Consider the following 72089-nt stretch of genomic DNA (forward strand, 5'->3'; position numbering starts at 1 on the left):
TACATGACACCGGCATTCCTGGAGCAAATGTTCCAGGGTATCCGGTACGCTACAGAGCGGGCACATGAAGCTATGTTTCGTTGGGTAGAGGCGGTGCATTAATATTCTATGTATGTGTGTGTTGCTTTGCAGGCGTGTGATGAGCACGCTTTCTTCTTTAGTCAGTTTTGGATGTGGTGGAGGGTACACCCGGCGCTCCAATCTGTAGTGTTGAAGTAGCGACGAATAGGTGTTCTGTACAGCCTCCACCTCTTCAGCCATGGGTCGTGTGTCCTGTGGGTCAAGGACAGCCCGGCTTACGTGCTCGCGGGCAGCGGCATGGGCCACTTCATTTCCCTGTAGACCCTTGTGTCCTTGCACCCATATTATACAGGTGTATGGGAGTGGAGTGCTTCGCCGTTTTATGATGTCAAGTGCATCGGTTGAGATGCGGCCCTTCGCATAATTCCTGCAAGCTGCTTGCGAGTCAGTGAAGATCACCGCGGCGTCTGTACATGTGGTTGTGGCGAGAGCGATTGCCGCATCTTCCGCTGCTTTTGTGTTTTGTGCCTTGACCGTGGCTGACGCTAACTCTCGGCCTCGAGAGTCTACGACGCTGACAGCGTACGCATTTCTGCGCACATACTTGGCAGCGTCGCTGTAGCGGGCGTCCGGGTCTTGCTTGAACTTTCATTTATTAGCGTGAGTTCTAGCCTTTCGTCTACTTGTGTGCAATGTCGGATACATCTTGCACGGAATAGGCGAGATGGAAAGGGTCTTTCTAACGTCCAGCAGGATGCGCTTTTTTCCGCTCCACATCGGCAATGTACGTCTCGCTGTAGTTGAGGTACTGAAGCACAGAGATGTAGTCGTTCCAGCTTACTGTTCTTGTGAGCTTCGGGAGCTCTTGCCACATGTCGTGGACGCCCATTTTAAGGAGACGTGTAGTAGAAACCATAAGGGGGTAGTCCAAGGCCGACTTTGGTTGCCTTTGTTATCGTAATCTTAAGTTTTTCTACTTCTACAGTCTTCAATGTGAGATACGGCGTGCCGTACGTGATACGGCTGGTGAGCAGAGCTTGCAGTTTTCGTAGGGTGTCATGTTCTTTGAGCCTGTTTAGTTGGTTTGCGATCCTCTCGATGAGGTGCGTGAGTTGCGAGAGTGTCCTTTGGAGTCTCGGTAACGTGGCCGCTCCCGATACATCCTTGTGGATGTTAAGTCCAAGCACTCATAGCGTCTCGACTTTTGGAATTACTGTCCCATTTAGGGTGACGTTAGGGTCGGGATCTTCCTATTTGGGAGGCCTGCCTCTCATTCTTGCTTTGAGGAAAAGGTGGTAGGACTTCTCAGGCGCACAGTGGAGGCCGCAGTTTCGGAGATACCTTTCGATGGTATCTACGGCATCTTGTAAGCAGCTCTCTTGTCTTCCGATGTTCGAAGCCCTGGTACATCGTTTGCCGCACATCTGGTATTTTATCGAGAAGTTTTGGCAGATTGATCATGGCCACGTTGAACAGTAGCGGTGAGATGACCAATCCCAGTGGCGTACCTCTTTTTGGTAGCTGCAAGCTTTTGCTGCGGATAATCCAAATGACCACAGTTGCCATACGGTCCGTCAGAAAGCTTCTGACGTACGTGTAGGTCCTAGTGCCACAGCCGGCGCCTTCGAGGTTGGCTGAGGTGATAAAGGAGGTCTTCTTTGAGTAGTAAAAGCACATCGTGCGTCAAGAGGTGCTGCCTGAAGCCGAACATGGTATCTGGTAGGTGTCCACCATCTTCCAAGTACTGCGTCAAGCGGTCATGCACCATGTGTTCAAACAGCTTTCCCACGCACGAGGTGAGGGTAATAGGGCGCAAGTTCTCAATACCGATAGGCTTGCTAGGGTTGGGGATCATGCTGATCTCCGAGTGCTTCCAAACCGCAGGCAGCTCTTCTTACTTCTAGCAATCGTTGTAGTGTCGGAGAAGAGCTATGGTGGCCTGGTGCGGTAAGTTGCGTAATTGTTTGTTGACTATCCGGTTTTTGCCGGGGCTCGTATTTCTTGTCATCTTCGATAGGGCTGCGTATATTGCCGCCTGCGTGAAGAGCTCATCGAGATCAGGGTTCGGTGTGCCAGCGTATTCTTTGATGTGAGCTTATGCGACAGCAGGGGCATCACCGGAAAGCTTTTTCTGTATTTCCTGTAGGAGATTTTCTTCCGACCCGGAGTAGTTTTGGATAATCTTTTGAAGATGCTGCTTCTGCACCACTTTGGATGGTTGCGTGGCTAGAAGAGCGCGTAGCAGGTGCCAGGTCTTCTTGGTGCTCAGTGTCCCATGTAGCTTGTCACAGAAGGCGTGCCAGTTCTGTCTGGCAAGTTGGTTCGCATATTCTTGAGTTTGCTCGGTGAGGAGAGCGATGCGTTTTTGCAGCTTCCTGTTAAGTTCTTGCCGCTTTCACCTCTTTAGAATTCGTATTCTAACCTCCCAGATGTCGAGGATATGCGCGTCGACTGCGGGCGTATCGGCGTCGAGCTGTATGTCTTTAGTGTAACGTTCGGCTGTATCTAGCACATTCCTGAACCACTCGTCAATGTCAGTTATAGTACGAGAACAAAAGATTTGAAAGAGGCTAGGCCTTTCTCATATATGGGTCATTTTTTTAATTACTGAAGGGGATTTGGCGTCAGAGGATTCGAACAAAAAATTACACCATTTCCCGCTAAAGGGGACCATGAGGCGATGCGAAGCCGGAGCACTTGCACGATACCGTTCCGTTGGCGTTCTTTGGGCATGCTACCGACCTCGCGTCGTGGAACGCGAAGAGGAACGCTACGCGCGTCATGTCTTCCCTCTAGCCTGGCCGTTAATTCTCACAGGGCGAGCGGGGAACGAAGTCGGAAGGCGTGCGAGAGGGGGGCAGCGTAGGAGAGGAGAGAGAGGGGGAGGGGGCTCGCATGAGCTGGTGCTCATCGCGGCGTTGCGCAGGAGAGAATTTCGACATGCCTAGCGTTGGTCTAGCCCGCGTTTCAGAGGAAGAGCGGAAAGGGGAAGTGGAGAGGGGGTGGGGAGAGGGGGAAAGGGGAGATGGGAAATGGAGAGGGTGAGTGGAGAGGGTATGCGCATGCGCAGTAAGGGTGGTCACGCCGCACACCACCACCACCACCGGATTGAACTCCGCCATAAGATACTTCGCATCTAATATCGATACCGGTCTGCAGAATGACTAAAATCTGAATGCTGATATGTATATAGATTTTTGTTGCGCTGCACGGGATGCCTTACGAAAAAAAAAACTTTTGAGGCCAGTCACGTCTGCATAGCCATACCCGAACAAAGCTTTACTAATCGCAATAGATGGGAAAACAATGCGATTGCAATTTAGCAAAGTCCCAAAAATTCAGTCACAATTCATCAAAAATATGGGACAAAGGCAGTCACGTTGGGGCCGCTACAAGAAGGCCTGCGGGCAGCAGGCCATGTGTTTGAGACCCATGGTTTAGAGGAACGCCTTTTCCACATTGTTTCCGTCAGCTGCCGCTATGAATCGCCGAACTGCTTGTTCAAGACTATTTGCCACACGTTCATGTGGCAAATAGCGTGTTTGCTGTCATAGTGCTCACGATAGTGCTTTTATTTATTTAGGTAATGTTAAAGAGCCCCAAAGAATTAATCCAGACTACCCCTAACAGTATGCGGCATAATCATTATTGCTGCTTTTGCCCGTTAACTCTCTGAAGATATCTTGCTTTGCTAGGCACACATTTACCCAATAAAGACTTCATTTATATTTTACCGTAGTAAAATGCTTTGCTTGGTGCATTGGTTCATATAGTCTAGAATAGATTTGAGCGCGAAACGATGAGACACAAGAAGACAAGATGACTAAACGAGCGCCCACTACCAACTCATTTAGTCGTCTTGTCTTCTTGTGTCTCTTCCCTATGTGCTGAAATCTATTCTAGACTATAGTTTACCGGTTTGGCTGCTGCGTTGTTCATAGTTGCAACCTCATGACGATGTAAAATTTTCGTGAAACAACAATCTAGCTGGCACTCCCCTATGACTGTGATTATCTGAACACACCCTACTCTGTTCTCAAAACAAATAAGTGTGCACCAGGATGCCCGGTAATTTGAATGACTGATTTTGATGCTTACACACATGTAGCTTTCTACGAGAACACGAAGACATGTAAAACATTAAAATTAACTACACAGTGCTCACAAAATATGTGCTTATCTGTCACCTGCTCTCACAAATGCCTGCACTAACCACCTGCACATTTAAGCACCTGCAAGAACAGAGGAGTTCTGATTCTTTAGTGTGCGAAGCGTTCGGGTCTGAATAAAAAAACATACACTTTGTTCAGTCATGAATATATTGCGGTTCAAACTAACATCCCCGCTACAAGAATGAAGGCCACCCAAAATTACCATTAAGAACACCTCCTACGGGTCGTGTCCAGACCTATCAGCACATGTCCAAACCTATCGCCTCACTAAAAAAAAGGTACCTGAAGAAGTGCACAAGTAATTTTTTAGGCAAACAGTAAGTGTGAGAAGCAGATAAAGCCAGCTTTTATAGTTTGAAACACAGGAACACGCGACTGATTGCTTGCATGGTTCACTTCGTAATATAAACACATTGCACCATGCATAACACATAAAACAATTAGCACCTAGAACCGCTGCAACACTGCATATGCACATCAAAGGACGCCATTGTTCACTCGAACGCTACGCGGTCACCACAGAGCACAACAAACGGCAAAACAGCTCAGACGCAATAGAACATGTACGAAGGTGATGAAAAGGCAATGAAAATTGTAGCTACTGATTGTATTATCACCCTCGCCCTTGTAGTTCGCTGAAAGTATCAACATACAGGTACGCATTTGGCTGTGAACACCGGACGCACACAAATGGCATGTGCTGGATCCAGCGAGCGAACACTTTTCATGTTTGTGTACGATGAGCATGTGCCATATGCAATTCAATTTACACCTGCATGGAATTACTTGGAAAGCGACCGACGGAATGAAACACACGCTATCGACAGCACCCCACCTTCACGTACACAGCACACTTGGCATTTTTTTTTCATTGGCAATCACACGCGTTGATTAGATCTGGAAGCTAGCCCCACCTTGCTGCCTTTCGATGAATATTTCGGCGGATGCTGATTAACTCTGGTAATAATCACAATAACATCCAAATAAACTCATTTTATGCAGCTGGCGGCTAGGCAACGGCTGCCACTTCGTCACTTCATGCAGGTGTCATGTTTACATCGAACAGACGTGAAGACGTCAAATTGTCACTGCCTTTTTTTTCAGCCAATCAGTGACAGATACGTGTAACATCATTTGCGAAATAGCTCACGAGAATGTTTTGCCGGTACGAGTCGTTTTAAGACACATTATCCAGAATCAGCTGCAGATAGAATTGGTGATCAAGGAGTACCTAAATGAGCGTCTACGCAGACTAATTGCGTAATACGTGTCAATTTTGTTTGCATTAAAATGAAAAATCATGGAAACTAGGTATGCCACAAACGATAGAATTAACGAAGGCAGATCTGCAAAGTAGTGGAAAGCTTTGATTTGGGTGACTCTGCCAGCTTTTGTACCATGACCGCAGCTAGCCCGTGTCGGCACACCGTCAGCAGAATTTCAAGCAAGTTAAGGTGCCAGTTGTACGTCATCAGATTCTATATCGAACTCACGATTTTGCTTAGAGTATTGCTTTACCATTCTCTTTCATGCATAGGGCTCTCGATTAAAAAATGAAAATTCGTAGAGAATTAAAGCATTTTTCCTCCACATGACCGTCAGTAAGCAGTCTCTGTGGTTCGCCACCATCAAGAAGTCCTGGCATCACGACTTGCCTTATCTGAAATTTTCTGTTTGCATTATTTCCACATGATAGAAATGAATGCTACCTGAAGTTGTCATTCACAACTCCACCATTCTCGGGCATATCTAATACAGCGCTGTATAAAAGCAGAATGTTCATAGTGCAGAAAGAACTCGAAACAAACTATACGCGAGCCTAATAGCAAATTCAAGTGGCTGATAGATGGCTGATACACAAGAAAACTGCACTGGTAGCGCACATGTACGGCACACTTCAGGGCACACACAAGCCGCAAAGAACACTTTCAAGTCAAGCACTGCTGCAATAAATCGCAGGCTCATAACCCGACTTGTATCTCGTGAGCAAACTTCGTCAACTGAGGACACGATCGAGCACTTCAGCCGCGACGCGGTGATCACAGCGCACCGCAATTCGCCAAGCAGCACACTCGTAGCAGAACATGTCCAATGACGGCAATAAAACTTATCGCAATTGAGTGTATCAGCACTCCGCACTTCGCATAGGACTGGCCGTTTACACAAAGCACCAGCATACGCGCAATACACGTACGCATTACGCGGGAATGAACCCAGAACACGGAGCACATACAAATCGCATGCGCTGTTTGCGGCGATCGAACACTTTTGACGTTTTTGTACGATGAGCATGTGATGCACAGATTGCGCCTCCATGTGATGAAATTCTAGTTCCCAAAGTAAAGCGAACGACGGCACGAAAGACACGCGGTCGGTGGCCTCCGATCCTCACGTAAACACAAGCACACTCCGTCGGTTTCCCTCGGCGATGGCAGGCACCTAGGAGGTCAGGCAGGTAGCGCCGGCTTGCTACCTTTCGATGAATATCTCCGTGGATGATATTAACTCTAGCACTAATCACAATAACACCCAAATGAACTTTTTTTCACGCGGCTGCTAGTCCTCAGTTCTCGCTTCGTCGCTTCACGCGGGCGCTATGTTTCTCGACAAGCAGGCATGAAGACGTCATAGGTCACCGTTTTTTTTTCTGCCAATCAGCGACCGAGAAAGCGAGCGGTACCACTCTGTCCGGCCGGTACGGCCAAAGCCGGCAGCCTCCGCTCCGCTCTAGAGGCGGAACGGAACACGAAAAACAGAGCGGAAACGAACGGGCGGTGGCAGCGCGGTGAGGCCTTTACTCCGAAAACGACGACGCCACATTCTGGGATGTCCCTCCGTACCGCCATCTCCCAAAGCATTCATCCTACAGCAGTAGGCACTCCTGGCGTCGTCATTGAGGACATTCTGAACGACGTCGAGTTAATCATAATTGCTGCATGATATCATGGCGTCATTTTGGGATAGGATTTTCTCTCGCGCCACAACGCCGTAATTCATTGCGCACCAGCCGAAATCGAACTGTCACCGTTCTCACATTTGACGCCGGCAGACAGTCCATCGGCATTGAGCAAGATCCTCGTCTGAGAGGATAATAAATTGCCTCCATACTCGTCGACGGCTGTGTCGGCCTACCGCGCCGGCCTCTCCAACACCAATGCAATAATTTAGTCATCTGACAGCGTTTGTACTAGGACAGGGTTGCTGGCGCCTTTCGCGATGGTACAAGTCACTCAGGGCAGCACCGCTATTTTTGTTACCAACCAATGCGCGTACATTGTTATGCCGGTTCGAGGGGAGTGTTTCGGCATAGTGCAACCCGTAGAAGACAAGCATGTTCTGAACGCACCCGATGACTCGCACTGTGCCAGTTCCCCTACCATCAGCGCTGCTTCCTCATCTGCTTCGTCGCCCGCTGATGTATTTTTTCTCTTCATTGCTGATGTCACTAATCCCGTTAATCGGGTTGGCAATCGCCGAGCGGATTCTAGGGGCTGCCGTCACGGCCCTCCGAGAACGCACCACGAAATCGCGGACAATTTAGAGTTGGTCCTTTGGTGCGCCCGCGAGCCCCAGTTGTGGTCCAAAGACCGAGTCAGAGGCGAGAGTCGATAACACAAACGAAAACGAAATATATTCTCAGTTAAGGCAATACGAATAATACAAACACATGCACACTCGGCTGGTACCAGTCATAACTTTACAATATAACTCAGATGGTGTTTACACAACGGGAGCTAAACAAACAGATCACACGCTACAAATGCAATCACATGCTTTATAACTATTCAAGGACAGTCAATGTCTTAAATATACAATGACATATCCAGTCCACAGTACTTGGACGGTAATCGAATGCTACTCTTGAAGGAAACACTCACGCCAGCTCCAGCGTTGATCGTCGTAGCTCAACCGTCGTCGTGACTTGTCACGGCTTACACGGCGTCGTCATCCAATTCTTCCAGATCGACGATCGACTGACCGCACACCATCATAAACACGTCTTCTTTGGCTGCCACACACAGCTTACTTCACCATATCCGGGCCGACCGACTCACTCCTGTCTCGACTGACTCGACTGTCTGAATCGTCGTCGTTTGCACGCTTTTATCCCTTATCCCCCGGTTTCTAGAAGCGTCGGGAGGGTTCTTCGGCGTGCAGTACAGCCAAGGCTAAGGATAGTTCGAGAATTCTTACGCCGGTTCTACTCGTGGTGGCGTCGCTCCGTAATGCGTCCCCCCTTCCTTCTAGAAACATCCAGGTTTTGCCCGGCGTTTGATCGCCTTGTCTGCGTCTGGCTCCAGTGGGTGAGGAGGAAGCGGAGCGCCGGCGTCTTTTGATGCTTGTTTTTTCGTCTTTCGCGCTTCTTGGGCGCGCGGCTCGCGCGGTTCTGTCTCGCAGCTGCTTGAAAGCGGCCGCGCGCGTGCTTTATAACACGCTCGTTTGTGACAGCTGACAACCTTACGCCTGTCCAGTATTCCCAGCTCCGGTGCCTGTTCGAAGAATTTCGTTCTTTTTTCTGTGTCGGGCAAACTTCTCTCGGCCACACGTCCGCTGGTAGACATCGCATCGGTACTGGCGCCCAATCACCACTGCTGCAACGTCCATATCGCGTGCCTCCCGCAGAATTTCGGGTAAATAATGAGTGATGCGACGATATGCTTCGAGGCGATGTACTTCGGCCCTCGAACAGCCCATGGGCCCTCGGGCTGTCCTTGATGGAAGACGGTCCGGTGCGGTTCTGTGTGGACTACCGACGGCGCCCACAAGATCACCCGCAAAGATGTTCGTCCACTGTCGTGAATCGCCGACGCGATTGACAGCCTCCAAGAAGCAGAATTCCTTTCATCTCTCGATTTGTGCTCGGGGTATCGACGAGTTCAACATCATGCCGTTTGGTCTGTGTAATGCACCGGTGACCTATGAGCACATGATGGACACCGTTACGCGCAACTGCAGAAAGCACACGTGCTTCTGTTAGCTGGACGACACCGTCGTTTTCGCTGCGGACTTCTCCACGCACCTCCAACGTCTGCGGGATGAGTTGACGCGTTCGAGCAATGCCGGCCTCCAAATGAATGTGAAGAAGTGCCGATTTCCAGCACGGCAGCTGGCAATCCTAGGCTACGTCATGTCCAAGGACGGAATCCTTCCCCGTCCGGCCAAGCTTCGGGCCATGGCCGAATTTCCGAAACCTACGCCCGTCAAAGAGCTGCGCTGTTTCATACCACTATGTTCACACTTTCGACGCTGCATACGAATCTTTGCCACCATCATATCGCCGCTGACGAAGCTTCTTGTAAGTAAAGGGCACCTGAATTCTTGGTCATCCGAGTGCGACGACGCATTCGCAAAGCTCCATCATTTGCTGACGTCTCCCCCAACACTACGCCAATACGACCCTACAGCCCCAACGGAGGTACACACGGACGCCAGCGGTGTAGGCCTCGGCACTGCTCTCGCGCAGCGCAAACCAGGGTTCCCCGAATATGTCGTGGCATACGCAAGTTCTACGCTTACTAGAGCCGAGGCCCAATACACAATTACAGAAAGAGAGTGTCTGGTGATCATCTGGGCCCTTAAAAAGTTCTGGACTTATTTGTATGGTCGCCCATTTCATGTCGTAGTGCTGGCTGCCATTGAAGGATTCCTCACACCATCTCACCCGATGGGCCCTTCACCTGGAAGACTTCGACATCCGCGTACTGTACCGCAACAGACGCCAGCATGACGCTGGCGTCCTCTCGCTCTCCCCCTTGCCTGACGACAATGCCCCCTGCTCAGTATCTGAAATTGCTGCTTCTTCCATCGACGTTCACACAATCGCTACCGAACAGTGCAATGATGAATGGATTCACTCGCTGGCCACTTATCCGTCGGCAATACCATCCACTGTCCCGTTGCGTCCTCATCGCACCATTTCTCCATTCGTGATGACCTGCGGCACCGACGCAATTACAACGCCGACGATCGCCAGTAGCTACTAGTGATACCCCGCAGTCTCCGTTCTGAAGTATGCGACTCCTTTCACCCTGGTGATCGCCAGCCGATCTACAACCATTACCTTGCCTTAACTGTCAGTTTTGGCGCGTGAGCATTGATTTTTATCGACCACTTCCTCTGACGTCGGCTGGCGAACTCTACGCCATCGTCGATATTGACCATCTGCCGCGATACGCGGAAACTGCCGCCCTCTCTGCGGCTACAGCGCGCGATGTTGCCTCCTTCCTGCTACACTGTTTCATACTGCATCACGGTCCGCCCCAGCAGCTTCTCAGCTATTGAGGGCGTGTCTGCTTGTCGGAAGTCGTCCAACCCATGCTCAGAGAGTGCCATGCTGTTTACCGCAATATTACTGCTTACCGCCAGCAGACAAATGGCCTAACCGAACGCTTTAACCGCACGCTCGGCGACATGCTCTCAAATATACGTCGCAGCCGATCACAAAAAATGAGATGTCATTCTTCGCCCTTCGTCACCTACGCCTATAATACCGCCCCTCAGATCACTATTGGTTTCTCACGGAAGCCACCTGTCTCACACCATCGACACGATGCTTCCATACAAGGCGGATCCGTGTGGGTGTGCGCCTATTTCTAACTGTGGTGAATTGCGCGGAGCTTAAAGTGCGCGCTGTGGAACAAGGTCGAAGACAATGAAAAAAAAGAAACCTGCATGGAATTGAAAGAGCAAAATGAATAAATAAATGAAACGTCAATGCGACAGAGTCACAGCGATCGTTCCGAAGCACGCGGAGGGGGAAGCGAAGCGAAGAGGAAGTGCGTGGTGGCAGCGGAAGGAGTGAGAGTACACGGGCCACGCGTTTCGGCCGTCGGGTTTCGGACCCAAGCCAAGAGCTCTACTTCTCTCGACGGGTGACCTGAGGGTACTCATACCTACCTGCTGTTCTTGGCCATGGGTCGCTCGTGTGCGGCTCCTGATCTAACGTTTCTGTGCCTGTGTAGAGGTGTGAGCAGTCGGGCTTCTGGCTCGAGCTCGGACGAGACTGTCCGGCCGGAACCCATCCTCGGAGCCAGCGGTTCGATTTCAACGTCAACCGGCGGCCTAGGACGGCTGCCAATACTGAGGACCATCGAGCTGCTCCACTCCGACGGCAACGGCGTCCCTAATCGAATTACGTGCTTCGTCCCAAGGCATCCTCATCCTTGAGGTTGGAGAGAACATCGCCGAATCCTCGCTTTCTCTGCGCGACCAACGGTTCGTTAGTATAAAGGAGCGAAGCATGTCACTTGTGCTCTCTCAGTGACCTTGCTGTAGCTGTAGGGTTGGGTATTTGAGTACTGTATTCTTAAATGATTAGTGTTAAGTATACTGGTTTTAGTGTTGTTATTAAAAGTGGGTTGCAAGCAGTCTCGTCCTTTTGGGGAGTTTTTTGAGGTGACGCCTCGGAATTTCTAAAGAAACCAAAAGAACTTGCACGTTGTGCGAAACAAAAACCCAACGTAACACTGACACAGCCAGGCTTGCTGAAGAGTGTCGCGAGCTTGCCGAGACCTTTACGACGCATGAAGAATAGTGGCAGAAGAGCATTCGTGGTGGGACCACCACATCTCAGCCCACGTGTCTCCCAGAAGCGCTCGTATGGCTCTCGGTCCTTACCACTGCAACTGGCATCTCTTCAGAGCTAGTGCCGAAATACGAAGGCCCTTACCGTGTCCTCGAGTGCGCATGCCCGGTCAACTACCTGATCAAACCGATCGAAACTTCTTCGGACATGCGTCGTCAAGGGTGCAAATTTGTCAACGTGAAGCGCCTCAAGCCCTACTATTCGCCTGGTGCCACCGATGGCGGCGCTGCGAACGGCGCTCCGGTGATGCCATCGGTAGCACCGGAGCGCCGTGCGAACGGCGCTCATGTTCTAGCCACATAGACTGTAGCTAGAACAGCAGCATTTTCTTTACAGTTGGCTCACGTCGCACGGCGTTCCCCGACTACTAGCTCTTTTGTCTTGTAATGATAAATCTTAAGGTGGCTGCTAGCATTACAGGAGGTTAGGAAATGTTAAGATTTAACGCATCTTTTATATACACAGAGCTATCGCGTCAGGATCATGCCACCGAGTTCGTAGTGTCACTCAGAGGGCTGGATGGCGTTGAAATAGCTTACGTGAAAGGGCGAACATCCCGCGAGGCGAGTTCGAGAGAGTCTGCGCTGATTTGGAAGCGAAGTGCGATCACTTCGCTATCGATCGCAAAATATACCGTTATGTAAACAGACGTGAACGAACGTTCACAATCCACTCCCAATTGTAGTCACGTACAAAAAACGTTTGCCGACATAATAAAATTGATAACTTCATCGAACAGCAGCTTATTGCGGACAACCAGCGTAGATTGGGCGAGTTGGATGCACATTAAAACTATCGGCTCCTAATGAAATGGCAGCAGTGGTGCGCGTGGTACAGTTCGCACCCTTACCATTATAGATAGATACGCTCTTAAGTTTGGCCGCTCGTGAGCCACATTCATGCTTTCGCTTGCGCAGTGCTGCGTAATCGGGTGTACGTGCATTTCAATGGTGATGACAGGACGGCGCAAATTATACAGTTCCTAATGCTTGGGGAACGCGCTCCGCTGTTCGTGTTTCATTTGTCACCGATAATACAGCTTGGTAAACAGTAGGAACAATCGGTGAATATGTCTAAGAAGAGGAGAAAGACGTCTTTTTGAATATTCGTTTGGCCCCTTTGGCTGGTTATTGCTATTCTTTACCCGGCTATGAAAGCTATAGATCCCTGATCAAACGCGCAAATTCACCGTCGGCGTCCCTAGTCGGCAGCGACACAACCACGCTACGTCCAAAAAGCATTCGGAAGGAGGCGGGGAACATCGACTGAACATCGATGAACAAAACGGGGATGGATTTCGCCTTCGAGTCATCATAGGCAAACACATAAGGGAACCTACGAGTCATTTTGTACAGTAACCACATCACGCCCTATCAGAAGGGAACGGTTGAGAGTGAGTAACAGTATGTTATTGCAAATACATCTTATTACGACTTTTGTGACACTACCGTTTATACTGCCCAACTGCCAGCTGCTCAGAAATCCAGATCTTATCATCCCCTTCCCTTTGCATCACCACCTGGCTCGAGTGTGTGGGCTCCGAAGGGGAAGAAGAACAGCGTCGACTGGCCGGCCAGGCGGTCGAAGTGTGCGGCCTACGAATTTGGCTGAACAAAAGTGTATACTAGTACTACTTCATGCGAAAACTTTGTATTTATCTACGCTAGTAGGATTACACTAATTCTGTTCCGCATAATTTCAAATGACCGGAGGCGAATCAGCAAACGTTGATTCATTAAGTTATGGGTTAAATTTGGTGCAAAAAACTACTCCGCACAACCTACGAAATATTTCATATCACCATCGTGCATCCGCTTTTGACATCTGCTCTCAGCCATTTTATTTTGTCTCTGAAGTTAAAGTACCCACGACGCGCTTACACGGCAGCTGCTGAAAACATGCATTTAAACAAAGGTTTTTGCCTGTTTCGACCATTTAGGTTATTTGAATGACATCACACGTCGCTTATCATGCGCTTTAAACTCTGAACAAAGAAATTGAATTGAAGGAGCAGGCTTGGCAACCGAAGAAGCGCAGCACGCGGTGTACGTATAATGCGCTTTAACGTAGAAACGTTAGCCGAAGACTGAACGCTGAAATCAGTTATCGAAAATGGGCCGGAAGTCATTTTAAGTGCGCCACAGCCATAGGACAGTCGCGAAAACAAATCGTCACCGTACATGCAGATGTACACATGGATGGCTAGCAGACGACACCGGGAGCAATCGACACTGAACGTGCTCCTGACGGCAACGCCGATCGATTTCGCTGGGCATTTTTCCCGAAGATTCAGTATAAATTGCTTTATAAACTTGCCAACTAATGTTTCAATAGCTCGAGCAGGAGAGACTGGGCGGTAGCGTCGAGCAGCCTTCGTGTAGCGAACGCGCGCTCGAAGAGCGGCACCCGAGTCCCCACTCTGACGTCACACGCGAGAGGGCGCCACTCGAAGATCTCCAGGACATTAAGCCGCTCATACAGGCAAGCTCTTAATTCGCCGGGCGGCTACCTTTTCGTACCCGGGATAATTGCAGCGAAGCCTTGGAGCTTGGTAATAGATTGCGCTCTCCAGCGCCTTCTAGTGGGTCGTCCTCTTTGGCTTCTCCTCAAAGGACGCCGCTCGCACTGAGAGTCCGTACTTGGCGATGACTGTCGCCATTACGTATGGCTGCTGAGTGCTGTAAAATAAACAGCTTAACATCACTATGAGTAGAAGTGTCCGAATAGTGAAATTTCTTCTCGAATCGAATTCGAATCGAATAGTGCCGAATAGGGGCTAGAAAAATCGAATATCGGATCGAAGAATGAACAAACAAACGAAATATGCTCATGTCCTCGAGCATAACGCGGTGAGTGCTTGCTACCAAAAGAATAGAAATGGTCATGCAGAAACACCATCTGTTCCACGTGACCTGGCTTCAGGTCACGTGGAAGGCTCTCTCTCCGTGATGTTAGTGTTTCCTGCAGTTGAAAACATGCTTTTGCCGTCGCCGTTGCTACTGGGCATTTAGTAGCAAGCATGGATGGAATCGCAAAGAAATTTTGACGATACCGGGTTAAAGTGCAGCTGTATGCTCTTTCCAGTATTTCAAAGGATTATCCTTTTTTGGGATCACGGGCTCATAGAGATATTTCTAGATGCGTAGAAGCTTTTGCGCTGGGCTTTGTCCGTAGTTCCATTGGCAACCGTCCGCTTTCTAAAATCTACCATAGCCATCTGTCACATAATGAGTGCGCGCTCGAGCCAAGGAGAAGTCTTCTTCGTCTTGTTCTTCACTGCCTTGATGATGAGACGTCCAGCGCACTTTAGAGGCCCGGGCTGCCGTACACTTTCCTAGCTTGGCGTAACGCAGACAAAACCACGTGTGCTGGCACACGTTAGTGCGTTCGGGCTTGCGTAAGGGGCTGGGTAAGACGCTGTGGCCTCTCTCCCTTAGACTCTCTCAGAAATCATGTGATGGCGTCGGGGAACGAGATTCCGCAGACGCGCGATGAACCCGCTTGGCGTGCCTCAACAAGAGGTCGGGACCAGTAACAACAACATCAACTACTGTGAATTAATGGTGTGCTCCACATGCAAAGACACGATAACATCGGGCAAGGTACCCGTGATGAACGGAACTTTAAGTCGACCCACGCGCTCATTCACATCCCCACACGGTTCCCTTTAGTGGGAGATGGTGAAATGTTTTTAACCTCATGACTCTAAATCATGAGCTCAGTGTGCTGGTTATTTTTTGACGCTAGTAGTTCGACAGTCCCCCAGTCTGCTCCCTGGGCGTCTTTGCTGGAGCCATGACGTGTGGAAAGGAGATAATCTCATTTAAAATAAACACGTGTTCGCTGTTCAATCAGGATACCGGTTAAAGTTTTAACGAAAAGCCTGCTGTAGCGACGTTAGCGTTAGTTTTAGCCACGCCAACCTAACCGAGTTGTACCATTGGCCTTTAACGCGTTTTAGATATTCGTCCTGTCGAATTATTTAAAACTTCGAATACCAGCTATTCGAAAGTCGAATCGAATTATTCGATTAGGTATATATCCATTCGAATTCGAAACTCGAATATTCGCACACGCCTACTAATGAGCATGCCAAGCTGATTGTGCGCGCTAAAAAAGTTTCAACATTCCAAGCATTCAAGTCTACTTACACTCACGGGCGGCACCTGATGTTCACATTGAAATACACTTCGTTTCAGATATACTCGCGTTTAAACGTCTACTAGCTCCCATCTTCGATCATTACCACTCACACCCACTCAACATCGCCGGGTCTCATTCACATCTGTCTGTCGCACTGTACGTTTTGTATGATTCGAATGGAATGACATTCGCATCTAATATGACCTCTCAGATATTCGCGTTGTAATCGAACGTGCAGATTTACAATGAATATTCTTAGGCATAGACCGAGGATATTACAATTCGTTCAAGAGAAATGTCCTAAGTATACGTTTTATATGAGATGTCTGACGATCTTTCGCCGTAGCATATGCCGGAAAAGACACCAGCCTCGGCTAGAACGGAATCATGTGCAGCATTACATGGACTATACAGTAAAAGCTCCTCAAATCAGATTTCACAGGACCGGAAGAAATGTTCGAATTCAGCGAATGCCGAATTATTGAAAGCACAAAAAAAGACAATAAGCTGGTGTCCATTACATCGACGCATTTGCATTTTCTTCATGGCTTTGCAATTTCACGGTACATATTTCGCAGACGACAGATGAAAATACCACAAATTTCTTCATTATCGACTTCGTTCACAATGCGACCCCGGATCAAGGGAGCCTTGTCTTAACAATAAACATGCCTTGCCCCTCCCGTATTATTGCGATAGCAATGATATCGACAGTCTCGACGGGCTTTTGCCGTCGCCGTTGCCGTCAGCATCACCGTCATGTCTCGTATAAAGTCCAAATTGATAAAATCCCCCCGCGGATTCTATGTTCTACTGAGGGTAAAAGCGCGCGAGCAGGGGGACATACGCGCCGGAGCAGCGATCAGACGAGCCGGCCCATTTCCGTCGCTCGGAGGCGCATGCGATAACAGTACCCCGCTCGGGAGGCCCGCCGCAGAAGCAACAGAAAACGCCCCGCCCGTCTTGCACGAGCATGAAAAGACGTGAAGGGGGGGGGGGGTTCTCTCGAGCAGCAGCATGGTACTTTGATTCTAAGAGGGCCTTCACGATCGCTGGCGCGTGCGCTATCTCGGTAGCCATGAGCTGAAGGTTCGTATACCCCTTCTACGTGCTGCGCTCTCAACGACAGGTGACTACGCGGAAAGAGCATCTTTCCCTGAAGCGGCCGTATTCTCCTACACTAGCGTTTTCTAGTTCCGCGAGATCGGATACAAAAGAGTGAGCTGCCTGCCTCAATTCTTTTGTTCTTGACCCCGTCCGGGCCTGGAGCAGAGCGACCGTTTAGCTTAAAGAGGACAGCATGTGTTTCGGATATGGTGAATTCGGCGTCTCCTGTGGTGTTCGAGTTGTCGACGTACAGTTAAAGCATGCAATAACGAAATCGGCGGGGAAAGTGCAAATTTCGTTCTTGCGGGAATTTCGTTGGGGCGAGAATGCGGCAGAAGAGACATGGAATTTACAAAAAAAAAAACATTTCATTTCCAAAAGTCAGTAAGTTTGCTTTGACGTAGCTTACCATGCAGCAATTTCATGCCTCTCGATCGGGAATCTCGTTTGCCACGGCGCAAAGTCCGCCCCATGCACTGGTCAGTGACTGCGGCACGGCGCAGTTACCAGTACCGTCATCAAGTGCGCCTACAGGCGAACCTTCTTCCAGCTCCGCTGGATCAGCGCAGAATCGTGGACAGCGAGCTGCACGCAACGCCGAATTTTTTGGCGATGTCCATTTCCTGTGTGGACTGACTCGTCCCCTGGAGATTTACGTGGCACAGAGATTGTAAAGCACCTGTTGCGGGCCCTGCTTAAGGGTCTCCGTATAAAGGAGTTTCTGCAGCCAATCCCGCAGGAAAGTGCGCGCGTTGGTATTGTCGTGCAGGTGTTCCAGGAGTTTCCAAGAGGATGGGCGGTGAAGTTTTCCGTCCATCGTGTTGGACAGCTCCGTCCATTGTTGCTGGCTCAGCGTTTGACACTGCTCCTCTATGGCTGTGTTTAAAAATCTTGCATCTGAGGCGGCGGTTTAGGCGCTGCCCCTTCCACCGAGCTACATAGAGGCTTTAGCCTCCAGAAGGTGGGCTAGGCGGCTATCCATGCGCTCAACCGGGGCATCTGTGGTTACCACACAAGTGGCCGTCTGAACGTCAGTGCGTAGCGCTTGAGTCCAGGTGTCGATGTCGGTGATGCTCTCCGCTGAGGTAGCGCCGATGCGTATCTAGCGAAATGCATCCCTGTCGGTAATGGTAAGCTCTTTTGTGGGGGGCAGGGGCAGGTCCGAGTTGAGGTATAGAGATAATGATGGTGTAATGGTCACTGCCCAGGTCGTCCTGTTGGGTATTAGTCTTCTGTGCATTGTTGATATGCTTGATAAAACTGAGGTCTGGGGTAGAGTCCCGGGTATTGGAGGTACCAAGGCGTGTGGGAAAATATGGACCTGTGATAAGCGTGAGGTCTAAGTCGTGGTGATCTTGCCAAAGGTACCGAGCTGCAGTTTCCGTGCGAACATAGCTCCAACCGATATGCGCAAGGTTGAAGTCGGCGCGGACAAGGAGAAGGTGGGTTCCAGTAACTTGGAGGGCCTTCTTAAACAGGGTGAGGAATCGACCTCTTGCTTTGTTCATGGGGCTATAATAAATGTTCAGAAGGAAGATGCATTCTTTCCGTTTACGGTGGGGAATCATTTCGTGGAACAGATGTTGGACATGAGAGCTACGCCGTACTAGGGTAGAAATCCGACAAAGAGGGTGAGTTGTATGGAATTATTCAAAACCGTGGAGTGTGATAAGGGCGTTGTTGGTTTCTTGGAGTACAATACCATCAGGGCGGCGGGTCTGTTGACGTAGGTATTGATTGAGGACCGGTGGTTTCTAGTGAAAGCCTCGGCAGTTCCATTGCCAAAGGAGAGTGCCTTGAATAGTGTGGGCCACGATGAGAAACAGGGGACGCTGCCGTAGGCGACCCAGAAGGGTCGCAGACGGGGCAGCATGGGTAGAAGGCGTGAGAATATGCCTTTCCAGGTTGGTCACCCTTTGAACAATGGCCGTGAGGGCGTGCTGGATGGAGTCGAGCGCCTTTTGGAAAGAAGTTGTCGCTGTTTGGAGCGATATGAGCACGTCCTTAACCTCAGAACAGACTTGGCCCGTGCTCCATCTTGCAGGATTCTCTTTTTGGGGGCAGGAGGCAAAGGGGCCTCCTGACTAGGGGCAGGGGCGTTCTGAGCGGTAGGCTCAGGGGTTAGTGTTTGGGTTTGTTTGAGGGCTATAACCTCCTGCGTGAGCTTAGTTAAGAGAACATGTAGGGTCGCGTTCTCGCGCTTGAGCTGAGCTGTTTCCGGGTTGTCTGACGAAGGAGGAGGGGGGCGGCTTGAGTGTTGTTCATGTTACGACCTTTTCGCAAGGTGCCTTGGAGGATCTCTGTGAAGCTCAACTTGGTAGTGTTAGTAGATTTCCTGCCTGATGCTGTTGCAGACCGCGATCTTGAGCATTGTTGCCTGGACACAGATGAGGTTCTCTACCGGAATCGCCTCCTATTGTCCTTGTTGCGGGAGCGGGTCCTGGCGTTGGTGTCGAGGATAGAGGGACCGGCTGCTTGATCGATAGCTTGGCTGGTTGCCCGTCATTCCCCAATACGCTTGCGAATGACGTACATGGTTTTATAATGAGCAGTATAGGCTTTGTCCGCGGTAAGATGAGAGCCGCCGTTTTGTCCGAGGTAAGATGAGAGACGGCACCTAGGGTCACAGCTTTGATCGGCGGAGAGGGGGGGGGGGGTTCCGAGTGCCGCAGCCAAGGCAAATCTTGTTATTTGGGTAGCAACAAACGTCCATGTGGTGTCCAAGACAACCACACTGGTAGCAAAGGTTAATTTGCTTCTGATATGGGGAACGTGCACTGAGCTGGTGGCGCCGCTATGCGGGAGTGAACGAAACGAATTGGCGTGCTACGTGCAGCAGCCGCTCCACGCGCCGAGCCGTGTCACGCCGTTGGAGGAGTTTTGCAATGTCGCGCATGAGTTGCTGCGTCGTCAACTGCGCTAATAGATATAAGAAATGCCCTTCTGGAACAAATTTCTTCCGTTTTCCGGGGCGAGAAAGCCTCCTATAGACCAGAGGGAACGGTGGATTCGCAGCGTACGGCGTGTGAAGTAAGTGATCCTGTGCATGGTCATGAAGTACACGTTGTAGCTAGTTCGCTGTGAATTTACGCTCCACACAAGTGAACCGGTATTTTTACAGTGTGCAAACAGAACCGAGCGGCAGCCGGCAAAATGGTTTCGGGTCTGCAGTGTACATTTTGTTGGCAGAATGTCATCGACGGATCCAGCTTCTCCTTCGTACGCTCCTGCTGTTTTTCCGCCGACGTACCGCAAAACTTCGGCGATAGCTGAAGTTTCGCTGACTCTTCACTGTTGACAAAAGCCAGAACTGCTGCTGCATGCTTGCAGTGGCCTTCAATACCACCCCTACAGTTGCAGTGAGCTCTGGTGACCAGCCTATAGTAAGCATCAAGCTGGAAAAGAGATTACTCAAGGTACACCCGGCCTCTGGGCGGTGCAATTGAAAAGGCGTGTTTTTGGTGTTGATAGTCTAAAGTAATTAATGCTGAAAAGTACACATGCATATCACAGAGCGCGTGCACTTAAAGTTACGTGCACCAGAACAACAGTTCGTGGCGATGACCATATTGCCAAATTACTGGACGCCGTCGCTTATCTGTACGTGCGTTATTGTTACGTGGACCGCAGTTCAGACAATTTCATAGGCACATAAAGGCGAGCATCATTCAGTCAGGCTCATTTGCAGGTAAAAAATGTTATTAGTACGCCCTACGTATAAGCAGACAGCGCAATTCATAAACGGGAACAGTAAGAAACAAGAGCCGGATGCGTGGCACAATGCATCGGGGACCGCGCGAATTTTAAGTTTTATTACACCTGTATTACATTTGCCCCTTGATAGCGCTGCGCATGCAAGCGGTGCCGCGCCACGCTGTTTTTATGCTACGTGACGGCTAAGATATCGCTTACAAAGATGACACGTAACAGATTTACCCAAGCACTCATGCAGCCCGAGCAACGTCCACAAACGGAACTGCAGTATAGAAAGCTTCGCACAATTGTTACGGCATCACTAAATGCAACACGGGAGGCGATCGTACGTACTACTTGCGCCGATCGCACTCGGTTGCCCTCAAGACAACATCTCGCTACAGCACAGGTTTGACGTTAATGCCATCGTTTACTCAGTAATAAGCAGGTAAAATGATCAAAAAGCGTGCACAAAGCTCGATGATGACGGCATATGCTTCCTGCTTCACGTTGGCCTGTTGCACGCATCTCCCTTTTAGAATACTCTGTCCGACCGTGCTCTCTTCCGTCACGTCGAAAACGCGCCTGCTGCGGCATAATTTGTGCTCTTTCTCTTCGTTGGAGGCTCTAAAAAACCCTGCGCTGTTTACGTTCTTGAAGCCGGCGCACTTTATAACACCAGTCGCCATCGCGCACACGCACGTCCACAAAACGCGGGCGCAGCAGGAGAGACGAGATTTCGTAGCACGACACTTGACAACTGAGTGGCCACTCGCGGCGCTGACGGCGCGCTGGCGCACTGCATTGTCGCGCCACCTGTAGGTGCCGCCCGTTTCCCATAGCGAACATGGGAGTAAAGTGGACCTGTAGCGGACCTGATAAGGCACGTCCGGGTCGCAAAGGCGATAATCACCGTTGTAGTTGAGGCGATACGCTTGGCTGCCAGGACCGTCTGATTCCGAGTGGTGATGATGTTATGGATCCGCTCGGGGGTCTCCGTGAGTGGGATCCTATGGATGACCCCTTCGTCATGTGCTCAGCTGCGGTTTCTTAGGCTGACTTAGGTTTTTCGCGCTGTTAACCTTAAGTTTCTTAGGCATTCATCTCGTGGATGACTTCGTTCACATGGATAGAACGGATGCCGGCGCGCCGGTCTGCACGGCCCGGGTCGGGTGTGCTGACTACAACAATGTTTTCTTGTATGTTCGGGCACATGGTATCTTCTAAGCTTTCTTCATCTGTGAGCTCGGCTGCTTGGAGAATGGCTGCAGTCACCACGGGACTGCCTACCTTGGTTATGTGAAGGGCACCCTTGGGGCGAATAACAATCTTGATGTCCTCCGTTGGATGCGGTGGCATGCGGCCCGCCTTGAAAACTTGAGCTTTCACACGCTGTCTCGCCCGAGGCCGGGGCTTGCTGCTTGGGGCATCAGATGATTCATCGGTCGGGGTCGAGTTTTCCATGCCGCGTGTTGGGTGGCGGGAGCGAGCGTTGAGCCAGCAAGACTCGGCGGTCACTTCTTCCGGCAAAATATACTGGCCGGCGACCTGGATCTCCAAAGCGAAGACGAAAGTGCCGGTTCACGCTAGTGGGAGATGCAGATGGCACGCGCCAAGGCGTGGCCGGCACATTCGTAGGCGCAGCGACCGGCGAGCACGCCTAGGCTTCGCGCGACAGCGGCGTGGTGGGTCAACAAAAAGGGGTGGTTCTCAGGTAAATGGAAAGTCCGACCTGCAAACGAGACGTCCAGAAAGTTCGGAGAACTTCACGAATCGCTTGGTGAAATGTTTAGGTGGCTAGTCACGAAAAAAACCTGCGAAAACACTGGAGAAAGCAAGAGCCGACAGGAGCACGTCCGCACTCCGCGGTGATCGCAGCGCTATCCGGGCGTGTGCAAGATGATACACTTTATTTGACCGAACTTGCGGCCGGGAACCGGAAAATCAAACTACAGCAACACAAACTCTACACTGATAGCGGTGAAGAGAGACTCGGCCGTCGAAAAACTGATCATGGCTGGGGCGCGCCGTCTTTTATGCATCACACATCGAACTTTCCAGTCTTATCACTGGTGGTTGCGCAAGCTCTGGAATTATCTGGACTATTCGCGTCCGGCGAGCCATCTTAAAGTGATCTACTACAATCGCGAAGCTTCTCAAACGCTGCGGCCTGGCAACGCCGCCCTCTGTAAGATCATCGTTGCGATGCCCTAAACAGAAGATGGAAATAAAAAATGCATGTAACCTGAAAGAACAACAATGAAGCAAGCAAAATCAGTGTCCTCAGGGTCTTCAACACGTAAAAAAACGGCTTAAGGCACACGACGTGCGAATTCAGCTCGTGCTCTGCGCCGCTGTGAGTTTGTGATTCCATCCCGAACAACCTCGTAGCCCAGTGCACCGAGACATTACAGCACCTTGTATGGTCCGAAGTATCGCCGAAGAAGCTTTTAACTGAGTCCATGTCAGAGTATCGGCATCCAGACCCACACACGGTCACTGGGCTGGTATTCCATGTGGCATCTCCGAAGATTATAGTGACGGCTGTCAATCCTCTGCTGGTTCTTGATACGCAGGCGGGCGAGCTGTCAAGGTTCATCGGCCTGTCGTGTCACGAATAGGTAGGCTTGTCCTGCTGCTTCTACGTCGCGTCGAAAGTTCTTAGGCCATGAGGTTTCATAATCAGGCCTCGGTCTGGTTCGCGTCGTGTTCTTATGATTTCGTCGAGGCGTGTTCGTCGGTGCCGGAGGATATTCGGTATTTCGTCATACAGCAAACGCACCTCCATCGTTCGCTCACCTTACTTTTCCGGATGTGGACTAGGTGACCGACCCCGGTTGGGCCAGTTTATGGTAGGCGTTGGAGAGAGACGTAGCGGCCTGGTGACGGCAATTGGGAAGGTCCTCCCCACTTGAAAAACCCACCAGAGTGTGTTTGGCGTGTTCTGGTGTGTTTTGGTGTTAACACAAGAACACACTGGTGTGTTCTGGTGGATACACCAGCCTGCTGGGCTGTGTTCTGGTGGGAAAACCGACCCATCGTGGTGTGTTCTGGTTGGATGTGTTCTGGTGGGATGTGTTCTGGTGTGAAAATCGACCCAGTGTGGTGTGTCCTGGTGGGAACGCAGACCCAGTGTGGTGTGTTCTGGTGGAACGTGTTCTAGTGGGGTGCGAACCTAGTGTGGTGTGTTTTGGTGGGAAATGCAGTCATTCACCTAACCTTTTGCACTTAGTATTATCAAGTATGCAGTCACAAACTTGGGCATGTAAACGTTATCCTATTAAAATAAAATTTCACTAAACGCAATGAACGATCGACAGTATGACAACGCTATTATCTTCACCCGGCCCTGCTATCACACTAGCACCAAAGTGAAATTGTAATATTAAAAAAGAGAGCAGGAGACCTTGCCATCTACGCAAAGAACAAAACATATGTTCCATTCCATACACAAGAGGATGCCACTGATCGACTGTATATATACGGTTCTGTGCCGTGCAGACGAACTATGGAATTGTGAGCTCTGATGTCACAACTGGTGTACAGGTTAAATTAGGTAAGCTTTACGCCTGCATATGTGCAGTACAGAAAATATTTGTGTTAGACGCTTTTTGTGTACCTTGTAGATCTCTAGCATGCCTTTCACTAATTTATCTAGCTATTTCCCTAAATAAATATGTATGTATGTATATATATATATATATATATATATATATATATATATATATATATATATATATATATATATATATATATATATATATATATATATATATATATATATATATATATATATATATATATATATATATGCACACAAAAAATTAGAAACCTCACAGTACACGGTGCAAGACACCATGGTAAGAGAACTGCATAGACTTCATGCACACTCATGCATTGCAAAGCTGACAGTAGTTGATGGGGAACCCATAAAAAGACAAAGAAAGCGATGTCACATTTGCATTTATTCAACGCATCTGCACAGAACAAGTTTTTGTACTTCTAATTGCACTATACAGACATGGTGAACTGCAGTAGGCATACATGCATGTACATCAATGTCCAATAAGAAAAGAATGCAAAATAATCAAAGTAACAGGGCTATACGTTTGAAAATTTCAGCAATCCCAGAACGTTGTGCCATAAAGTGCTTGATTATATCTGCTATAAAATTTGAAATTATGCTGTACTCCCATAGGAACATTGGAAATGAAAAGCACATTGGAAATGGAAAGCCAAAAACCAGCTTAAGTAAACCCACTAAAAATTATGATATATTCTTCTTATGGCCTCTGTCCTTAAACGGGTAGACCCCAAAGAAGGAAGGGCGCAACAAGCCAGCTGCCAGTATCGGACATATCACTTCTCAATGTGGCAACCAAGCACAGAAATATAAGTTCACTGACAGGCAGAAATAGCATCAGCAAATAGCATCAAAAGAATGTTTCACATGTTTGTTGTTAAGGAACGGTTGCAACTGTAGTTTGTTTTCTGCATATGCATATTTTTCCTGCAAAATGCCAATACTACAAATGTCATACGACAAGGCGGTTAGGCGAGCAAGGTGAAGTTGAGGTTTATTTCGGGAAAAAAGCAAAACAAAGAAAGGTACAATTTGCCTAGGGGACCGACGAAAAGGTATAAAAGCCTGACAAGGCGCCTGGCCCCTGAAAACCTAAAATCCCACCAAAATGACAAAATGCTCAGTGTAAAAAATTAACAGTCAATAATAAAAGAAGCATAAATTAGTTGCTACGTGCAGGCCACATGTGTATAAGAAAACAAATAGATGAGTGAATTGGCCCAGGCAATGACATCAGTAAGGCATATATGTGACCAACAAATGAAACAAAGTTCGAGAAAATAAACAAACATGAATGTGACATTACATGACGAAACGTAAGATTTCAATGCATAAGGTTTCAGAAATTAAAAAAACAAAGAAAACAAATACTTCAGAGAATACAAAACAATGCTTATGATTACGGTGAATATGTTTATGTAGACAGCATAGGTGTGCGCACAGGAGGGCAGGGGGGGCGGCTGCCCCCCCTATTCACCTAAGAGGGGGGGGTGCAAAGTCAGCCCCATACATTGACATAATAGGCAGGGGGGCGCTGCCACTCGGGGGGGGGGCAATGTCAGCGCCATACATTGACATAATTGGGAGGGGGTGCTGCGACGAACCTTCGCCCCCCTGAAGGGGAACCCTGCGCATGCCTATGGTAGATAGTAAGTGTGACTGAATCTTCCTTTTAAAAATCCTGTATGAGTCTATATCGTCAATCAGAGTAGGTACATTCGGGTGTCAGATCAAGGTTAAACGACAAATATTTCTGTAATATTCTCTGCCTTACTATCGCAAGACCATCGCCAAGTATTGAGTAATTATTTGGCGCATGAGGCACTAGAGTAATTAACAAAAAACAAAAACACCCTGCTGCATGCCTGGGCATGCAGCAGGGGGATTAATAACAAGTGCACTGAAAAAAGGAGACATGCTCACTGATGAAACAAAGAAAAGGAAAACTGTACATTCTAACCTATCATATCAACTGTTGGACAAGGTGCACCATATGAACTTTTGGAGAAACACGTCTCGTACATTAGAAGAATATGGCACACATCTTTTAGTCACCTTCGAAAAGATTCGGCATTTTTGCTACAACGAATGTTCCCCCTCGATTTACAAGAACACACGGTGAAGCCATGCTGCTTTCATGCAGCAAACACTGCCCTACTTGTGCTGGTGGATGCTCGATACTGTACATGAAGGGTAAAAAATACTGCTGACAGATAATTTCCTGGCATAACAATAATATGGTCTGAGCGGCTGCACCATACAGTATGGAAACCTCTTGAACAAACCTCTTTAACAATCTCTGAGCAGTAAATGCCTCAGACTCCTCGACAGTTTCCTTGAGCAGCATGAAGAGGCTTTTAGAAAGCGGCATGAAATGCCTGATGTATCTTGATGGCAGAATGTCATCGAGACATGAGATGCTGTAATGCAAAAGCCACAATTCTCATTCGGTTGCCTTCCAAAAGGCCCTTTCTGAAACTACAGAGGGCTGCAATAACATCAAGTGTTGCTGTCCTCACGTGACTTAGACCTACGTCACACTGTGTTTACACATAACCACCAGCTCGATATGAACACAACAAATGTTTTTTTAAGGAAGTGGCATTGAAAATGTACTAATTGCATTCCAAGCAACCCCAATAAACTTGCTAGTGTTCTTGACACCGATTTTATTCAGCGCAAGAATACAAAATACTTCTAAAATCTGAGTCAGTACTCCATCACCAATATCTCACATAATTGGTACTTTACAAGGAACCTTCTGATCTCGCACCTTCAAATATGAGCTTTCAGTGGTTGTAATCAAGTAAGCACATTTTTATTAAATTACGACTCACACAAGCACAAGCTTGCAATCTACTTACAGAAAGGCCAGGAAGCATTACTGCTGAATTTCTTGCCACACAATCAGAGACGTCCGCATCTGGGTTGTCGACTTCAACATCCTCAGGAACCTCTTCACTACATTTCGAATTACCATGGACCTTGGTGACTGTTATAGGAAATTCATCCTGCAGATATGGTTCATCTTCGAGCCCGACATTGTCCTCGGTAAGCTCATCTGAACTTGCCTGCATAGAAAAGAGAGAGACAAAACAGAAGTGAGACGATATTCAGGAGTTATGCATTCATGTTCGATCATCAAGTATAAAAGCCACATAAGCAATTTTGTGAAAAAAGCAATACGCGACACGATAGAGTTAGCTCTCGCCTAGAAGTTGAATCGCACGAGAGTGACAGCTGTTCAATGCTGCCAGTATGAAGGCAGCAAATATGCACCAATGCTGGCATGACATGTGCTCTAAGAATTTAAGCATATTTGTTTTTTTTTGGCCGTTCGCTCCTTCCGTGTGACAACCGGTAGTATGTTACTGATGTACTATTCCAGCTTGGTGCTACTGACTGGTTTCTCAGAAATTCTGGGCAATGAGGGACGTACTATAGATTTCTCCAATTGGGCAATCTAGCAAGAGAAATGAGTGATCTGGTCATGCGACCATCCATTTCGTTGCTTGTCACTGTGACATGCCAAGTAGCGCCAATGGAATTTAGGCTTCTAGCACTCACAATATGACGAGAGGTATGAAACTGGCAATGCTTACAGCGAAGTGGTACAAGCATAAAGAAATTACAGATGCTGCAATACTGGATAAGTCATAGGAATAATTCATGGTTCTGGGAAGAAAAGCGTATTAATGAATCTTATCTGCTCCAGTTTAATCTCATTACCACCGTCCTTTCGACAGCAGCTCAGCATGTTTAATAACAGGCAAGACTGAATCAAATGGTTGAAACGGGATTTGTAAATGGGATAGCTTTCTAGATGTGAAGATGTACACAGTAGCCCAAACTGAAACAATACAGGCCAGGAATCTTTCTTCCTGTCTCTGCTTGCACTACCAAGCACTACTTCATTCATTTCATTGAATGAGGTACATTTACTCAATGTGGATGCAATGCGGTTTGTATTGTAGCCTCTGCATAGCACTAGTGCGTTAATGTTTTATGAAGACAGGCAGTAACTGATTTTCTTCGTGCAAATGTGTGCCTCATTTCTTTTGTCGCAAACTGCAAGTACATGGGACATTCCTAACGCACCTTGACAACATTTGGGTCCTAGATTTGCTGTTCATAAATAACAACTGTTCCACTCGGGCACTTTTGAAAGGCCATGCAGTCGATGGCCGTCAAAAAGCCACAACTCTATCCACTCAGTGCACTTGTCACGCTGCTGCTACATGGCAGTTTTGAACGACCGTTGATGGTTTGAGGCTTTTCTGGAACAGATAGTGTGGCACTGTGGATCTTTATTTTCATTTTCATGTCACCGAAAGTTCAACAGTATAAATCCTCATAAAGGCACAAATGTGTCTGTCACTTTTGTTAAAACGATTCAATCAACTGTTTATACGTAGTTATGAATGCATATTTAGTATACCTACTGACAGCCCCCTAAGCATTGTTCCCCACCAACACAACCACTCCCTCCCCTCTTACATATACAGGCACCTACCACCCCGCCCCCGTGTTGTTTTAGCAACCTCCTCCTCCCCCCCCCCCGTCATTACGAAGTTATGGGTAAAACACCGCGCGCCCCGCTTCTACATCGACGTGAAACAGTTACAAAGTTAAACGAGGATTGCATCGCCCCGCGGTGGAAAGCTGTGATATCAGTCATTTACAGCGAAAGAAGCTCTTGGCTCAGATAAGCACGAACAGAGCGGCTGCATGTGCGAATTGATATTGATAATGCCGGGCTCTGAGAGTCATTTCAAGATATCACAACTTACCTGTGAAGCATCTAGAGCAGCAGACGATTCTTTCTTCTGGCTCCACACAATCTGTAGGGGAACTTTGACGATGTAGTCGGTTCTAAATAGAACCGAAAGCGCCGTTTCTGAGGCGGGACCGACCACCACGACGGGACCATGGGTGCGCGGGGGCCCAGGGCCGTCACTTCAACAGCTGCGCTGTAGTGAAAGAACTACGATCGACGACAATACCTCCTCTACGATCACCACGTCGTACACACGCCGTTGTTAAACCCCGCTCGCCGAGCTGCTTTGGTGGCGAAGTCGGTTAGCACTCAGCGCGGCAATTCGTGGTGCTGAACGTCGTGGGTTCGAAATCGCGCATTGTTGTTTTTTTTTAGTGTTTTCGTTTCTAGTTTTGAAACATTGCGTCAAGATTATCATGACTTCTCCGAAGGAACCGTAACATTACTTTTTAAAAGAAAACCAAGCGGAAGGCTGCTGCAGCAGTACACTGTAGCTGCAACCGTACTCAAGACGCGATACATTGTTTCATTGCATCGCATATGAATGGGACGCTGACATGACATTTCCGACCACTGATTTATTACGTTGAGAACGCACTCTAGCAATAAGCACTTGAAAAAATAGCGACAATCCTCAGAACGCCGTTGATATAGCATGTTTTATAGAAACAGTTTCGGTTTCGATCGAAACCCGGACTGCTTGTATGAAATCTGTGATGATGTAATAAATTATTAGCAGCGATTTGAGGTTTGTGATCACTTTATTTGTGAATTAGAGCTCCTAAACTTTCAACTAAAGCAACAAAGTTAATGGTTGAAGAAGATATCATGCCACTACGCCTTTAGTTAGCGGCAAAACATTCATTTTGACGCCACTGCTAGCAACACTGGCATTGTTTTTCTTTTATTCCGTCGAGGATTTTCCGTGCGTGAACGATCGCCCGCTTGTGAAAAGTTAGTGCGACGCAGTGTTTCGTCTACGTAAGATACCTCTTTCACAAGAACAAAAAGGTTATAAGTGCGAAGAGCGTGCCGTGCGGTGGTTTAACTGCAAGGACGTTGACGGCTTCACCCCTGGGGATGTCTTCAGTGCTTACTGGGAGCGGCGATGAGAAGACCAAAGTCGGCTCTACGACACCGTGCTTCAGCATATGACAGGTGATGTAAAATTCTTCATTACATGGGGCACACATTCTGTGCGTATGTTTAAAATCTCTTCTTGCACGTGCGGAGTCGAAGAAGAGCTTAAACTTGAATCTGGCTGCGCATGTTCAACTTTTTTCCCCCGCACTCGCCTTTGTGCTGAACCACGCCGTTATAACTCCATGTCATGTCCCAGCGCTGGCCGACCGCTATCTACATGTAGCCTATTTACTATTCTGTAGTATGTAGTACTTTACGCCGAGCTGCCGTCGCCGCGTGAGTGTGTACCAGCGAATGCTATGCCTTGCACAGTGTTGAAATCCTGGGTTAGGGCAATATTATAGATTTAACGTTAATTGCTACCGTGGAACCATGATTTGCACAGATTTTTTTTTAAATCCACGATGTGAATCTGTGATAGTATACAGGTGACTACCGCAGTTCTTTGCCACGTGGTATTTTCGAAATGCATGGATCTAGACGGGTGCGAGCAAGTGATGCTCTCTTATGCGCTGCAGCATAGTGCTCAGGCTTCAGGAAGAGGCCGAAACAAGCGTGCGGCCTGGGAAGCTCGAAGCTTACCAGCTTATACATTTTTTAGCGAAATCTTTGTCAACATGGCATTACACCCATCTTCGCTAACCAGAGGTCGTGCTCTTGAATTCGTGTATTCTTCATGATGCTGGTTGTATTGCTGTGAGGCCTTGCTCAGTGCTTTAAGATTGGTCTTCAGGGCATAGCTTGACGGTGGTCCTGGTGGAAGCTTTCCCACATGTATTTATGCAAATGTGTGCTAATCATCATAATTACTTTCTGATAAGTGTGACTTAATTGTAATATTGTACTACTGCTAGTTGGAATCATAAGTGTATAAACAAAATTGTTTATTTTTCTGTCATAATTGTCACATAGTGCATGGTTCCCATTGCATGTTTGCATAGTTTTGTGTGACTGTGTTGGCTTGTATTGTCAACTGACTTATTTATCGATTATGACGTGTCACTTCTATTCACAGTCCAAAGAAGAAATGGACCAATGTTTCAATGCATACAGAACAAAAAAAAAGATACGCCGACCAGCCCAAACAAACATTTATGACGTCTCGGCTTTCAGCACGCAAGCCTTGATCACAATGAGTGCATCACCAGAAGTGCTTCGTTTAAATGGGCTTGAGTAATCACTGCAAAGGCTGTGCGTAGATGGGGTTTCGATTTCCGTCGTTAAGATTAACTCTCTTGCAAGTGGTCTGTATGATAAGTGATTCTATACGTCGCCGAGATGCTGCCATATTTTCTATTGTGACGATTTTTGCGTTGTCTCAATCAATCTTGTGGTCATTCATCACGGCGTGTTCAGCTAAAGCGTTGTTGTGGACGCTCTTATTTTTTGTCACAAGCGTGCGGCTGCAGACGCTTCTTGTAGTTTCCTGACTCTCCGATGTAAACACTCTTGCAGTCTGCCAAGGTATCTAGTAAACTAAACTGGGGAATTGCTCCCTGGGCAGGCGGTCCTTCACTCTTACAAGTTGATGGCGCATCTTTTTGGGTGAAATGTGTGCCACATACATGTCATACTCACGTCGGACATGGGCCAAACATTCGCTTGTTGCAGAAATATGCGTTACAGGGGCTCGCTTCATAGACGCGGGGGCCAGCAGGGAGGAGGTGCGTCAAGGTGTCATTGTCATGACAGCTGAATTTCACCTCTGTGCACTCCGCTTTCAACAAGAGGGCTGTTGTCACCACGCTGCTGCAGCGTGCCAAAAGATTGGGCTCAGAGCCACATGATGCAGGCATGCAAAGGTACGGGATGACCTCGCTCACTGTAGATACCCTAGGCACTTTACAAGTGCAATAGACTGTCAACTGTCATGACGGGTACACACTACGCGCCTGCTTCCTGCTGGCCCCCGTACCGTATATTTCTTGAACAAACGAATGTTTGGCACATGTCCTACGTGAGTACGACATGCACATGGCACAGATTCCACCCGAAAGTTCGTGCCATCAACCTATGAGAGTGAAGGATCACCTGCCCAGGGAGCGTTTCCCCAGTGTAGTTTACTAGGTACCTTGAGCAGACTGCAAGGGTGTTCACATCTGAGTCAGGAAACTGCAAGAAGCGTATGCAACACTATGCCTATGATGTAAGTAATACAAGCATTCGCAACAAAGCTTCAGCAGAACACGCCGTGATGAATGACTACAAGATTGATTGGACCAACGCAAGAATCGTCACAACAGAAAAAGTGACAGCATCTTGGCTACGTATGGAATCGTTTATCATGCAGACCACTTATAAAAGAGTTAACCTTAACAACAGAAATCTAAACGTGATCAATGCGAGGTCTTTGCAGCAATTTCTCAAACCTATTCAAATGAACCGCTTCTGCTGATGCATTCATTGTTGCAAGGCTTCCGTGCTCAAAGCCGAAACGTGATAAACGTTTGTTTGGTCTGGTCGCCATCTCTTTTTGTTTCAAATGTACGGTGCCAGCCAAACGGGATTCATTCACGCTGCCGACTTCCATGTCAACACAAAGAGTGCAGAAACCGCAACAGAAGGTGAGGTAATGGGAAAGCTGTATATCTTCTTTTGCTCCGAAAGCTTTCCAGATACAGCGCCCTAGCATCCTTGGTTCTTACATAACTCGTATTATGTGTAGCATCTGGAATACTGTACTCTATGTCAATAGTTTCTTGCTGCACTGGGGAAGCCGCAGGATTCATTTGCGGACAGAAATTCCAAATGTTCCAAAATATGCATTAATTTATGCCATGTCATCAGCTCAACGTCTGCTTGCCATGTTGTCTGTGCCTCCTATGTGCTTAGTGAATTGACACAGCAAATATTTGGCATTTTAACCATAAACTCTGTTTACATGAATGTGGCAGTAGGGCCTTGCTTCACATATACATTTTCTCAGCAGTTTCCTGCAGCTTCCTTAGATTTTAAGCAAGGACGAACACTTTGCACACAAGCGTAAAAAGACATCGAAACACATGAGCATAAAGGTATGTGCTAGCGCAATTACATGTCGTGACACCAGGTGCCCTCTTTTTCAGAGGGCTCTAAAATGCACTTTGGCACACGCCTGGCAGACTCATAACGTCTTGCATTCGCCTTCACAACTTGATGCCTTTCATGTCCTGCACAACAGGATTGCATTTCTTCAAAATCAGTCACATTTGCGCGCCATGAATGGGAAGCATGGAGTGATGTTTTGTCTTCTGTATCTGGACCCATGTGGATGGTGCCAGCGAAGAATGGCAAAAAGAAGGAAAACCTGTGCCACTCACACAATATTTCATCCATGTGAATACAAACTTTTAAGCATTTTTTTAATTAGCAGTTATCGTCTACTACTGAAGTGTTGCCAGCTGAAGTGTGCAAGCTTCTGCATGTCTTGACACCACCCCCCTTCATGTGCTTCTTGTGTCACTGATCATGGACACCTAATTTTCAGATGCTGTCACCATTGCCAAATTTTACGAAACATTAAGATCACAGTGGCGCATCCCAGTTGAGAAAGGCTGTGTTGTTGCCATGCTGAATGATTCTTTAAAGTACTCACATTTGACTACTGAAACCTCATATTAATTTCAGAGTTCATTGAAAGTGGCATGGTTGAGATGTCCGCCAAGAAGCGAATCCTGGTTAGGGAACGAGAGTGCGATGCGAACACTGCCCGATTACGCTGTGGCGTTCAAGATTTGAAGGCGAAGGTCAAGCGTTCTGCAAGTGTTTTTAAGCATTGTTAGTAGGGTGAGATATTAATAATAAAATCCTAATAAATTACTTAGGTTGCTTTGCAGAAACTGTGTGGGAGCAGAGCTAAGCCATTTTCTGAATACCCATGCAGGCCACTTGCCACTGCGTTGCAAAGGAGACTCCTGAGGAGGCGTTTTGTGGATGACACGGCCTGTTCGAGCCTTCCATTGTGGGATGAACAGTTATTCCCATCATTAGAGCCTTCACCAAATGAGATTGGAGGTGTGCACTGCTTTCTTTTTTCGCTCTAAGTATTATTTCAACCTGTAGTTATAGCACCAACGAAGGTTAGTAGGCACTTAACGTTCGTTACATATATGGTGCGAGCGACCAGTGAATGTATCTCATTTCCCCAAATGCCGACTACACTTTCTAGTGTACTCTTTAAATATCAGAACCTCACACTGTACTCGTCTACAGTGTCGATGGACGTTGATTACAAATGCATCTGTGAATCATAGACCGCTCCTGTACTTCATTGGCAACCGAGTTGTATTTTTTTTTCATTTATGCCGTAAGGCGCACTGGCGCCCAAAAAGTAAATAAAAGCTAGGTGACGCTTTTGAGCCGCTCAGCTGGTCCAGCAGTGGGACAGATGAAAATCGTCGGGAGGCCGTCGCAACTAAACACTGAAGTTCGTTATTGAATTGCGCAGTAACACGTTGCACCTTACCAAATTCACTGTGTCGAAGTCCTGGCATGGCGCAAGCAGAAATCTACAGCACGAGGCCCGTGCGCTCGTCGCGGCGGCTGCTGCGGCATACACACTTTTCCCATAAGCGCTTGCGCGTCGGTTGGTGGCGCTCGTGTGCTTGAAAAAGGTCTATTGCTTTTAAAGGTAATAGTGGCTAAGCGCAATTAGCAAGCACAAGAGTGTTCATAACACCAAATGCTTTACTGGAAAAGTATCTCTTGCAATTCAATACGTCACGTTCATATCAGTACATAAAAAGTAATCGTTGAATAAATGTGAATTCAGTGTTCCTGCACATGCTGCTCATGATAGTACGTCGTATACAACACAATAATGCATGCCGATACCGTCGTGCTGTACCCTCGTACTATGCCGCTAAACTGCTACATCTGATATGCATCCACATGGTAATACCTGCGCTGACTGTATTATTCCTTTCACATTTCATGTGTAGAGATACATGCAGGGTTGTTCAGATATATGCAGTATTTATGATTTAAGAATGCGGTTGTACGTTCTTTTCGAGTCATGCTCCCACGGCGCCAATGAGCAGCGGGCGACCAAACAGCCGACTTGCTCAACGCTTGCACACATTTCCCATAGTGCCTGCGAGGCATTCTGGGATTGCTTGAGAAGGTCTATTGAGCAGCTGTGAAAAATTCATTCAGTGGTCTTCCTGTATCATAACAGCACTATTTTTTTTCTTTTGTTCATTTGTAGGTGCCATGGGTCCTCGAACAGTAACATATATAAATGGGTGCAGACATCCTATCCTATTGCATGCTTTCACAGTAATGCAGCAGATTGGTCTTGAAGTAGTGCGTGTGTGCAGCTGTGGTAAAATTTTGTTTTGGTTACAGTTCAGTACCACTAATGATGTGCATATTTGCTGCTCCGACCACTTATGTCACAAGCGGTCTATGCTGTAATGTCTGTGCCAAAGTGGTCATCGTTAACAGTATGCGGCACAGTGCAAAGTTATTGAATATAAATTTGATGTAGAAGTGGTTGAATTCATTCAAAGCTCACTGTCGTGCTTTTTTTTATCTCACTTGCCTCAGTCTAGCAAAAGCACGTGTATCCATGGCACCTACAGAATCTAAACAAATGTTTGGAACATAGGTGCAACACTGAGCAAACATTGGCATCATTTTCTGAACAGTTGCTGACGTTGCAAAATATTTTCTTTGCGCTCTTACATTTACAGGTACAATAATAACTTTTCTAACTTACTAAATGGTGGAGCCTGAATTCTAACAGTTTAGCATTTGTTGATTTTGCTCCATGAACAGGTTCAGCACAGTGTTGCTACGGCAGCAACAACTGCGCCTGCTACTGAGTCTGCTGCCACCTCATATCCTGCAGCCACACCAACTAAATGTGCTGCCTCTTCTGGTCCTACAGCCTTAGCAGTCACACTGCTTTCTACCTCTGATGCTGACATGTCGCAGTGTTCGTTCAGCAAGAATGAACAGCTAAGATAATCAAGGATCCACAAGGACTATTATAGGTGCGTAGCCTATCATGATAATAACTAGTAACAAGAGTGCTTATTTGGGCCAGTCTGTACATGTCCATAATAAATGAGAAACAGCATGAACCACACGATGACAGGACAGAGATGAACTAAGCGCTGTTCTGTTCGGACTACGTTTACAGTGCAAGTATGTCAGTGCTCAGTCCATATCTATGCTTTTGTCTTGTGGTTCGCGCTGTTGCTTGTTTTCTTTGAGCTAGTAACAAGATGTGGACTTGAGCTAGTCGGCAAATAGCTGCGTGCGAAGGCATATGATGTGTTTGCGTCTTGTTTCTTTTGCAATAACTAGTCTTGTGCCGAGTTTCAGCTTACCTAACCAAGCAACAATGAATGTGTGGGTGAAAATGTCTAAGGCCCGTGTACTTAGATTTAGGTGCACGTTAAAGAACCCCAGGTGGTCAAAATTTCCGGAGCCCTCCACTACGGCGTCTCTCATAATCATATCGTGGTTTTGGGACATTAAACCCCAGATATTAAAAAAAAATTATTGAATGTGTGGGTGCAGAGTATGTTAATTGCCAGTTCTTGCACAGTCAGTCTGCATGCGGCCTGATAATCACGTTGTCTCGACAAAACCCTAAAAAATAATGCTGCTGTGGTAAGAGCGACAACAATGCAAAAAAAATCACAGCATATCCACGGGGTGAATGATGATGAGTGGGGCGAAGCTACGGAGGGAATCATCTGTAAACCGTGAAGCTCTTCCGTGAAATGCGCCCAGTGCATAATATAAAGAGTGTGAAACATCGTGTATATATTAAACATCAAACTTTTATTGTACTGTTGGTTTACGTGGTCCCTTCATTATCACTTGTGATCGGTGAAATGCAAGGAAGAAGTCCGCTCCCGAGCGAAAGAGCGGCAAGAGCGACCGCATTCCCCGCTCGCCCTGTGCGAATTAAAGGCAAGGCTAGAGGGAAGACAGGACGCGCGTTCCACGACGCGAGGTCGGTAGCATGCCCAACGAAAGCCAACGGAACGCGATCGTGCAAGTGCTCCGGCTTCGCATCGCCTCATGGTTCCATTTAGCGTCCCAAAACCAAATATATTGCTCAAGGTGTGCCTTGCGTTTTTCGTAGAAATAATTTCTTTATCATGTACATTAAGACGAAAAGTTGAAAGCTCACTAGAGTGTATCGCCCGCAAAGTATGTCTTTTAGTGTGATTTAACTCTCGTACGGCAGGGTCCTCGCGCCGTTGCCGGTCCACCTCGCCCGTTGACGATCGGGCGAGGTGGCTACATACAACTACTACTACTACACTTTAAGAAAAACATCTGGCGTTCTTTCGTTCTGCTTTTACAAAACATCTGGCGTCTTTCGTTGGTTTATTTCATCAATCAACGGCATTTTGAACAAAATTTTTATTGTTTAATCACGCACAGGAGAAATCTCACCAGGCACTACCTTGGAGGTAAACAATGGCTGCTAATGGGAATGAGAGACAGAAGAAGTCGGCTTTTAGCTAACGCGCACGCTGCGAATTTTTTATTGTTCAACAACGCACAGGAGAAATCTCCCACCGGCACCGCCTTGGAGGTCAAAGCGTAAGACTTGTTACGGACTACTACGATGACGGCGATTACGAGGGACGAACGGGTGCCGCCTTAAGGAACTTCGCCCCTAAAAATTGTAAGAGGTGGTGGTAGTAACCTTTGCTAGCTAGTGCTGCATGAGTTATGCTGATAATCTGTGCCCAGCCTTTACAGAAAGGTATACTTCAGCTTTCAGAAGCTGAACTTACTTTTCGAGGATGGCTTATCTTTCTATTCAAAAGGAACATCATGTGAGCTACTGCATTCACAGTGCGTGCGGCGATCTGGGTCAACACAAGCTAGATTGTGTTGCCACTGTAGTCATCATCGTGGTCATGAAGCGATACAATGCTGAATTGTAGCTTAAAATCTTTGCGGAGGCTTTGATAGTCATTCGGTAACTGATCAGCACTTGCTGGAATGAGGGCATTGTGTGTGTGAGGGCACATTCAAAGTGCAGCTGCAGCGCGGCACCCTGAAATATTTCTTAATCCACAGCAGCTTCTGCCACGCTTGTGACATAGCGTGAACGTTACAAGGAGTCGAAATGAAATTACTGCTCGCCGCAACCGATGCAGACAAACCGCATTGTTGCTGTTGACACACTCATTATGGTGATTACTCTTTGTGAATGCATGCCGGCAATGGGTACCGAATAAGAATGAAGCTACTGTTTGCCACAAGAGATGATACTATTTACGCATTCGTAGACGGTCATTGCTCAATTTTGAAGACGCGCAGTCAGTACATACAACAGGCATCAAATATTTTCAGGTGGTGGCCTTAGAACCTCCAAGCAACCCCTGTAAATCCCTTGCTGGGCCAGTGAACACAGTCCATCATGTTTTCTTTCGTGTATTTTGCCAATTATGAAAGCTGTACTTGTGTTTTTCAAACATTAAATCTTTCCTAATTACTGTTATAGATAGCAATTCTGAGAGCCCATTCTCACTTCTTAGCAAAAGAAAAGCATTTTTTCCTGTTTAAAAGCTGGCTAAGAAATGGCGAGGCCTTTAACGATACTGAGTGCATCACTTTGCAGTTTTTATCATTTATGTACTATTTGACAACTTTCAATTGCACAAGCATTTTGATAATTTTCTCACAGCACTTGAAGCACAAAAATCTTAGAATATATATACGTAATGGGACTGCTTATTTTGACTGTTTAATAATATGTATGTTGCATTCAGTGTTCACCAAACACTGAAATGTGCAGTGTGATAAACTATAAGGTGTACCTCGCAAGGCATTATTAACTGGTCAATTATAATAGAGCTGAAACCTGGGAGAATATGCAAGTGAAACTTAAGAATTTATACGATTTAGGGGAATAAATACTATGTGGCTAATGCAAGTGAAACTTAGAAAATTATACGATTTAGGAGAACAAATAATAATTCATTCTAAAAAGACAGGGCCTGCAAAGACGGACACAAGAAAGAAGTCAGGACACCACAAACGCCGACTAACAACTGAAGAGACGCACGACGGCAGAAAAGAAAGAAGGCACGAAAACTTATCTGCGCATGCTCATGCAACAGGCGAACCTATCAATCTGGCATGCGTGGGGGTCTACGTGGAAGTAACTGTTAAGGCATTTGAACTGTTCTGTCTTTTTAGAATGAATACTTACCAGCTAACTCCGCTCTCTGTTAATTCTAAATAATAATAATGTCGCTAATGCTGCACTGTTATCATTTACTACTTCCATGTTGACATAGAGGTAGTTTCAATATTATTTTAAAGCTTGCACTTGGCACAGTAGAGCCCCACTGTTATGTTCCTCGCTGCGTTTTCCTGGCTGGTATCGTTTTTCGCCAGTCCCAGCATAGCTTCCATAGGGTCCAATATATTGGGAATCCCATTACATCCTTCAGTCCCTTCAAAAATGTATCAGCAGGGTTCTCTGTATGTGTTTCAGTTCAATGTATAGTTCAGACTTTTGAAATTCAGCTCGTTGTTATGGTCGTTGGGATGAATTAAACAGTGCTGTTTGCTAAAGAAATAATTTTTTGTTTGTATCTGTGCAGGTTGAGCTGCCTAACGGTGGGATGCTCTCAAGGACCGCCTCGAGAAAGGACTTCCATTTGGTTCAGCGATCCACCATCGCAATATGGTGGACAGATGCCCACGCGCATAGGAGCTTCACGGGAACGAACCGTTTTGCAGCGGCAGGCGGCCAGAAGCCTGCACATCAGCCATTGTCCCCACATAAAGTGGGAGCATAGAGAGGTCAGCGAGAAAGCTTGCGCATTTCAGTAGCGTGCATGTTTTCTGTCATGCATGCATGTCGTTTTATAACCTGGTACCAGTTCGGCGACTTCAGTGCCCTATTTCTGAGCACAGCTGCAAGTTATATTTACACTCACAGAATGAACATGCCTAATGGTTGAAATGCTGAAATGCTTGTCTACTTCAAGCAATACTGCAAGTTGGCTCAGTTGGAACATATTCATCTTCACGGATTCGCGCAAGCACACGGAGACAAAGAAGAGATACACAACGACGAGCACAATCTAACAACTGGTTTATTTTTTCGCAAATCTTCACTTAACAACCCTCCGATCGGTGCGATCTAGTAAAAAAAAAAAACTCGTCAAAAGCGCACATGGCACAGCTCGTGATCACGTGCCTTAACGTACATATGACGACAGCAAAAATTCTTTCTCAAGCAAGGCAACAGAGGGGTGGCTAACACACTTTTCTTTTTGCTTGTCTATGTACAAGGCCTCCACTTTTTCCCTTGAAGTTTGATTGCGATGCCTGTATTCAATGATGGTGCTACTAAAACAAGGGGTGCATGCGCACTCATTGCAATGCAGCGCTAAATGTGTGTTACGGCGGCCTTTCAGACTCAACATATGTTCCCTTAGCCTTGTGTTTATACATCTGCCAGTCTGACCTACGTACACATGACCACACGTCAAAGGAATATTGTACACTACGTTGTTTGCACATTTAACAAACTGCTGCTTCTTGGTACACATTTAACAAACTTAGTAGTGATTCCTTACGTACACGGGCTATCTCACAGAATAAAAAAAGGTAGCTGGAAATTACAAAGTTAAGGTGGTGGGTGTTTTTGGCCAAGAACAAAATCGGAGGTGTGTGTGCTTTGGTTGACCAGAAATGTGAGAAACTGAAAAGTGTACAGGATAAACACAAGCACCAGTTTGTTAAATGTGCAAACAATGTAGTGTACAATATTCCTTTGACGTGTGCTCATGTGTACGTAGGGCAGACTGGCAGATGTATAAAGACGAGGCTAAGGGAACATACGTAGAGTCTGAAAGGTCGCCCTAACACACGTTTAGCGTTGCATTGCAATGAGTGCGCATGCACGCCTTGTTTAGTAGCACCACCATTGAATACAAGCAACGCAATCAAACTTCGGGCAGGATAGTGGAGGCCTTTTAGATTGACAAGCAAAAAGAAAAATGTGTTAGCCACCTTTCTGTTGCTTTGCTTGAGAAAGAAATCTTGCTGTTGTCATCTGTATGATAAGGCATGTGATCACGAGCTGTGCCATGTGCGCTTTTGACGAGTTTTTAGGTCAGATCGCGCAGATCGGAGAGGTGTCAAGTGAAGGTTTTCGAAAAACTAAACCAGTTGTTAGATTGCGCTCGTCGTTGCGTATATCTTCCTTGTCTCCTTGTGCTTGTGCGAATCCATGAAGGCTGTCTCAGGGCTGGGCAGTATCGCGATACAAGAGTATCGCGATAGTATTTCAGAGATACTTTTGAGTATCTGTATTTCTGTATCGAGATACGTTTGAAAAATGTATTTGTATCTCAGTAGTGAAATACATTTACGATGTATCGCCTGTATCGCGATACTATGCTGGACACGGGTATCTCGTTACATTGCTTTTTTTGTGTCGGAAATGAGTTGAGGAGTGTTTCCAATGGGGAAATTGCTGTTTTTTTTTTCTTTTTTGTGCCAAGACAAGCAGAGGCGCCGCGCCGGTCGCCGACAGATAGGGCGGCGATGGTTTCCGATCAAGCACACAATGGTCCATGTGGTAAAGCGCGCGACGCCGCAGACGGCAGAATCGCGGGGGCAGTGTTGTCGGCCTCTGCCGACGAAAATCGCTGTCTCTCAAGGTCAGTGCAGCGCGCCTAATTTTTTTCGGGTGGCAAGCTATTACTTCGCGACCCCCCGCGAGGATACCGCCTTGGAACAGGCTTTGCAATGCTTCTCGTGCATTCAGTTCTCAAAGTGGCGGCACTTCCAAAAGCAGTTCTCGTAGTCGCGGTGGAAGGGACTAGAAGTTGGCTATCTTTGACGCGCTTTCAGCCACCTCTCCAATGTCAGGGTGCGTTCCTAATTGATTACATGCATGAAACGGTCTTTGTGGTAGCAGGCTCCCCCACCGCCGGAGGCGACTTCGCCCGTTGCGGCTTTCTGAAATGGGTGCTAGTAGCGTCGGTGGTGGTGACAGCTTCATTGAAGCCGACAGGGTCAGACGGCTGAGGATTCCGAAGATGGGGACAGACTTCGGATTCTCAACGGTCAGAACAACCCAAGTGAGGGCGGAATTGTTTCGGTATCTAGATGACCCGAGAAGAGATATCGCCACGCTGCAGGGCATCCGGCTATGAAGGCGATATTTATTCACTATAACACGAATTTCTGCTCTCCTTCAGCGCTAGACAGACTTTTTTCTTTCGTGACTCTTGTGCTGAGGCTGAATTGACGCTGTTAGAAGACAGCCTATTTGAGATGCTCACACAGCAACCTTCTCAGCAAAGCAGATCTTATGTGCAAAGTAAATGCATACTTTTTCTCACTTCACTGGTGTTCATTAGTGATTCGAGTGATTTGCTTAAAATGTGCTATTTCTAGCATAGCTTAGTTTGTTCGCCAAGTATGTCAATTTCGCTGTCCAATCATTGTTACTGTTGCTTTGAAATAGTGTATTTTTATTGCAATTGATACTTGTAATTATGTCATTATTGCTAATTACGTACTTTGTCCACCCCCTCCGCCCCTGCAATGTCTTATGGCGCTGAGGGTGCTGTAATAAATAAATTAATTAACTGAACGTTTCTATGCGCTGTAACTTTAATTACAACATTATGCTGCACAAATAAGTGTCTTTGCGTAGTATGAGCATCCTTGAAATAAAAGAAGTATTCCAGTATCTGTATCGCTGTAACTGTATTCCGGAATACTTTTTTCGTCTTATTGCAAAAGTATCTCCGAAATATCCCGTTACGTTAAAAGCAAATGTATCTCAGTATCTGTATTTTAGGCTTCCAGTTCATGTATTTCCATATCTGTATTCCGGAATACTTTTCTGAGTATCTCTGCCCAGCCCTGGGCTGTCTGCTTGCTTTTGCAAGTATCTGCACATTAAAATAATATGATATAGTTGAAATCTTGATGGCATCTGTTGCATGTCCTTCTTTGTCCGGAGTTTTTTGAGGAAGGAAAACCTGAAGTGTGGTATTATCCGTCATAGTACCGACATTTGTAACGTGCGAGCCTTCCCGAAGTTCAATAAAAGCATTAAACCTGAGCATACCAGCTTTGTAAGGAATCATGGTGAAAATTTGTTGCAATGGTAGTCCTACATTTAAAAATTAGCCCCTCAGTTTGTATGTTAGGCTGTATGACGAGCACATAGCAGGTTATTTACTGAAGAGCGCGTAGCAGACGTATGAAGGGCACGTAGCAAACGTATATTTTCTGCTAGTGTTACCTAAGTGAGTTTTAATCAGCTACCGTAGTTCATTGATAGGCATTTCTCAATGAACGAAAATGGATCTGTGTTCCGTCATTTTTCTTTGCCTAAAAAGGCAGAGCACAAATCTGCAACAACCATAGCGAACTGAAATCATCAAATTAGGGAAACCCTGTAATGAATTGTTCTTGCAGTCTCTTCCAGGCACTACAGTGCTGCCCAAAGCCTTTCGGAAGAGGAAGCGAAACAGGCCGCCCAGAACACCAGGCTTTTGGCTGTCCCAGAAGACAACCAAGTTGAGGCGAGGGCAGAAAAAATAAACAGAGAAGTCATTTTCATTTCCAAACTACTGTGTAAGGCTTATGTTTTCGCCCGTGCTCTGGTGGAAACGGGAAAAATACGCCAGACACGGCCTGGTGGATTTTTCCACTGGGTCGGGGGGTCAATCGTGCTCCTGCGTGATAGTCAGCAATGTAATGTGGCCGTTCACCCTGCTTTGGACGTGGCGCGTCGATGGCGAATCCACGCAGTCCCATCTGTCGGTACTGGCAGCAGTGGTAGGTATTCCAGCTTCTCCGCAATGGTAGCTGAGTGGGCCGTGGTCGGGCGCGCGCCAAACGTCGGTCTTCGGGGTGTAGCGCTGGCCGACAGGCGGGCGGTGTTGCGTCAGTGATTGCAGCGGCGTGTGGTGACAGTCCTGCGGCTGTGCGGTATCTTGACGTGTGCGCAGAGGGGGGGCCGAGTTCCGGGCTGCACCAGCGTAGCTCATAGTTTGCGGTTACAGTTAGTTACAGTTGCATGTCACTGAAAAACTAACTAGTTACCCCAAACGTCTTACTAGTAACTAGTTACTGCCCAAGAATGATATATACATGTCCGCGTCATGACAGCGATGGCAACGGCTACAGCAAAAACCCGCCCATAGTGTCCATATAATTACTATGGCAATAAAAAAGAAGCGCGCGTGCCATAGCCCCCCTCTAAAAAAGTGTCATCCCGATGCCTACAGCAGAACATGGCAGGGACAAGAATATGCATATACAAACAAATCAGAATAATAAAGAAAGCAAGACGGACAGTCGTCAGGTTCTTTAACGCCTATGAGGCGGCTTAAGGCCCATAGTATGCACGACACCATATCGTGTGCGGCACCGCTGAACACAAATTACATCCGGGATGGCCTTGCAGTCCAGAGAGCCGAGATATCGAATCACCCTGTATGGCCCGCAGTATCACCGAAGACGATGTAACAGCGAGGCTCTTTAGATTAGCCGTAATTTGTCCCGCCTACAAGTGTGTGCCGTGCGACCTACGCTAAAAATATCATCATAATAAACGGCTATGTGCGACCTACAATGGATAAATCCCGCCACACAACACTGCTCCACTAAAAATGTAGAACTGTCGTCATCACACGGGTATGCCGGAAGAAGAGAAGCCAAAGACTGAACTCGGCAACCTGTCGGCCAACTCAACCGACAAGCTAGCTTCAATCAGGTTCTGCCTAGCCTCAACTAATATTATTATTACTATTATTATTATTATTATTATTATTATTATTATTATTATTATTATTATTATTATTATTATTATTATTATTATTATTATTATTATTTAAAATTGTTTAAGAGGCCCCATGGGTAGTATTGAGTAAGGGGAGCATCACAGAACAAAAGAAAGCACAATAAACCGATACATGTGTGCGAAAAGAGTCTGCAATAATACTATGAGCTTGCAAGATGGTGAAGGAAATGGAAATAAATGGCAAAGCAACACAAAGCATACCCAGAATAAGAATGTAAATAACATAAAACCTGTCTTTGCGAATGGAGCGGCGCAATGGTGGCGTAAACAAAGAAAGTGCAGTAAAAATGCACATTGATTGAGCACACATAAAAACAAAAAAAAAGACGTAAAAAAGAAAAAGAAATGAAAGACATTTTCACGGTAGCACACTAGTCATATTCCTCAAAAGAGGGAAAACATGGGAAAAAAAGAAAGTTTGCACTACAAGTTACAACGGGATGTAGAACTTGATGAATGTGAATATTTGTTACGATGATAACTGTAGGATCTGTTTGCGCGACGGCACTGTTAGGCAGCCAATTCCATTACCGAATAGCTCGTGCCAAAGTCGAGAAGTTAAATATGTCAGTGTTCCTATAGATGCGTTTATAACTTAGGTCGTTGTGAAGACGTCGTGATGTGCATAACGCGCGTACCAATGACACGTTTGATGGCTTCATTTGATAAAGATATTTAAGGAAAAAGGACAACAGTGCTCGTCACGTCGCATACTTAGAGGTTGATGGGAGAGCTTGAGTTTTATTTGCGTAATGCCTGACCGCTAGATATAATCGCCAGATATAAATTGACTAGCTAGATTTCGGACAGCTTCTAATATACCGATTATGCATTCATAATAGGGAGACCATATGGGAGACGCGAATTCAAGCTGCGGACGTACAAAACGTTAAAACGCTGGTGTACGGATGGGCAGCTACGTGGGGTTGCGCCGAATATACCCAAGAGATTATTTCGAAGCGTTACCTCATATTGTTGCGATATGAGAAGTCCAGGAAAGCCTTGGTGTAAGATTAAAGCCTAGATATTTGTATGATGATGCCTGAGACATTCGAACTTTATTTATGCAATACGAAAATGTATGATTTGATGTTTTACGCGAGAATGACATTAGTTTTCATTTAGATGAGTTGAGTCTCGTTTGCAAGGCTTCACACCAATTTCTAACGAGCTGAAGGTCATGCTGTAGAATGAGGTGATCTTCAGGGCTCCTAATTGGTCGATATGATATACAGTCATCGCCAAATACAGGCATTCAGGATGCAGGATTTAAGGCAGATCATTGATATAAATAAGAAAAAGCAAGGGTCCTAACACACTACCCTGTGGTACACCAGAGGTGACCTTGTATGGTATGACGCATAATTAATAACCATTGTGAACTGCGCATGGCTTGTTAGAAAGTTTGGGATCCAAGAAAGTGTCAAGCTGTCTAATTTCAGAACTGACAATTTTGATATTAAGCGGCATTGAGCTGTTTCAAGGCTACGATCCATGTTAATATTTACGTCTGTAGTAAATTCTAGTAACTGCGTCTCACATCACAAGCCCTTCCTAAACCCATGCTGGTCAGCAAAGAAAAAAAATGATTGAACTCCAGGTGGTGATATACGAGATAAGCAATGATATCTTCAAGCATTTTGCAACAAATGCTTGTCAATGAGATTGGACGGTATTTTTCTGGGAAATTTTACTGCCACTTATGTGTACTGGTACCACTTTTGCAATTTTCCAGTCTGAGGGAAGCTGGCCTGATGATAATGACTGGCGAAAGATATGACACAAGATTTTACTAGAAATTGCAACTGCATTCTTTAAAATTTTGGAGTTGATAATATCAGGGCTTCATGAGCTGGATAACTTCAGTTCATTAGTGATACCTGCGATACCGCCTGCTGTAACATGGATAGATTCCATGAACTGGTACTCTAGATCAGTCACTTTCGGAATGTTTGAATGATCTTCTGTAGCGGATAATGGGTGAAAAGAACGTATTAAAGGTGGCAGCACACCCCTTGTCACTAACAGGAACTTGGTTACTGTCATATAGGGAAATTTGAGGTAAGCTATTATTTGGGGAAATCGCCTGCCAAAGCTTTTGGGGATTGTTTTTGTGTAGTAATGGTATATCATGGGAGTAGTATTTATCTTTAGCATCTGATAAAACCGAGCAATATTCTTTCAAATATAGACTGTCCCTATACCATGCCGTGGGCGCGTTAGCACGCTTTGCATTACTGCATAGCCTTTTCTTTTAACACGAAAGTGTTTTATGCCGGGGTCCACCAAGACTTCAATGACGTATTTCCGTCACGGAAATGAAGTCAAAAAAGGTACACGATCAGATGGCAAAGAAAAAAAGGTTCCGTCACCGGGCATCGAACCCACGACCGCTCGATCCGCAAAAACGGATGCCAGGCACGACCGTGGCGCAGTGGATAGCGCCACGGCAGTGGATAGCGCCACAGACTGTAGAGGCTTTACAAACGCGCGTTTTATATCTACCACCCTCCTGGTCGGCGGGGTGGTGTTGCTCTCTGGGAGCGGTAAGGTAAAGTATTTCGTCATTACTATGGCATCCGCGATTAGCACCTGCAACGCGTTACACATCCGTCCCATCCGGCGCGTTGTCATTAGAAGTTCAATTTTGTCAATGCCTTAACACACCGCGAGGTGGCGACATTGGCTCAAGCGCCGTAAAAGCGTCGGCCTCGCTCACAGCATCACTCTAATCCAAACCAAAAATAGCTCTGCGACGCGCGCCTGCCACACCTGGCTGTAACACCACGTTCCCGCTCACGCGCTCGCCCCGAGAAAAGTCACGGCCGGGCTACCGGGGCGGCACGACGCGCTTTGCGTTTACCTCTAGTCCGGCCGTGGTGTTCAATCACATTTTAACATGCCGCGGTATGGCGACCAAGTTCTGCGTCCAATATGCGACGCTCTTCGGCGGTACCTGTCTCGTGTCTTCCCTTGCGCTGTAACCGCAATTTGAAATGCGACGCACTTCTGGCTATCACACCTTTTTCTTTGATTACGCTTTCACCGTTGACTACTACAGCAACCACAAGGGTTTGTTTATTCATTTAACATGGACGTTAGTCTTCGGGGTGGAGATGTCCCATCAATCATCAAAGTAGGTGTATACACGTTAAACGGTGCCATTAGCTGCCAGACATCAATATACATTGTGCCAACACTTATATCAGTGTGCAGTAAACATTCAGTTACTTCTGTAATGACACGCTTTACTTTCGTGTTATTCCGATTCCTATGACGGAGGGATCAACCATGTTTTTTTTTTATTTCTTAATCTTCGAATGCATTTAGTGAACCAAGGGTTCCGCTTATCACCCGATATCTTGATCAGCGCAATGCACGTTTCCACTAACCACCACAGCTTTTCTTTAAATAGAAGCCACATTTCCTGCACTGACCAAGCCGGAAAGAAAGGTAAATGGTGCCAGATAGAAATGTCTCAAGTTCTTTGTTAATTCTGCTATAGTCTCCGCTGTTATAGTCACGGATGGTTTCTTTGAGACTCCAGTAAACTTCAAGGGGATATTAACGGTAAGTTGTCGTAGCTTGTGGTTGCTGAAGCCATCAAAGCAGACATTTTCGCCAACCGTTTCAGGGGTGTTAGTGAAAACTAAATCTAAAATGTTATGGCCAAGAGTAGGTTGCGGAATTATGAAATGAATTATGAAATGAACGAAATGAACTCCATTGATGTGCGACAAGCGGGTGAAATGTTATTCCAGTCAATAAGAGGAACATTACAGTCGCCAAAGAGATAAACGTTATCAGCTGGGCAGAGCTCAAGAGCTTTAGAAATATTACTACGCAGTTCTACAAGAGAGGATTGCTTTGTATCAGGAGGGCGATAACAGCATCCTATCAAGACCCTGTTGCTGTAGGCTTGACATTCCGCCGAACTTTATTCCTTACTAGAATTTTTATTTACAATACGTGACGTCATTGTTCTCTTGATACCCAAGAGTACGCCGCCACCTTTCTTTCCAGTGCGGTTACACCTGAACATTTTAAATGGACAATAATATGGAAATATTTCATTATGTGTTATATCGGTGTGCAGCCAAGTTTCCGTAAAAACAACTATGTCCGAATTGCAGTCGTCTAGAAATGAGGCGATAGCGTCGCCTTTAGGCAACAGACTACGGTTTTTAGTGAAAGAGAGCGATAATTATGTAGCGATTACAGGTCGCTGTGACTTTCTGCGGTTGCAGTTGTGCGGATGGTTTGGCTGATGTGTGTTGCAAGGAACAAGAGCTTTACGAGCGCTATCAAATACACAGATGATGTCCCCTATTTGTAGTCGATCGGTTGATAGGCTAAAAGGCCGAGCTTCAGCATTGGCAAAATCAACAGGCTGCTTTCTTGCCTGCCATGTAGCCGGCGAGGAATATTCACGAATTGAAAAGGAAGACCCTTTAAGCTTTTGTGCAGCAGACATGATGCGTCCTTCGTCATTACAGAATGTCAGTTTCACAATGACAGGCCTCACCTTTCCTTCCGTATACTTCCCAAGTCTGCGAATCCTTTCAAACTGTGAAGTGATCATTTGCATGCCGAATGTTTCAGAGCAGAATTGTATCACTATATTCCGAAGCAGCCCAGTTTTCCTTACCATCGTCCGCTATTCCAAAATAGAGCAGGTCCGATCGTCGCATTCGGTTTTCCGCATCTTCACATTTAGAATATATCTATTAAGCGCATTGGAAACATCCGGCAATGTTTCCAAGCACGATGCAGAATCCCCAGCCGATTGTGATGGCATAGATGCTTCCAACGCTGCTAACTTTGTATATAGCAGTTTAATTTCTTCGACAGCGGCAGAGCGATCTTCGTTTGCACATTTCAAGTCAGCGCGCAAAGCCTTTTCCTTATCTGCATGTTTGCGCACGGTTTCCAGAGCACCTGCCTGTACCTTTTGGAAACTTTTACAATCGGCTTTCATAGCAGCCACGGTGTCTTCGAGCTTATTTATTCGTTTCGAAGCAGAGGCAAAGCTTTCTGCTTCAGCCTTAGACATTGGGCTGGGGTTCTGTTCGACGTCACCCAAAAGGACAAGTAACAGTTCAAACAAGGTAAACCGCGTGTGATAGCAATGAAACAGAACGCTTATGCGCATCAAAAAGTAGAATATATACGCATCAAAAACTAGAATAAGCAGCCCGTAGATGCATGAGAGATGCGAAGGCTGGGTTTTAGCGCGAGATTCTGTCTGTGGAGTTTCGGTATCTCTTTTGTGTCTGCCACTGTCTGTGATTTAACTCGAATGTCTATTCGCTGAGAATCAACGTAGAAACAACGTACAATTACCTCGCTAAAGCCTAGCAACGGCCTATAAGCAACCTAGAAGCAACCAAATTAGTATTCAGATTTCGTACTTCTTCGAAGTTTCAAGTCTTGCGCGGCTAAGTGCAAGTTTCGCCATTTTTTTTCGCTGTGTCCACGTCGGCGTATCGGTGCCCAGACACAAACAATTTCTCCGGGTTGGTATTCCACGTTCCGTCGTCGAAGACTAAAGTGACTGTTGTCGACCCTCTGCTGCTTCTTAATAGGCAGGCGGCTGAGCTGTTGAACTTCTTCGTTGAGGTTTTCTTCATTGGTGACATTCGACAGCATATCGTCGAGCATCCTTGCCAGTTTCCTTCGGTACACCAACTAGTGCGGCGTCATCGGCGTCGTTTCTTGTACGGCCGTGTTGTATGCGAAGGTCGCGTATGGAAAGATGGCATCCCACGTAGTATTGTGCTCGACGTCGACGTGCATGTCCAGCTTGATGGCGATGGTCTTACTGAGACGCTCGGCGACGCCATGCGTCTGTGGGTGGTAGGTGGTGGTCCGGCGGCTGCTTCTCTGGAGGAATTTCAAGATTGCCTGAGCTAGGTCTGTAGTTAAGGCCATTCCTCTGTCGGTGATGAGGACCTCTCGGGTACCATGACTTATGACGATGTTCTCAACGCACGCGGAGAAACTAGAGCCCCCGTTAAAGTTTGTTAGCGTGCCATTTTCAACGAAGCAAACAGAAAATGAAACGAAGCTCGTAAATTGTCCTAAGTTATCTTGCCGCGAATGAAATCTGATCATGCGTAGCTTCAATAATAGCAGTGACGGTCTCTGTATATAAATATACCCATGAGTCACGCAAAGTGACTGCTCGAATACTGAGAAATTTGCATTATTCATACCCCTCGAACGAACATTTCTTCTAGCGCAACCCAGACAGTCAAAGCGAAAGCGCTGAATATGAAAGCCCCCGGCCCCTTCGACTGTATCGTGCGAAAATATTTTACCTCAGCAGGAAGTATTTTAAACACGAAAATGTTTTATGCCGGGGTCCACTACGACTCCCCTGACGCATTTCCGTCACGGATAGGGCGTTGTAAAATAAACACTAACAGATTGCAAGTAAAAAAACCAGAGAAAAAGTACTGTAGCTGGGAGTCAAACCTACGACCCCTCGATCCGCAGCGCGTGGGGCGAATCGACTCGGCCACAGACGGCACGTTCTTCAGCATACCAACGGTGAGCTACTCAGATATCGGTGGCACTTTAGCGTGTTTTTGTTAGCACTGGCAAGATGGCGCGAAGGGCTGGAAGGACGCACTCTAAATGTCGTCGCCGCGCGCGTTGCGAAGCGCGCGCACTTATAGAGTGATGGGGGTGGTTTGTACGCCTTGTGTTGTCACCGCAAGTTTGCGTTGAAGTTACAGAGAGCGCGAAGATCACTTCGCTCACTGTAGCGGCCGCTTTTGAGAAAGGACCATGCTGCTCACATACAAATAAGTTACAACTGTGACAGCTAGTTTGCGCTCGTCCTGTATATACTTCTGCGCTCGTTTCGTTCGTCCTCTGTTTCAGCAGCGCGCGTCAAGTGTCGAGCTGTGACGAGCGTGTCGAGCGTGTTTAACCGGATGAACTTTCGTTTCATGAATAACTTTTCTGATGACCAACGTTTGCCGCGTCCGTGGACGCACACCCATAAAGCGCGAGACAGACGGTACGATTTTCCATGCGATGCGAAGGCCAACGCGGCGGTGCGGCAGCCGGAGTAGTGGCGGTCCGATGCGATCAATGGTCACCATTCCGGCTTTCCAGTTGCACTGCTGCACGTCTTTGGAGAAACGGTAAGATGCGGTCACTGCGCGTGTATAACGATTCCATTACTACTACTGCTTGCCACCTACGTGGGTGGTATGCCTTTGGTAAGACGGAAGCCGAAGTTGATAAGGCACAATGCATCATATATTTCCCGTGGCAGTGAAAGGACGTGAAAATATTTCGAAAGAAACCGAAAGCAGCCACACCATCTTTTTTAGCAGAGTTTAGTTCATCTATTGTAGTTATTCTGACAATCTAGCAATCGAAAAAAAATCTTGCATGTGCACTACGTTCTACTAAGTTAGCCTGCGAATACTCACCAAGCTGATGCGTTTCTTCCTCTAGAAAAAAATATTTAACTATGCTCCTAAATATGAAGACGTGTCAGCCACGGTTTAATGTTTCCGCTATAGTAACTGCCAGCGTTTTTTTATATTTGTTGTGGTAATATAACATTTAGGTAATTCAAAAGCCAAATACAGATATATAAAATAAAACCTTGAAATGCACCTATCTTGAATGTTCTTGCACACAAGAACGCGTCTTTTTGTTTTACAACTTTATTCCAATGCGCTCTTGCTTTGAAAGGAGAAACGCGTGTCTGATTTTACAGCCTTGCAGGAAAAAAAAAGATTCTTTTCCGCTTGCTGCACAATTGGTTAAATATAGCTGTAGAAACACCACTGTAGCTGAAAAAAAGCTGTAAAATTATTTTCGAAGCTGTATGACGTTCGTGCAAATAAATGTTCTATTTTTGCATACTGGAACGCCGCAATTTGTGAAAATGTACTATGATTTCTAGGTTGCGAATGTAAACGTGCTCGCCAACCATAAAAATGTCGCGTACTTTAGAAAGTGATTTTAAAGAGACGCAAATGATGCACACAAAGTACATGAGCCCATAAAGCGGAGCGAAGCAGGATGCAGCTAATAAGAGCTATATATAAGTATTCCTAGTGACATTTTCTTATAGTCTAGGAGTCCCATTCAACATATGTTCAATCGATAAACAATCTAGCAGCTTGAGCAAGACTTAGTGACGTCGGGAGGTGACCAGCCGAGCTAAATAGTTTCTGAAAGCACAGTTCGGGCAGGCTGACTGAAAGATTATTCTCTTGTTAAGGTGTTTAATAGACAGCACTCAACGACAATGAGTAATGGCGACAGTCACGGCAAGGCACGAACTCTCTGCGCGAGCGGCGTTCTTTTTCAAGCAACCAAAGAGGACGACCCACTAGAAAGCGCTGGAGAGGGTAACCCATTACCATGTCCCAAGGCTTCTCTACAATTACCCCGGGTACGAAAAGGGAGCCGTCCGGCGACCTAACAGCTCGTCAATATGAGTGGGTCATAGTAGGCCTTGAGGCGCTCCACGTTGACAATGTCGCGCCCTCGACGGCGCATGTCCGAAGCGGGTTCGGTGGGTTCGATCAAGTAGTTGACCGGGGACGTGCGCTCGACGATCCGGTATGGGCCTTCGTATTTCGGCAGAAGTTTCGAAGAAAGGCCACTTGCAGTGGTAGGGACCGAGATCCATACGGGCGCTCCAGGGAGGAACGTGGGTTCAGAAGGGGTGGTGCCATCGCGAATGCTCTTCTGCAGCTCTTGTTCCTGCGTCGTAAATGTCTTGGCAAGCTCGCGACACTCTTCAGCGAGCCTGGCTGTGTCAGAAATAGGCGCACACTCAGATGAATCCGGCTTGTATGGAAGTATCGTGTCGATGGTGTTCGACGGGTGCCTTCCGTACAGTAAGAAGAACGGTGAAAAACCAGTAGTGCTCTGAGGGGCGGTGTTATAGCCGTAGGTGACGAAGGGCAGAATGGCATCCCAATTGGTGTGATCGGCGGCAACGTACATTGACAGCATGTCGCCGAGCGTGCGGTTAAAGCGTTCGGTTAGGCCATTCGTCTGCGGGTGGTAAGCAGCAGTTTTGCGGTGAACAGCATGGCACTCTTTCAGAATGGCTTCCACGACTTCCGATAAGAAGACACGGCCTCGATCGCTGAGAAGCTCTTGGGATGGACCGTGACGCAGTATGAATCGGTGTAGTAGGAAGGAGGCAACATCGCGCGCTGTAGCCGGCGGGAGGGCGGCGGTTTCGGCGTATCGCGTTACATGGCCAACATCGACGATGGCCCAGCGGTTACCAGTCGAAGTCAGAGGAAGTGGTCCATACAAATCGATGCCCACGTGCCCGAACGGACGGTTAGGGCAAGGTAATGGCTGTAGACCTGTTGGCGACACGTGCGTTGCAGGTTTTCGGCGTTGGCAATCGAGGCAGGAGCGAACGAACTTCTGCACGTAGCCGTACATCCCACGCCAGAAGTATCGCTGTCGAATGCGGTGGTAAGTTTTGGATACCCCAGAGTGCGCGCATTGCGGGTCCTCTCGCAACGAGCACGTGTCCCGGTGTCCCCCGTATGCGCGATCCACCTATCTTCACTGGATCCGATAGCACCGACGTGGAGGACTGGCTCGCAATTTACGAGCGCGTCAGCATCCCCAACAAATGGGACGAAGAAGGCAAGTTACGCAACTTGGTATTCTATCTCGCGGGCGTAGCAAGCTTGTGGTACAACAACCACGCGTCCGATTTTGCGACTTGGTCCGATTTCAAGACCGCCGTCATCAGCGTTGTTGGCCGCCCAGCAGTTCATAAGCTGCGAGCCGAACAGCGCTTACGTGAACGATCTCAGCAGGCCGGTGAATCTTTCACAAGTTATATCGAAGACGTCCTCGACTTGCGTAAGAAGGTCAGCGGAACCATGTCTGAGTTTGACAAGATCCTGAACGTAATGAAAGGCATTGACGACGATGCCTTCACCATGCTCCTCGCCAAAAACCCTGGCACCGTGGCCGAGGTCATAACGCTGTGCCAGAGCTACGAGGAGCTCCGCCGGCAGCGTTCGATGACTCGTCGCGCCCCATCACGCGACGCAGAGCTTGCTGGCTTGGCGGCAATATCTGACCAGGCCGCGTTGCTGGCAGAAGTCAAGTCATTCGTGCGCGAGGAAATTGCACGCCAGGTCTCCCTCCTCGCCTTCGCCCACCCGCCGCACGTTCAACAGTCGTCGACCACCCTGCGTCCTCCTCTCCGCCGAGCGATTGAGCAGGAAATTGCGGAGGCCATGCTTGAGTATCACCCGCAACCTCCGGCTCCTGCGCCCCAGAGTTACCCTCCAGTTGTTGCCAGGACGCCCCAAGTAATTCCTGCGCTGCCCCAATGAGTTACGCCGAAGCCGCCGCTAGACCTCCGTTCTTTGAAGTGGGTGTGCCGGCTACATATGCTGACGCCATCCCTCGGCCCCGACTGCAGCCCACCATGCAGTCATTTCAGCAGCCGACCCGACAATCACGTACTGCGACATGGGCGGGACCTACCCCGGCGAACCGATGGCGCACCCCCGACAACCGACCCATCTGCTTTGCTTGCGGTTACGCCGGTCACGTGGCACGTTATTGTCAACGCGTGCAGCCGCCGCGAGTCGCGTCACCTGTCACCAGCCAGTCAAGCCGTGCATTCTACGACCCACTAGAAGGCGCTGGAGAGAGTAACCCATTACCATGTCCCAAGGCTTCTCTACACTCTGTTCATTTTGTTGCTGTCCACCGTCCCTCGGGGCGTCCACGCATTTTGTGCGTGTAAATTCGTTGTAATTGTCTCTGTCATCAGTAAAGCACAAACGTACAATATTGATCATTGCGCACACAAACGTGAAACGCACGACATGCTCAATATCCTTGGTGATATATGACACGTTCAGACAACTACCTTGAATCTGCTACACATTAAATACCGGTATGTTTTCACCATCCCCTAAGTGCTTCGCTGTAACAATGTTGTCCTGGGGAAATATACAGAATGGCGCGAACTTCTTGGCGAACACGAGTTTGCTCCGAGCTCACACTACGGTAGTCATGACGGGAAGAGAGTGCGGCACGCGCGATAGCAGCGTTGATAAAAACAGCTACAAGAACGAGGGTAGCGATGCGGGCTTGTTGGTCTGTCATGGTTCTTGGATGTGGGCGCGAAAAGACAAGGACGAAGGGAAGAAGGACACACACACTGGCGCTGAGCGTGTGTGTCCTTCTTCCCTTCATCCTTGTTTTTTCGCGCCGACATCCAAGCGCTACAAGAACGATCACGGCGCCACAAACGCATGCGCGGTATTTGCGACGGTTTTCAAGAGAACACAGAGTGCGAAAGCGTCGCTGCCGGCACTCAGTCAACAATTCGACAGTGCCGCAACATCAGCGTGATTGTCGCGCTGTCTTTTAAATGCGAAGCATTTCTTAGCGAACCTCTGGCACTTTGAGCGTTTCTACCTACGTATCTATCTATCTATCTATCTATCTATCTATCTAGCCGCCTACGTCTGGGTGCTCTCATGATCGCCTCCTTAACTTCGTGTAAACCAAAATTTGCATGGAAGGGTAAGAGGATTTGACGAATATGATTACCGGGTCATGAAATGAATGACGTTAAAATCCTGTCGCGTACGTCGTCAAACCCTTTCCACTAGACACGTGTGGCACATACCCGTTTTCCACGGGCCGCGGTGTACGGGTATGCGCCACAGGTGATTGACAGTTTATATCTACAAAGGAACGGCGAGAACAGACGTTGGTAACTTAAATGCAAGAGCGTTAAGGAAAACCAACATCGCCAGCGTTGACTCAACGAATGGAAATAATAAAAATTAGGATCCCAGCAGGAATCGAACCCAAGCATTCTGCGTGGCAATCAGGTATTCTACCACTGAGCCACGCCAGCTCTATAAACTGGCTTGGAAAAACAGCCTACGCAAGCGTACTATCGGTTCAGCGTCAATTGTGTTTGTGGTGCTCGCTATCTAATGTTACAAGAAAGCAATAAACACTACATGATATCCCTACGATGTGTACTCCTACGATACGGGCGTCATATCAGATGAACGTCTGTAGTTCCAGTGTTGGCTCCTCTTTTATAGCAGTCTAATAAACATTACATTTGTATTCCTATGATTCAGGAAGCTATATTGAAGCATTGCTCCACCCCGGAGGAATACATTAACAAATGTTACATATGATACCCACATCACCGCACCGCAAAGTGCACTTCGTCCACCAGAACGACGCAGTCTCATCTTCATTTCTTACGAGCCAGGGCGATGGCCTCATGCTGACCAAGGATGATGCCAGATTAATTGACAGCCGCTTTGTAGACTAGGCTACGTAGGCCACATACGCCCAGGTAGTCTACGAATACGACAAACACCATCCACTGAAGTTGGTCCACGTAGCACTATCCAGGCCTACCAGCCTCGACGGCCTATACCTCACCAACACGAAGGGTGGCTTCAGGTTCGGACGTGTCGCCGGCTCTGTTGGCAGATAATTTGTCGACGAAATGACTGAGGCATCCACGAATTCCAACAGCTCTACTATACCACATACTTCACTACACATGGCCCCCTCGTCACCACGATCACGACCGGATCCTATAACAAGTCAAGACCAGCTGCTGGTGCTCACTGATCATGGTGATGATGCCCTTGTTCAAGAACTGTCAAGAACTTCTCGCACAGATGCACACGGGTTCCTGAAACGTGCGTGCAGTCTCGGGACACGTATAAGCACTACATATCAGCTTACCGCTTCTTGTTTTGGTAATTCCCACGTTGCCATTGGCAGCGTTACCCAACCGTAAACAACTGGTTATATAACACATATGCGGCTCTTCAACATATATATGTGTGCGTATAAAATATATACAAATCTTTAGCGTCATTTTGTAACGTGTCGCTCAGTAAAAAAGTGACGCCACAGTCACCTACCCGCCACATGCTTCGCAAAACATCGACTCCCACGGTGCGTGGGATCTGCCGAATTTTTTGCCAACTGAACATTGCGCCTCGCAAAGGCGTGTTCGTGGGCGTTTGGCCTCTTCCGGGCAAGTTCTTTCGTTCCACCAGAAGCAGGGAAATTTTCACTCTAGAAGGCAACAAGGGTGCGCACGCAGCGCTCTCGTGCAGCTGGTTTCGCTTCTGCCGAATGTTTTAGATACATAAATAGAGAGGTTATTGCTGCTTATATTGCACATCTGAAGATTTTTCTGCAGTAAAGTAAAGAGTCGGTAGAAACAATGTCTCCACAAACAAGTAAATAGTCACTTTGCCCGCCGCAATTGCCACCCATGGCGCTTGCTTCATGGCTGTGAGTGGTACGGCATAGGCGAGGTGAAATTGAATGTGAGACATCGAAGCCACGTGGTGATATAACCTTTAGCTCTTCGTGCGCGTATGCAAGTCTGTGCGATTAGGCTCATTCATGAATCGTGCCGCTCGCTGGCGTTGCGGCGTGAGCACGGCTTCTCGGCAAGAGCAAACGAGGTGGGCAGACCCGATCTTCGTCACAGTCTGTCAATCAAACTGAGTGGCACACGAATCGGGCACAAACTCGTTGATTCTGAAAAGGCCCCAGTTCTGCTCGGGACTGCCGTAGTACCGGTGTGCCTGTCAAGCCTTTCACGCGGTGCACGCTTAGTAGCAACTTCCTTGCTTTAAAAAAAAATACGGTCAGCTTGCACTACTCGTGCACGGCTCGTGCCATCGCGGGAGCTTGTGATCACCTATCGTCTTCCAGCTTTTTACGTGGCTCGTCTACTCAGTATGTCTGGTCTGCTTCGGAGTAATGACCGCGCCAGCCAGGTCTCACTTTTGGTGGTAGTAATTAGGTAGTTCTTAATCAATATAATATAGAATAGTGCTGTCTCAATTGGTAATATTTCATATAGCCCAATATTAATCGGGTTTTAAGATTAGGTCCTAATTAGAGGAGGAGCTAATTAGCGTAATCATAATAATAGATCTCTAATTAACGTAATCTCATATCGTGGTTTTGGGACGTTAAACCCCAGATATTATTATTAATAATCTCTGAGAGTAAGGTTCTAATTAGATTGTTTTATTTAGCGCCCCTAATAAATGTAGTGGTATTTAGCGTGATCGTAATTAGTTCACTCCTAGCCTTACAAAGCTTCATTAGCATGGTCTTAGTCATGTACGGCAAGATTTATATGGCACGCTCATGGTGCGGTCGAGGCCGGTTCCCTAGCTTGATATGCACATGAATGCACATATGCACATGAATGACAGGCGGTAACATGAAAATCTGTCTGTCTCTCTCTCTCTCTATATATATATATAGTCACGGGATCAAGGCGTCGATGAAGCCAGCAGCCTACGTGTCCAAGATGAAACGCGACAGCCAGCGTTATCGCTGGCTGGCTGTCGCGCAAGCTCTAGAGTAAGCTCGAGTGTTCGCGTCTTGTGCACAATCTTAAGAAAAGGCGTTGCTGACAGCCTTTGTAGGCGCAAACCGAATGCAGCAAAAGCGATAACAACAAACGCACGTGGCAACATATACCAGTCATGGCAGGTTACCAGTAAACGTAGCTCCTTACAGTTACTGTGGCAATGTAACGTCGGTATTTTTACGTTACTCTATAAAATAAGTAATACATCACAAACCGTATAGAACCAATTTAAAAAAAACGTACGAACGCATGCGGGTGGTCATGATGGCACGCGGTAAGACCCTAGACGATGGAAACCTATAAGGGAGCTCAACACCAGCATTCGTTGTGTACGCCTGATTTTGTTGTATTATTTTTTTCAGGAGAGCGCATCCTGGAATCGTGGTTAATTCGCCGCCACGCAACGGCTTGTAATGGCTTGCGACAACTGTGGCCTCCTACCGGACGTTAAAAATACACGAGTGACTAGTGGACCAGTCGACCTCGTTTTTTACAGCAAAAGCTGTTATGAGATCACAACAATGGTCGTTTTTGGCGCCGTAGTTGTCAGCCGCCGCCGCCGGTGTCCATAACCACTATCGCGCGAAATAAGAACGACATCTAAATAAGAAAAACCATAACGAGGTTCACCCCTGGGTCATCTGCATGGGAGCCCAATATTCTACCTCAGAGCCATGCCGGTGCATGAAACTGCTTTGCAAAAAGACCCTATACAGGCTTCATGTCGGGAAGGAGACACATTTACATAAGTAGGGTAGTGCGGTAGACGAGCAAAATTACAAGCAGGCATCACACAACGCAAATTCTGTAACCAAGCGTCACATCATACGAAGTTCACTTCTATTGGTTGCCAAGGAAGCCCATAAGGCTCCCATCATCCATTTCCTCAGGGTCTCACTAAAATAAATTCCCTCTTTCTCTCTATTTCTAACGTTAAAGGGGCCCTGCAACACCTTTCTTAGATATATTGGAATAGTCTCATTATTGACGTATGACTCTTCACGAGTCATATGCCGCAAAAATTTTTAGAATCCGTCAAGTCTAAGTGGTGTTACCAAATTATAGAGATCACGTTCCGCAGCTTTCTTCCTCCACTCAACGCCGCGGGCGCGCGGAAAGCTGCGCGGGGCGTGAAGGGAAGGAGGACGGAGGTGCGAGGAGGCGCCGAAGAGTTACGTCAGCGCCGGCGGCATATTTTTTCATTTTTTTCTCTCTCGCGTGTCGGCGCAACCCCGTGGTCTGTGGCACCACTTCTGGTCGGCTTGCGTGGACGTCGTCTCCATCGCACCGTGTATCGCGCGTGTTGAAAACTGCGAGTCGGTTTGGTAATGTTGGGTGTGCACCTCGAACTGCCGTACTGTTTTCATCGCTCTGCCAACCATGGACGTAAACCTGCGTGCGCGTTTGGAACGAATGACAGCTGAGATGGGTTTCGACCCACACTCCGATACACCGCCTCGTCGCACTGCTCACGCTTGAATCGTATTCAACACGGCAAAGCTGCGTGCACCCTTCTCCCAGTGGCGGTACTTCGATGCTGTTTGCTCTTCGAATGCGGGCGCACAGCGAGTGCGGGCTGAGAACAAAGAACTACAGACTAGAAGAAGGGATCGTGGGGCATCGGGCCGGCGCGGACCCATCCCCCGGCTGTCTGCAGCCACAGTGAAAATGCGAGTCTCCTTGGTTGCTGTGTCGCGGTTTCTCGGGAACGTGATACTACGGAGAGGATACGCAGAGGTATGGCTCGATGACATACTGAACAGACAGCGAACGGGACTCGCCATACAGCGAACACAGGTATCCTAAACTAGCCGGCGCCAGCAATATTATCAGAGAAATGCTGTAGCGCTGCCTCGGTCGGTCGTGAGAACGTGCCGACGATGCAGTTTCCAGCTGACGAGGCAACACTCGAACGGTTGCCACTCTCTACGGCAACCGGCGATGGTCAAAAGCACAGAAATATTCACGATTTCGGCACTGCGCATGGTGAAGAAAACGCAACCACGCAACTACGAGCAGACGAGCTGTCGGTGAGACCGGAAGTGCTAATAATAATGTTTGTTCGGTGTTTTTAACGCGATAACAGAATATAAACATGCATATTATCTACTTATTGAACTCAAAAATGACAACGAAGGTAATAATGAGGGTGTTATCGTGATTATAACATCAGCCAATGGTGGAACTGCCGACAATGGCGTCATATATTGCGGAGTAATACATCATTTGTCGAGAGAAGAGGGAGCGATTTTCAGCTGATTTTGAGAATTTATTGTAAATTCCAGGCCGTTCGCTTCGCTATATTATTTGGCTCGCGTGTTCTCGGGAGCCTCGACTACCGATTGGCAGCGCTTTTTTACCCTGCTCAAAAAGTGTTGCAGGGCCCCTTTAACGCATGTTATAAAGCTGGTTGGAAAAATAACGACCGCGTGTCACACAATGCGAAATACGTAACTGGTGGTTCGTTTAAAGCTTCCAACCCATTAAAAATGACTGAGCCTGTATTCGTCGTCATCATCATCATCATCATCACCATCAGGCCGTCCATGCCCACTGCAGGGTAAAGTCATCTCCCATGTTCCGCCAATCATCCCGGTCCTGTGCTTTCTGCTGCCACGTTATACCTACAAACTTCTTAATCTCATCTACCCACCTAATTTTCTGTCTCTCCCTCACGCGTTTGCGATTTCTTGAAATCCAGTCAATTACCGTTAATGACCACCGGTTATCCTGCCGACGTGCTACGTGCCAGGACCATATCCATCGCTTCTTCTTGATTTCAACTACGATATCCTTAACCCCTGTTTGTTCCCTGACCCACTCTGCTCTCTTCCGGTCTCTTAAGGTTACACCTATCATTTCCTTTCCATCGCTCGCTGCATCGTCCTCAATTTAAGTTGAACCCTCCCTATAAGTCTCCAGGTTTCTGCTCCTAGGTAAGCACCGGTAAGACGCAACTGTTATATACCTTCCTCTTGAGGGATAGTGATAGATAACCATTGATAATTTCATAATGCTTGCCGAATGAGTCCCATCCCATCCTTATTCTTCTAGTTATTTCATTCTCATGGTTAGGCTCCGCGGTTACTACCTGTCCTAAGTAGACGTACTCCTTTACAACTTCCAGTGTCTCGCCACCTATCGCAAAGCGCTGTTCTCTGCCAAGATTGTTCCGCATTACTTTAGTTTTATGCATAATAATTTTCAGACCTACTCTTCTATTTTCGGTTTCCAGTTCAGTAATCATGCGCTGTAATTCGTCTTCGGCGTTACTCATCAATGCTATGTCATCAGCGAATTGCAGGTTACTGAGATACTCTCCATTAACTCTTATCCCTAACTCTTCCCAATCTGGGGCCTTGAAAACCTGTAAACACGCGGTGAATAGAATTGGGGAGATCGTGTCTGCCTGCCGTACGCCCTTCTTTATTGGGATTCTGCCGCTTTCTTTATGGAGGAATATAGTAGCTGTGGATCTGCTGTAGTTTTCTTCCATTATGTTTATACAGGCTTCGCCGATGCCCTGATTCCGCAGTGCCTGCATGACTGCTGATGTCTCCACTGAATCAAACGCCTTCTCGTACTCTATCAAGGCTATGTATAGGGATTGGCTGTATTCCGCGCATTTCTCTATCACCTGAGTGATAGTATGAATATGGTCTATTGTTGAGAAGCCTGTACGAAATCCTGTCTGGTCCTTTGGTTGATTGAAATATAATGTCTTATTAATTCTGTTAGCAACTACTTTTGTAAATAGCTTGTAGACAACGGACAGTAGGCTGACGGGCCTGTAATTTTTCAGGTCCTTGACGTCCCCTTTCTTATGGATCAGGATGATGTTGGCATTCTTCCAAGATTCTGGTATCCTCCCCGTCGAGAGACTCTTCGTATACAGGGTGGCCAGTTTTTCTAACATAATCTCTCCACCGTCTTTCAACAGGTCTGATGTTACCTGATCCTCCCCAGCGCCTTTGCCTCTTTGCATTTTCTTTATGGCTTTCTTTACTTCTCCTCACCACTCTGGTGAAATGTCAGATTCCGCTGGGCTATTACTGCTTCTTACCTTATCATCCGTACTGTCTCGGCTGCTGTACAGATCTCTGTAGAACACTTCGGCGACCTCAACTATTCTATCCATATTGGTTGTGACCATGCGTTCCTTGTCCCTTAATGCATACATCTGATTTTTGCTTATGCACAGCTCTGTCTTCATAGCTTTGAGGGTTCTTCCGTTCTGTAGAGCACGCTCAATTCTCTTCATAGTATACTTTCTTATGTCGGCTACTTTACGCCTATTGATTAAATTCGAAATCTCCGCCAGCTCTATTTTGTCTTTTGCATTTGTGGCGTTCATGGCATGACGTTTCTTAATGAGGTTTTTCATCTCTTGGGATAGCTTACCAGTGTCCTGTCTAACGACTGTACCCCCGACTTCCACAGCACAGTCCTTAATGATACTAGACAGATTATCATTCATTGCGTCAACGATAAGGTCGGTTTCCTCGGTTAAAGCCGCTTACCCAATCTGAAGTGAAACTCTGAATTCCTGCACTTTCCCTCTCAGAGCTAGTTTCTGCCAATCATTCCTCAAGTCTAGTTGAATTCTAGATATTACCATTCTATGGTCACTGCATCGGATCTTGTTAACTACTTCCACATGCTGTACAATGCCCGGGTGGGCGCACAATATGAAGTCTATTTCATTTTTAGTTTCGCCGTTAGGACTCCCCGACGTCTACTTACGAGTCGCCCGTTTTCTGCAGAAGGTATTCAAGATCCGTGCAATACTGCGTTCTGCGAACTCCACTAGTAACTCTGGCGTTCTAGAGTCGATGCCATGTCCCCCAACTGCATGATCTCCAGCCTGCTTCTTGCCTACCTTTGCATTAAAGTCGCCCATCAGTACAGTATACTGTGTCTTCACCTTACTCATTGCTGATTCTACGTTTTCGTAGAATCAGCAATTCTACGTCTTCGTAGAAGCGTTCAACCAGTTGATCATCGTGGCTGGATGTAGGCGCGTAGGCCTGTACCACCTGCATCTTGTACCTTTTAATCATCTTAATTACGATACATATCCCCCTCTCGATAATACTATAGTATTCCTCTATATTGTCAGCTATATTTTTGTGAAGAAGGAAGCCCACCCCTAGTTCTCTTCTGTCAGCTAAGCCACGATAGCATACGACGTGTCCGTTCTTCAGCACTGTATAAGCCTTCTGTGGCCTCGTAACCTCACGGAGCCCTATTACATCCCATTTAACACCCTCTATTTCCTCGAATAGTACAGCTAGACTCGCCTCACTAGATCACGCCACAATAAATACCTCAATTGCAGTGGCAACTATGTAGAGAGGCAGCTGAAAAATGTATCTATATGTAGTTTACAAGGGTTGACGCTTGGGCAAGTTGGTGTGGCTTCATTTCAAAATGTTAACAGCGCACAGAACGACTAGGAAGGCACGAGACAACAGAGGTAAAGAGCGCTCTTTATCTCTGTTGTCACGTCCCCTCCCAACCCGCTCCTCGCGCCATCAACATTTTTAAATGTATCTACATGCTCGAAACATAAGCGTCTTGAATTTCGCTGTGGTCTTAGATTGAATGAGTTAGAACTTGACAACAAACATTGCCCTCGTATGCTTCACACAGGCATGTATTGCAACAAGGCTAGTGATAGGCCAGCAACAAGCTTAGCCATGTCTTCATTGTCGTCCATTATGTGCACACAATAGAGATAGTTTGGGGAGGCACACATATTTGAATAGATACTGGGAAGCTAACTGGCAACCCTGGGCCAGTGCGGCTTTGGAAGGCGGGCCCCACCTACAACGAACCACCCTTTTACCGTAGAGCTGTTAAAGTCGAGGTTGGCTGTGTGCTGTAGATATAAATTTGTCATCATCATGAACCGGCACGTTCCATCTTCGTCATCGCCTTCGTCTTCTTCCTCTTGAGCGTTTTTACCAGAAGACGTGTGCCGATTTTTCCGGCGACCTATGCGTTAACTTTATGGGCGAAAGAAGGAGTACATAGAGAGAGAGAAAAAAAACAGAAAGAAATAGAAGAAAAAAGAAAACAAGAAATTCCTGCCGAAAAGAAATTGTCGAGGCGAGATTCGAACCAGCGAACCAACGAGTTGAAGGCGAGCATTATAAACACTTGGCTATCCAGGCCCGCTGGCAGACGAGAGCATAGCCTTGAATTGTATTGTACAGCAAGGTAATGGGAAGGGGAAGTGAGGGTGAGAAGAGAGGCATGAGGGTTACGAGGAGGGAAAATAATATGGGAGAACGAGTACAGAGAGAGAAAGAAACAGAAACAGACAAGTAGATAGAAAGAGAAGAGACACAGAAAAAAAATATACAAGGCGAGAAACCGACTACACAGAGAGAAAGAGAGAGAGAGAAAATAGAAACTGAGAAATAGAAAGAGAGGAAAGGAACAGAGGAAAAAAAGATAGAAGGCGACAAACCAACTGCACAGAGAGAGGGAGAGAAATAAAGACATAGAAAGAAAAGATAAAGAAGAGAAAAGGAGATAAGCAAGGGAATAAAGAGAGAGAAAAAGAAAGAAAGGCACAGAAAGAAACAGTCAGAGAAAGAATTTGAAAGCAACGGAGAAACTGATAGTAGGCAAAAGACCGACTATAAAGAGGGAGGGGGAGAGTGAAAGAAGTAACGAATAGAAGAAATAGGTGAAAACATAGAAAGTGAGAGACCAACTGCACTGAGAGAGATAGAGAAACAAGGACACAGCAAGACAGCTCATGTGAAAAAAGCGAAGAAAAGGGAGAAAAAGACAAAGAAAGAAATAGCAGTCGTAATAATTATCTATTCCCTTTCTGGGGTGTATGCAGCGTGTCTCTATTACATCCAAGACCGTTTGATGCAATTTACTTTGATTTCATCAGGATGGCACTGTGAATACCGTTTAGCACACCACGGTGGAACATTGCCGCACTAACGTGTTTAGCAATCATATATTTCCTTGCACATTTAAGGTGCTAATTTGTTACTGCAGCTTGTTTTCAGTATCCCTAACCGCAAGATAAATATATAGTGTATGATGTATTTTTATTTGCGCAAACTGAAATGTAGCTGAATGTCTGTGATGCAGGTTAGCTTGTTTGATTGAGACAGGGCCTCAGATCAGGAAAAGACGAGGCAGTTTTTCACACAGAAAAGTGGAACATTTAGGACAAAAGGAATGAAAAAAAGAAAGAAGTGCAACAACCGCAGTGAAATCACAAACATTACCAAACTACTAAGAGAAGCAATGCTTGGTAGTTAAATGAAGTCCCACGGAACGTTCTAAACAAAACAGTTACTGGTAGTTCTGATGGTAGCATCAACCGGAGCGGCGGACTCACTCTTGGCAGGTAGATTTGTCGGTGGTAGGCGACACTTGTGAAGCAGACAAGAAGCCAAGTCCACCCAGAAATCATGGACAGGGGTGCGTTCAGTCAAGCTAGCGGGCAGGCAACCTCCAAATGTGAGCGGTGGAATCTGCCCACATATGCACTATGGTGGCTGGCAGTAGGCCCTTGTTATGGTCTCGTGGCTGGTGGCCAGTAGCAATAACCCGCTCGCCAACCAACAGCTAAGTCATCCTCCCATGGGTGGTTCAGGACCAGGATATGGTGGCTGGTGTCAGCTCCTTGTTATGCTCTCATGGCTGGTGGCCAGCAGCATGGACACCACACTGATGTCACTTACTCATCACAATGTCAAAATATGAGTAATAACTAAAATTCAGTTGATGTGTATAATGCAATGGCCGCAAACAGCAGCAAAAATGTGGTAGTTACTACTATGAACCTTGATTATATGCCTCTTGATCCGCGGGCGTAAATGCTTGCACCATAAAATGAAGCAGCTTTGGGCAGCTTCACATCATGGAAAGTTTCTCAATCCGCCACCTGAGAACGCGCTCTCTAGTGGTCAGGCTTCATCGAAAGGACTTGTGTAGTATGGAATTAATACAGGCCATGCTAAACAGCTTCATCAAACTGTAGCCGCACTAATGGAATTGGACTTTGCCATAGCACACATTAGGACTGTTACACGGAACGATGTTGATCTTTAGAAAGTGTACTGAACAATTTTAATGTGTTAACTGTGATGTTTGCATATAGAGAGTGATACATTTAGAAAATCTAACATGGTAATTATAAAATGTATTTACAGCTGGGAACAGCAATGTAAATTATGGTCAGCTGCCTGCATTACCTTTCATTTTACTAAAGTATGTGCTTCTACATTGTACAACATAGCACATGAACTCAGGCACTCAGTCATAAAGAACCAGAACATCTTTTACTTAAAGGGACACTAAAGGCGAACAACTTTTTTTGTTCCAATGATGGGTGAAAGTTTACGAACGCCTAAACGTCAGTATTATCTACAGCAGGGCTTTGTTCAGCAGGAAATTAAGTAAATTTACGACAAGGCTTGCACCACCAGCGGTATATCTGCTAACGCTGTGCAGCGACATAGTCAAGTCCCAAAAAAGTCACTGATACTCAACTGCCTACAGTAAAAAATACATCATTCCAGTGCATTAAAATCTGGAATAAAATGCTGCTTGCTTCTTTCTGTTTCATTATTTGATGTAAGAACCGACGAGTTCCATGACTATAACTTCAATCACAACAGATAGTGACGGTCAGCAACCGGCTCCCTCAACTCAACTCTACCAACCGTGCCATAGAAGTTTCTCCGCAGCTGCTGACAATGGTGTCTGCTTACAGCAATAGCTAAACCCTCATTCTACTTCGCCTGCTTCTGGCATTCACGCCGCCAGCTGGACATGGTGGTTTGAATATTTGTAGTGGCATGCTGACCACTAAATATAAGTTTTGTTCCAGCTAGGCATTTTTTTAGCACGAAACAAACACTGCGTCATTTATGGAATTGTATGTTAACAGTTCATGTCTACTTAATGTTTGCCGTAAGGGTCCCTTTAAGTGCTCTAACATATTTTTGTATTTAGAACATCTAAAAAAAGTTGTGACATGCTTAATTGTATGCTTTCTGTTACTAAAATACCTCAAATGATAGTTTTCTGGCCTCATTATTTAGACAGTTCATTTGGCGAATAGGCATCAAACCTGTATTCGCTTTTTATGCAACCACTTAGTTTTCATAAGCAAGATGCTTTTAGTATAGTGGTTTACATTACTTTCTGAATAAATGTTATACGGGGCAGAAGCACATGAGAAATGAATTTTTTTTTCATTTTGAAACACAAGTGCAAGTTACTGTATATCACTGCAAATGTTGACCGCAGCATCAATGCATCTGATGACTTTTCATTGGCAAGCTCTGAATGCACAATTAAGTAACCCTGAATTCGGTATGAATAAATAAAAAAGGCAATTACACGACTATGTCCAGCAAAATTTTTTTGTGTGTATGCGTTTTGGATGATAGCCTCACTTGCATGCCCTACATGCTTCTTAATTTTATGACCTAAATTCTCATGACTATTATTAGCATAAAATTTTGAATTTTAACCACACACTAATTTTGCTAAAATATGTATTGTAGCTTTTAGCTTGCAAATACTTGGAAAAGAAGTTTTAGAAAGGACTTCATGCTTGATGTCGCAGCAGCGCAATCACTTTCGGTAGTCATTCAGATCAATGGTTTTTGAAATACGCATATGCCTTTGTGAGTGGGTGAAAGAGGGTGAATAGTGATCAAGAACTTGAGTGATAGTTGGCTTGTGGCTTGAATGAACACATATGTGATAATGGTAGGCAATACATATGAGTAACCTGTAATACTGTGGCACTTCAACGTTTTCACTCACAACTGTTCTCTGAGGGCGAGTGACAAGGTTACATACTACTCTGTAGAAATAAGAAATGTAATCTTAAAAATCAGTAGTTATTGCAGTACTTATTTTTATGGTGGCATGCAAGTTAGATGTGCCAAAATTATCAGCGCCATTTATGAGAACAAACAACTCTGCGATAATTTTATGAGAGGAGCATGAGTAAGAGATGCATACTCGTGGATGCACCAGACCTGTGCGCCGGTCAGAAATCACCGAAGGTGGCGCGCCGGTGTTTGCACCCACAGCAGCGGCGCGCAAAAACGGCGCGAAGTTCACCGGATCGGTGGTGGTGTGCATTAGAAGAGGGGGAGTGAGGTTATAGATTACAGAGTTTGGGGGAAGTAGTCCCTTGAATTTAGGAAACAAATCTCAGTTTCACCGAAACGGCAATACAATTGATGCAATAGCAAGAAACCATAACGTGATACAAAGTAAGCGACGACTATAAAACACCGGTTCAAGGGAATACGACCGCTCTCAAGAGAGAAGTGGTTTTCGTGCAGTCTGTCATCTCAACACGAAGCATTGAAATTACAGCACGGGTATACAAGCAAGCGATATTTGCTGATGTCTGCCGAAATAGTGCCCCCGGGCCCTTCCCCGGTGTTTGTTCATGCTCCTTCGCCCAATGAAAAACAGGCAGAGCGCTTTCTCTCTGCTTGAAGAGTGTGGGAATCGAGCTCGCCCTCCCCTTTGGCGCCTCGTTCCCCAACTAACGCGTGTGCTGGCCCCGCGAGGCTCAAGCGCTAGGAACCGCTGTCATTCGGCGACATGGCTACCGTGGCTACGCCGCCATGCCTTTTTGCTTGGTGCTAGCCATGCGTTGGTCTTCCCAGCACGACCCACGCGTCCGGACATGCTGCTAGCCTATGTTACTGCGCAACGCCTGTCCACATTGGCCGCCAGTAACAACCCCCTTCCCCATGAGCTCGCTTCTGACTGGCGCGGACTTGCCCGCGCCAGATGCACTCAGGCGGACACGAGAGGTTGACGCGCTGCTCTGGCAGGCGGCTTCTCGTCCGTGCGCTCGACTGCTGCAGTTTGGTGGTGGTCGAAACGCCGCCGGCAAGCGTACTTGATCGGTCATGCAGAGTTACCCTGACGGCCCGCAAACCCGTGATTGCCGCACTGTGCTGCATCTTGGGTTAATAAACCCGTGTTTGTTAACAACCTGCCTCTAGTGTCTTTTCTGCGCCGTGTGGGAGAGTCGACGAACCCGGCTGTAGCGTCTTTGTTCGCTGCGACAGTGTAGAACGTCGCGTCCCTTCCCGGTCGCCTCGTAGGGTAAGCTTCGTAGGGTAAGCACAAGAGCAATCAACGGCAGGCTTGGCACGCGATGTAATATGTTATCGCATATGCTACCTCTGTGCGACGGAGGGGGCCGGCTCCTCTCATCTCTGCTTCAGCTGCGTTGTCACCAGTGCTCACTAGCTTTTACTCATGAGTAGAACATATGATGCGCGGAGCGATGTTATCGATTTGGGCTTCATACAGAACATCACGGCGACGCCCACGGCAAAAACCTATCGAGAGTGTCCATATAAATGCTATCACATTAAACAAATATGTAAAAACCGTTGAAGCGGGATGGCGTTTTTTCTGGACAGCTGCACCGTCTCCGCTGTGAGTTCATCCGTTGGAAGAATCAAATAGTCCAGCACCTTGTTCATCGACTTCTGCAATAATTTATCGATTTATACGAGTAATTAAAGGAACAAAGAGTACAAGTGCATTGATATATTTACTTATTTATTTGATTTATATATGCATAGTGTCCATGTCAAAGGGACATCAAAACTCATTTGAGCTTTTGTACGCTCTTCTCCCTCTAAATAAACTAACTTGCAGGTGACGGACGCCTTTCAAATTTGCTCAAAAATACTTATGCATACCGAGCAATCGAAAGAAGGACACATCTCGAGCTTGAAATTTTATGTCAGTGCCCCTTTAAAGGCGGCCACACGGTCGTATGTTTCAATCTAGATTTCCGGGCCTTCGAATGATAAACCGAGGAACGTTGGTGGCTCCTTGAGTTGCTGGGGAAGAATGGGTGCAGGCGGCATAGTGGCTGTCATCGTCGCTGTGGTCGAGGTCAGGGTCTTGGTTTGCCCGGTCTTTGTTGACCTTGTTGCCTGCGGCTTGCTCTCTGCTCGGCGTTGGTGTCGATGTCTTATTTGCGACTTGGGCTGAGTTCACGGCTCAACGGGGGCATCCGGAACATGGATGAACAGCGCCTCCACCAGATGTCACGGGGACGTGACGTCAGCGAAGGCAGCAGTCGGCGTGTCCAAGATGAAACTTTTTATTTGGCCAAACTTGTGGCCGGGAAACGGAAAGTCAAATCACAGTAATACACACTGTATAAAGATAGCGGCGAAGAGAGCGTCGGCCGTCCATAAACTGAACCGCGGCAAGACTCGTCGGCATTTATATATGCAGCATCGAGCATTTTAGTCTTATCGCCGGTGGCCGCGTGAGTTCCAGAATAAACTTAGCTGTTCACGTTTGCGCGCTCAAGCTTAACAGATGACCGTAAGATAATCTCGAATGTTCCCAGACATTGTGGCGCGGTTTGCGCGATGCAGCAGCCACAAGTGCAATGAGCCAGTAACATAAAACATAGAAAGAAATGAGCGTGTGTGGCAATATCTTCAACAGATTATTGTGGTGAAATGGTGCACAATTTTTCTGAAAAAGAATAAGGTATTCGTCAACGCAGCGAAAGATTCTTACCACCAAATCGCGCACTCCACAGTCTACAAGCCGATCAACATTACTAAGAAGAATA

At 46.9% G+C, this 72089-nt stretch overlaps 1 long non-coding RNA gene across 1 annotated transcript; it reads left to right on the plus strand.

The window, feature by feature from the left end:
• Nucleotides 1–32094: 32094 nt before the first annotated feature.
• Nucleotides 32095–36195, plus strand: LOC125759772 (uncharacterized). Its single transcript, XR_007417407.1, has 3 exons — nt 32095–32788; nt 34087–34217; nt 35982–36195. It is a non-coding gene; the product is annotated as an uncharacterized LOC125759772 (long non-coding RNA).
• Nucleotides 36196–72089: the final 35894 nt, after the last annotated feature.

Source organism: Rhipicephalus sanguineus, chromosome 9 (assembly GCF_013339695.2).
Source record: "Rhipicephalus sanguineus isolate Rsan-2018 chromosome 9, BIME_Rsan_1.4, whole genome shotgun sequence".
Classification (NCBI taxonomy): Eukaryota; Metazoa; Arthropoda; class Arachnida; order Ixodida; family Ixodidae; genus Rhipicephalus; species Rhipicephalus sanguineus.